The sequence below is a fragment of the Oncorhynchus nerka genome, linkage group LG13 (genome assembly GCF_034236695.1).
Source record: "Oncorhynchus nerka isolate Pitt River linkage group LG13, Oner_Uvic_2.0, whole genome shotgun sequence".
NCBI lineage: Eukaryota > Metazoa > Chordata > Actinopteri > Salmoniformes > Salmonidae > Oncorhynchus > Oncorhynchus nerka.
The window spans coordinates 42,089,868-42,161,956 of NC_088408.1; the positions used below are offsets into that span (position 1 = coordinate 42,089,868).

Consider the following 72,089-nt stretch of genomic DNA (forward strand, 5'->3'; position numbering starts at 1 on the left):
ACGATTCCCGAGCATGAAACGGTGCAGGGGATGTTCAGTGTGCTGCGTGGCTTTATTGACGAAAACAGATTCCATGGGATCAAATGGTGGGCTTTTGCACAGATGGCACTCCATCTATCACGGTACTGCGGGCAGGCATCTGCAATCTGTCACCCTTTGCCATGTAGGTGCATTGTATAATACACTGACCGAGCTATAGTGGATACACTGAGAGCACCAAGCAGAAAAAGAGCTGTGTGAAAAAGAGCTCTGTAAACTCTGAGATATGCAGCAGGTAACTTTGATTGTAAACTACATGTTGCACCACTGTTCGAAAAACTATGTGGAGAAATGGGATCAGAGCATGACAATGTTCTATTTCACACAGAGGCTTGGTGGTTATCGAGCGGGAGTCTTGGTAGCCCCTCGATAGCCACACAAGCTCAGGGGTGCCAGAGATCATTCTCCTGCTCTACGAAGAGTCCTGGCATCTCCTGTTAAGCAGGGATCTTCTGACCCAAGTTAAATGAGAGACACCATGGCCCTCTGGGTCTGGCCCATGAGAGGCTACACCTGGATATGACAGGCCTGCCTCTCAGAGTCATTGAGATTATCCAGATTGCCATGGCTCTAATTCCTTACCAATGCTCTATATCGAGGGGTATGTTTTGTTTATTCCATGTGTAACTCTATGTTGTTGTATGTGTCAAATTGCTATGCTTTATCTTGGCCAGGTCGCAGTTGCAAATGAGAACTTGTTCTCAACAAGCCTACCTGGATAAATAAAGGTAAAATTTCAAAAAATAAAAAATAAATACCAGAGGTTTCATACTTTTTGCAGGAACTCATATACAAAGGGAAGGCTTTCTCCACAGTTAAGGTATATCTAGCTGCCATCTCTGCTTGTTATAGGTTTCCACAATAACTCGGTGGAAAAACACCCCTTGTTATGTTGCTTCATGGTCAGTTTACCAGTCGTGCCTACTGTTTTCCCAGGGTTTTTCCAAGGTAACCTTGTTGCCCAACCCTGCCTTTATGCCTAAGGTCAACGGCAATTACAATTGTCTCGCCTTGGTGCTTGTTTGAGTTTCAGTTTATTTATTTTTACAGGGACAGTGCAGTAAACGTTTAAGTAAAAGTGACAGTTTAACCAGCCAGCTAATTTTCAACCGCAGTCCCTGGGTCACCTTTCCCTTTGACGGAAGAAGAGCAGTGGCGTCATTTGTGCCCAGTACGCCTGTGGCACATACTATACTTGGATAGAATGAGAGCTTTGCGCAGGAGCAACCAATTCTTTGTTTCCTGGGGGGAGGTTCCTCTCTTGTCAATGGTTATCACATTGGATTGTGGAAGGCCTGAGAGCTCACTGCACCAGAGGTAAGGTTACTTCTTGGGTGCTGTTTAACCCTTGTGTGGTGTTCGGGTCTGTAGGACCCATTTTCAATGTTTACTAAAAGAAAATTTGACAATTTGTAAGTCGCTCTGGATAAGAGCGTCTGCTAAATGACTTAAATGTTAAATGTAAAAAATGATACAATGAATAATTTGTTTAACCCGAGACTCATTGGCCTTGGCTCATTTTATGTTAAGAACATTTAAAATCACATATTTGCATTAAGTGCACGCTGTGCACCCCCCTAAAACTTTATATTAAAGATGTGGTGTTCGGGTCCACTGGACCCGAGGGTAAAAAAAGTTTGTGTGAAAATAAGTAAAACAGAAACAAAAATGTTTGCTGTGTGCCTACACTCTGTCTTCTTCCTCACTGGTCCTGCTGTTTCAACATAGCACCAAGAACCTGTCTGTCTCCCGGCACATCTTTTTATTTTTTATTTTACCTTTATTTTACTATGCAAGTCAGTTAAGACCAAATTCTTATTTTCAATGATGGCCTAGGAACAGTGGGTTAACTGCCTGTTCAGGGGCAGAACGACAGATTTGTACCTTGTCAGCTCGGGGATTTGAACTTGCAACCTTCTGGTTACTAGTCCAACACTCTAACCACTAGGCGACCCTACCACTATTCTCACACTCTTTACCCTCTGTAGTGTGTGAAACTTTTTTTGTTTCACCTTTATTTAACCAGGTAGGCTAGTTGAGAACAAGTTCTCATTTACAACTGTGACCTGGCCAAGATAAAGCAAAGCAGTGCTTCACAAACAACAACACAGAGTTACACATGGAATAAACAAACATACAGTCAATAATACAATAGAAAATGTATACATACATTGTGTGCAGATGAGGTAGGATAAGGGAGGTAAGGCAATAAATAGGCCATAGTGGTGAAATAATGACAATATAGCAGTTTAACACTGGAGTGATAGATGTGCAGAAGATGAATGTGCAAGTAGAGATATTGGGTGAAAAGGAGAAAAATAAATAACAGTATGGGGATGAGGTAGTTGGATGGGCTATTTACAGATGGGCTATGTACAGTTGCAGTGATCTGTGAGCTGCTCTGACAGCTGGTGCTTAAAGTTAGTGAGGGAGATATGTCTCCAGCTTCAGTGATTTTTGCAGTTTGTTCCAGTCAGAAACTACACAATGTCTTGCGAAAACATGCACAATGTTATTATTTGATACATTGTAAATAAAAAATAAAAAGCTGTATTTTCCACACTCTACCCCAGCCAGGTGCAAATTGGGGGAGGGACACAACAAATAAATTACTTTAAAGTACTTTAAATTACAAAAATAATCTCTTCTCAAAGGGCCTTCGAAATAATTTTTGCAGAGAAAGAAGCTAGTGTGGAAGGAGTGTCTTCCATTTTGGAAGATGAAGAATTTTCAGAATGTGAAGATCATGTCTCTGTCAATTGAGTCTGACAGTGAGTTGGCCCCAGGACCAGCTCATCAGCAGCCTTCAGGAAGAGAAATATCGATGTCAAAAAATGTTGAAATTGAATGATCTTCTTGCCCAAGGAATAAGCAACCCCGCATGGCTGCCAATGTGATAAGGATACACCCAGGGCTGACGCAATTACACATGTGCAGGACATAGTTTTCTTTTGAACTGTTCATCCCAGAAAACCTTCCAGAAAACCATTCTGGACTGCAAAAATGTGGAGGGAATGTGTTTTTGGAGAGAGATGGAAGGAGATGGACCAAACTTATTTACCTGCATACTTTGGGTTCTTATCCTTGCTGGTGTTTTCAGATCCAATGGGGAATCCACAGAATCCCTGTGGGATGCAGAACCTTGCAGAGAACGTTTCCGTGCAACAATGTCTCTGGAAAACATCCACATTATTTCCTGGATTATCCGCTTTGATAAACGAGACACCAGACCAGCTCGGCGGCAGAGAGACAAGCTAGTTGCAGTCAGGTCTGTGTGGGACAAGTGGGTGGACCACCTTCCCCCGTTTTACAACCCTGGGCCCAACGTTACCGTTGATGAGCAGCTTATGCCATTTGGAGGCCGCTGCCAATCAGGCAGTACATTCTGTCTCAACAAAATATGAAATCAATATCTGGGCTGCCTGTGATGCTGCTTCATCATATGCGTGGAACTTGTAAGTGTATACGGGGAAGCCAGATGGAAGAGCACCTGAGAAGAACCAATGGATGCGGGTTGTCCTGGACGTGACACAGGGACTCCGTGGCCACATCACACATGCGATAACTTTTTTACTTTGCACAAGCTGGGACAGGAGCTCCTCAAGAGGAAACTGACAATGGTAGGAACAGTACGAAAATAAAACAAGCCAGAGCTCCCAACTCAGCTGTTGAATACACGGAACAGGCCTATCTATTCCTCTAAGTTTGCCAGGAACATCAAAAACCTGAAATCATAATGGATTAAAATGCCACAAAAGAAGGAGTGGACAGTGTAGACTGGTGACTGGCTACAGCTACAAAATAAGAACCCTACGCTGGCCACATATTCTTCAACAACTTGGACATCTCGGCATACAACGCATTTGTCATCTGGATGGCGTTGAACCCAGATTGGAACAATCTTATATGTGAGTGAGCGAGTGAGATGTTAGTCAAATTCCTGAACTAAGTGTTTTCGTCATTCTAGTTTGCAGCCGGTAGCAATAAGAAGAAGTGCTGTGACGTGTGTGGACCCAAGAAGGACAGGAAGACACAGTACACATGTATCAAGTGCAAGAAATACATTTGCAACACACACACACAGTACAACTTTGTCCCTCGTGGTGTGTAGACCGGCCTTAATTTGTCTTCATTGGGGCTCATCATTTTCCCCGATCCTGACTAGTCTCCCAGTCCCTGCCGCTGGAATACATCCCCACAGCGTGATGCTGTCATCCCCATGCGTAACCCTAGGGATGGTGCCAGGTTTCCTCCGGACGTGACGCTTGGCATTCGGGCCCAAGAGTTCAATCTTAGTTTCATCAGACCAGAGAATCTTGTTTCTCATTGTCTGAGAGTACTTTGTGCCTTTTGGCAAACTCCATTCGGGCTTTCATGTGCCTTTTAATGAGTAGTGACTTACTTCCGGCCACTCGACCATAAAGGCCTGATTGGTGGAGTGCTGAAGAGATGGTTGTCCTTCTGGGAGGTTCTCCCATCTCCACAGAGGAACTCTGGAGCTCTTTCAAAGTGACCAACATGTTCTTGGTCACCTCCCTGACCAAGGCCCTTCTCCCCTGATTGCTCAGCCTGGCCCAAGCGGCCAGCTCGAGGAAGGGTATTGGTGGTTCCAAACTTCTTCCATTTAAAAATGATTGAGGAACCTTCAATGCTGCAGAAATGTTTTGGTACCCTTACCCAATTCTGTGCCTCGACACAATCCTGTTTCAGAGCTCTACGGACAATTCCTGGTTTTTGCTCTGACAATTGGTTTTTGCTCTGACATGCATAGTCAACTGTGGGACCTTATACAGACAGATGTGTGTCTTTCCAAATCAAGTCCAATCAATTGAATTTACGACAGGTGGACTGCAATAAAGTTGCAGAAATACGTATCTCAAGTACGAACAATGGAAACAGGTTGCACCGGAGCTCACTTTCGAGTCTCATATCAAAGGGTCTGAATACTTTCAGTACCAGTCAAAAGTTTGGACACACTTACTCATTCCAGGGGTTTTCTTTATTTTTACTATTTTCTACATTGTAGAATAACAGTGAAGACATCAAAACTATGTAACTACACATATGGAATCATGTAGAAACCAAAAAAGTTTTAAACCAATCAAAATATATATTTTATATTTGAGATTCTTCAAAGTAGCCACCCTTTGCCTTGATGACAGCTTTGCATTCTCTCAACCATCTTCAATGCATTTCAATTAACAGGTTGCCTCGTTAAAAGTTAATTTGTGGAATTGATTTCCTTAATGCGTTTGAGCCAATCAGTTGTGTTTTGACAAGGTAGCGGTGGTATACAGAAGATAGCCCTATTTGGCAAAAGACCAAGTCCGTAATATGGCAAGAAGAACTCAAATAAGCAAAGATAAACAACACTTCGTCATTTAAGACATGAAGGTCAGTCAATGAGAAACATTTCAAGAACTTTGAAAGTTGCTTCAGGTGCAGTCGCAAAAACTATCAAGCGCTATGATGAAACTGGCTCTCATGAAGACTGCCACAGGAAAGGGAGACCCAGATTTGCCTCTGCTGCAGAGGATAAGTTCATTAGAGTTACCAGCCTCAGATATATTGCAGCCCAAATATATGTTTCACAGAGTTCAAGTAAACAGACACATCTCAACTGCAACGGTTCAGAGGAGATTGTGTGAATCAGGCCTTCATGGTCTAATTGCTGCAAAGAAAACACTGCTAAAGGACACCAAAAAGAAGAAGAGAATTGCATGGGCCTAGAAACATGAACACTGGACATTAGACCGGTGAATATCTGTCCTTTGGTCTGATGAGTCCAAATTTGAGATTTTTGGTTCCAACCGCTGTGTCTTTGTGAGACGCAGAGTAGGTGAACGGATGATCTCCGCATGTGTGGTTCCCACTGTGACGCATGGAGGAGGAGGTGTGATGGTGTGGGGGTGCTTTGCTGGTGACACTGTCAGTGATTTATTCAGAATTCAAGGCACACTTAACCAACATGACTACCACAGCATTCTGCAGCGATACGCCATCCCATCTAGTTTGCGCTTAGTAGGATTTTCATTTGTTTTTCAACAGTACAATGACCCAACACACCTCCAGGCTGCTTAAGGGCTATTTTACCAAGAAGGAGAGTGATTGAGTGCTCCACAACATCAACCCAATTGAGATGGTTAGGGATGAGTTGGATCACAGAGTGAAGGACAAGCAGCCAACAAGTGCTCGGCATATGTGAGAACTCTTTCAAGACTGTTGGAAAATAATTCCAGGTGAAGCTGGTTGAGAGAATGCCAAGAGTGTGCAAAGCTGTTAAGGCAAAGGGTGAATTCTTTGAAGATTCTGAAAATATTTGTTTAACATCTTTTTGGCTACTACATCATTCGATATATGTTATTTCATAGTTTATGTCTTCACTATTATTCTACAATGTAGAAAATAGTAAAAATAAAGAAAAACTATTGAATGAGTGGGTGTGTCCAAACTTTTGACTGGTACGTAAAATAAGTATGTAAATAAGGTATTACTATGTATATATATTTTTTAATTAGCACAAATTTCGAAAAACCTGTCTTGCTTTGTCATTGTGTGTGTGTAGATTGAGGGGGAAAAAAAACAATTCAATCAGGTTTAGATTTATGATTTAATGTAACAAAATGTGCAAATAGTGAAGCGGGTCTGAATACTTTCCGAATGCACTGTGTATAAAGTCCAAACTCAAAATGTAATGCATTTCAACCCTATATCTGACATGGTACCGGTGTTCTTTTTTTTCATCCCATAACCATATGTATGAGGTGTATACTTTTGTTTTAAAGTATATTTGTTTTAGACTACCAAGAAACACTCTGTGGGACCCTGATTTAGCTCACCACAGTAAAATGTTAAAGCCCTACTCCAGTCGCTTTTTCACCTGAATAACAGCCGATTTACTTAACCTGTTGAACATATGGGGGCGCTGTGTCATTATTGGATAAAAAGACGTGCCCGTTTTAAGCGCAATATTTTGTCACGAAAAGATGCTCGACTATGCATGGAATTGACAGCCTTGGAAAGACACAACTCTGACGTCTCCAAAACTGCAAAGATATTATCTGTGAGTGCCCCAGAACTAATGCAACAGGCGAAACCAAGATGAAGTTTCATACAGGAAATGCCCCAGATTCTGAAGGCGCTGTGTTCCAATATCTCCTTATATGGCTGTGAATGCGCCAGGAATGAGCCCGCACTTTCTTTCTATTCCCGAGGTGTCTGCAGCATTGTGACGTGTTTGTAGGCATATCATTGGAAGATTGACCATAAGAGACTACATTTAGCTGGTGTCCCGCCCGGTGTCCTGTGTGCGTAATCTGTAGGTCCATGCGCGTTCCATTTCTTCAGAACAGAAAGTAAAATGCCACGATGGATTTTATCGTCGATAGATATGTGAAAAACACCTTGAGGATTGATTCTAAACATCGGTTTGCCATGTTTCTGTCGATATTATGGAGTTAATTTGGAAAAAAGTTTGCGTTTTAATGACTTATATTTATTTTTTTTCCTTACCCAAACGCGATGAACAAAACGGAGCGATTAGTCGACACAAATAATATTTTTTGTAAAAACGGAACATTTGCTATCTAACAGAGTCTCCTCATTGAAAACATCTGAAGTTCTTCAAAGGTAAATGATTTTATTTGAATGCTTTTATGGTTTTTGTGGAAAATGTTGCATGCTGAATGCTAACGCTAAATGGTACGTTAGCCATCAATACTGTTACACAAATGCTTTTTTGCAATGTTTGAGAAGCATATTTTGAAAATCTGAGATGACAGTGTTGTTAACAAAAGGCTAAGCTTGAGAGCAAATAGATTAATTTCATTTCATTTGCGATTTTCATGAATAGTTAACGTTGTGTTATGCTAATGAGCTTGCGGATAGATTTACACAATCCTGGATACAGGTTTTTTTTCGTAGCTAAACGTGACGCAGAAAACAGAGCGATTTGTCCTAAACAAATAATCTTTCAGGAAAAACTGAACATTTGCTATCTGAGAGTCTCCTCATTGAAAACATCTCAAGTTCTTCAAAGGTAAATGATTTTATTTGAATGCTTTTCTGTTTTTTTGTGTAAATGTTGCCTGCTGAATGCTAACGCTAAATGCTACGCTAAATGCTACGTTAGCTATCAATACTGTTACACAAATGCTTGTTTTGCAATGGTTGAGAAGCATATTTTGAAAATCTGAGATGACAGTGTTGTTAACAAAAGGCTAAGCTTGAGAGCAAATAGATTAATTTCATTTCATTTGCGATTTTCATGAATAGCTAACGTTGCGTTATGGTAATGAGCTTGAGGCTGTAGTCACGATACCGGATCCGGGATGGCTCGACGCAAGAAGTTAACAAAAGGCACATCTCAATATGTGGTCCAGGTATGACACTACATGACACTACACAAGTGTAGGGGGGTTGGCCTCTACTCTTTTGTTCTCTATTGTTCATCTATTGTACCTCACGCAAGTGGGAGGCCGATGACATCCCATCAGACCATCAGACCAACTCCTTGAAGTTTGCAGTTGTGTCTAAAAAAATACATGTTGCTCAAAACATAATTGTTTTACCCTTTAGTGTGTGTACTTTACTGCATATGTACTTGGGATATCACTTTTCAACAGAAAAAGTCAAACAATTGTTGGAGGACGTCTGTAAGGTTACTTGCATAACCCCGGTTCTCAGATATTATGAGCAAAATATCTACCCACATTCTCCTATTCGCAAGAATGTGAGGAAGTTCGGCATGTTCAAGAATGACAAGAGGGCGGGTGAGTGGTATGAGGCGAGGGGAGAAAGCTCATTCGCCACTCGACCTGTCTGTCTCTGACAGACGTGTGTGATTGGTTCTTCAAACTTCTAGAGATGCTGGTGAATCCCACTGTGAGATATCTCACTCATAATATCAGAGAACTGGGGTTACACAAGTAACCTTACATTTTTAAAGCACTGTTTGGTCTCATGTGGGTATTCCACTGACTTTTTGTTTGGGTTTATTAAAGATTAAGTGCCTATCAGTCATTGCTTTTATTCAATTGCTTTGACACTTTGTACCCAGAAATGAGGCATCATATTTCAAACAAAATGGTGTGTCAAAGAATCCCACAAAAATTCAGACTTTAGAATATGTGACCTAGTGGATGGAGAGCTATTTTTATTGGCCTGATTCTTGGTCTACTCCCCTAGTTAGCAACCTGGGAATGGTAAGAGTTCACTGAAGCAATCTGACTCGATATGCAGTTGATTTATCAGTCTGCAGGGACCATTTGGGTTTGTAAAACATGAGGTGAAGCCAAGACCATTAAACTATGTAATCAGCCATGCTGAGGCTGATACCGCAAGTCCTACTACTACTTCAATGTGTTTCTGTTTGACAGACTGCATCCCATATTTGTTGGTTGTTGCTTTTTACGTGTATTTTATTTATTTGGTTACAGTTATCTCCATGTTTTGAATGTAGGTGTCATGCTTGATTCGCTGTAATTCACCAGGTCTGGGAAGAAAAAAAGTTTATCTATAAAGTACTTTTATTCATTTCCTGCTATGGGGTTGATGATGTTGTTACAATGCAATACCATGACACAATAGATGTGTTGTTTCCCTACAGCTAATGTTCGCTGCCCTCAACACGTGATATTTCCACTTTCCCTTGCCTCAAAACATTATCTTCTCTGATTACACACTTAACAACACTGCCAAATTACTCTCACCGGTCCCCATCAAAGTAAACTACATCGAAAGCCACAAACTCTTCACATTTTAAGGTCCACTGGTTAAACTTACATGATTCACACAGGCCTTTTTTTTTACAGTGTATATGGATATTCAGGGAACTACTTTCCAAATGGGTTGTATTGACTGGTTTTCTTAATGATCTTCCTCAGGGAGACAGCCGGCTTGTGCGCAGCTAAAGGGGGAGGCTTTTCCATAGCCTTTGTCGGTCATTTTTTTAGGTTCATTAAAATAACATAAGACCTTACTTTTTGGCTTAGAACATGGGGGAAATAGTAATTTGTCAAGTTTTGGTCCCTTTCCGACATTTATTTCCATACAGCATAGCATTTCCCTAATGATTTATGTTCCACTCCAAAAAGCAAACTAGAGGTCTAAAATGGGTTCAGCTAAAAAGGAGACTGTGAGAACCTTTAAAAAATGTTTTACTTTTTTTGACACATACAGAGATGTCTCTTCCTAAGATTGGAACACATACACCACCATTCAAAAATGTGGGGTCACTTAGAAATGTCCTTATTTTTAAAAGAAAAACACATTGTTTGTCCATTAAAATAACATCAAATTGATCAGAAATACAGTGTAGACATTGTTAATGTTGTGAATGACTATTGTAGCTGGAAACGGCAGATTTTTTATGGAATATCTACATAGGCGTACAGAGGCCCATTATCATCAACCATCATTCCTGTGTTCCAATGGCACGTTGTGTTAGCTAATCCAAGTTTATAATTTTAAAAGATAGAGCCAGTTTGTGCTGTTCTGTGAAGGGAGTAGTACACAGCATTGTATGAGATCTTCCGTTTCTTGGCAATATCTCACATGGAATAGCCGTCATTTCTCAGAACAAGAATAGACTGATGAGTTTCAGAAGAAAGGTCTTTGTTTCTGGCATTTTTGAGCCTGTAATCAAACCCACACATGCTGATGCTCCAGATACTCAACTAGTCAAAAGAAGGACAGTTTTAATTCTTCGTTAAATCAGAACAACAGTTTTCAGCTGTGCAAACATAACTGCAAAAGGGGTTACTAATGCTCAATTAGCCTTTTAAAATTATAAACTTGAATAGCCATTGCAATACAGGAGAGATGGTGGTTAATAATGAGCCTCTGTACGCCTATGTAGATATTCCATAAAAAATCAGCTACTATAGTCATTCACAACATTAACAATGTCCTACACTTTATTCCGATCAATTTGTTGTTGTTTTTCTAAGAGACCCCAAACTTTTGAACGGTAGTGTACAGTTGAAGTGAGAAGTTTGCTTAAACATAGGTTGCAGTCATTAAAAACCACTCCAACCACTCCACAAATTTCTTGTTAATAAACTATAGTTTTGGCAAGTCGAGTAGGACATCTACTTTGTGAATGACACAAGAAATTTTACCAACAATTGTGTACAGACAGATTATTTCACTGTATCACAATTCCAGTGGGTCAGCAGTTTACATACACTAAGTTGACTGTGCCTTCAAACAGCTGGAAAATTCCAGAAAATTATGTCATGGTTTTAGAACCTTCTGATAGGCTAATTGACAGAATTGGAGTCAATTGGAGGTGTACCTGTGGATGTATTTCAAGGCCTACCTTCAAACTCAGTACCTCATTGCTTGACATCATGGGGAAAACAAAAGAAATCAGCCAAGACCTCAGAAAGAAAATTGTTGAACTCCACAAGTCTGGTTCATCCTTGGGAGCAATTTCCAAATGCCTGAAGGTACCACATTCATCTGTACAAACAATAGTACGCAAGTATTAACACCATGGGACCATTCAACCATTATACCGCTAAGGAAGGAGACGTGTTTTGTCTCCTAGAGATGAACGTACTTTTGTGCGAAAAGTGCAAATCAATCCCAGAACAACAGCAAATGACCTTCTGAAGATGCTGGAGGAAACAAGTGCAAAAGTATCTATATCCACAGTAAAACGATTCCTATATCGACATATCCTGAAAGGCCACTCAGCAAGGAAGAAGCCACTTTTCTAAAACCACAATCAAAAAAGCCAGACTACGGTTTGCAACTGCACATGGGGACAAAGATCGTACTTTTTGGAGAAATGTCCTCTGGGCTGATGAAACAAAAATAGAACTGTTTGGCCATAATGACCATCGTTATGTTTGGAGGATAAGGGGGAGGCTTGCAAGCCGAAGAACACCATCCCAACCATGATGCATGGGGGTGGCAGCATCATGTTGTGGAGGTGCTTTGCTGCAGGAGGGACTGGTGCACTTCACAAAAGGATGGCATCATGAGGTAGGAAAATTATCTGGATATATTGAAGCAACTTCTCAAGACATCAGTCAGGAATTTAAAGCTTGGTTGCAAAATGGGTCTTCCAAATGGACAATGACCACAAGCATACTTGCAAAGTTGTGGCAAAATGGCTTAAGGACAACAAAGTCAAGGTATTGGAGTGACCATCAAAGCCCTGACCTCAATCCTATAGAACATTTTTGGGCTGACCTGAAAAAGTGTGTGCGAGCAAGGAGGCCTACAAACCTGACTCAGTTACTCCAGCTCTGTCAGGAGGCATGGGCCAAAATTCACCCAATTTCTTGTGGGAAGCTTGTGGAAGCCTACCCTAAACGTTTGACCCAAGTTAAACAATTAAAAGGCAATGCTACCAAATACTAATTGAGTGTATGTAAACTTCAGGGAATGTGATGAAAGAAATAAAAGCTGAAATAAATCACTCAACTATTATTCTGACATTTCACATTCTTAAAATGAAGTGGTGATCCTAACTGACCTAAGACGGGGACTTTTTACTAGGATTAAATGTCAGGAATTGTGAAAAACTGAGTTTAAATGTATTTGGCTAAGGTGTATGCAAACTTCCGACTTCAACTGTATATATGGTTTTCTTCTTATGAAGGTGAGTACCCTGTTACTGAGCCATGCATTAGTCAGTGTGTAATGTGTAATGACACCGTGCTGATTCAGTGTTTTTGCACCTGCTTTGCAGTTTACGTAAAGCTCCTCTGTCTTTTTCACAGCTTGAAGTTCATGATTGCTTGAAGCTGTGTGCTGATCAGATCAATGATACAATACAGTCTGATTGGGAAACACTATCTGAAAGAGTTCCTCGCCATAGTCAGAACAGATAAGAGTACATCCCAGAGCTCTACCCCTCTGCTCTATATCATTAGGGATGGAGTGTGTAATATCATACCCAGGACGAGTAATTGCTCCAGACCAATGTGTGTCTGCACTGTAAGTGCCCCTGTCCCTGGCATGAGTCCATGCTCAGACAAAACCTTTAAAACAATATTGCATTAAGTCACAGTGAAGTCACAGATTCCATGTCTCTATTCAAGCTAGATGATAAATGTTTTTGTGAAATGGAGAGAGTTCAATCACAACTTAAATTAAATAACCTTTGAACTATTTACTCTAGGTGCGAGTTCAACACTCCTCTTCACCAAGTTTCCTGCCTAGGCTATAAAACTTGAATTCATTCACAGGGCCTCGGACATACATATATCCATCTCCCATGTTATAAATTGTCTAGAGTCCTCAACCTGTTACAAAGCCTTACCACTTCAGTTCTGTTAAAATAATGAGCAACCGTCAAGAATTGGAAAAAGCTTTGGAAAAAATACTTTAGGATGCACTTAGTCAACTACTATGTTGATGATGATGAGGTTTATGGTCCAATATATGAACAGAGATCAAGTCCAGGGTTTCACCAACAACCTTGTCGATAAAATATGTTACAACAGCATGTTGCCATGTCAATCCATATATGATTGCATTAACACATAGAAACGAAACTTCACAGCAGACTTTCCTCTCCTATTCTTTTAATTGAATTCAAACCTGTATGTGAACCCTTCACTGGGCTTCTGAGTGCACGGTGGGAGGATGGAGGGTAAAGGAAGGAAGCCTTTTGTGGCGCACTAGAGATTGAGTGCTATCCAAGACCATACCTGCATGGGGTTGGCCTCAAAATATGTGTTAGTGAGTGAACTGCAAACCAGTCCATGTTCAGCCTTCCTATTGTCCACACTCCACATGCATCAGACGTACACAGAATTACAGTGTTAGAAGTCGCTATAATCAATAATCTCTTACATATTTTTACACATTGAAAAACTGTTGTATTGTAATGTGAAACTGTTTGTGTTCGTGGTCTGAAATGCACCATAATGGGAGAGAGTGGGCTGCTTGGTTGATAATGAGGTGATGTACGCACATTAGAAAGTGTTTAACACTGAAGATTTTATCAAAATATATTGGATTTAAACTCAATGTGCTAATTTAATGTATATTTCCCCATAGTCTCCTCCAACCTCACAAGGACACTATTAAATCAAGACTAATTCCTTTCTAACATGTTTATTTTGCTGGACATATACAGTAGTCATCGCAGTTAGCCCTGCCCTGCCGGAGTTTTCAGATTTGAAGTTGCGCCTGCGTGTGTGTAACAGGCCTCTGGAAGAGACTCCCTCCTCCGTTATGAGCCTAGAACTGCAGCCAGATCGCCTGCAGACACAGAGTGCAGTAGGAAGCTCTGCTGCTGCAGAAGTCAATGTTTTCCACTGGGAAAAGTGAACAATGGAGCTACCGAGTTGAGAGCATGATCCGTAATGCAACAAGCAACCCCCAAAGGCAGTAGGATATTGGCTTGAGATTCAACCAGTTGGTATGGCTAGATTGAGAAGTCGTATTGAATGGTTATTTTGATTAGTAGGTTATACATTATTGGTTAATATATAGTGGGAGTTAGGCAATACACAATACAGTGCATTCGGAAAGTATTCAGACCTCTTGACTTTTTCCACATTTTGCCTTACCCTAAAATGGATTAAATTGTTTTTTCCCACAACAATCTACACACAATACCCCACAATGACAAAGCTAAAATATCACATTTACACAAGTATTCAGACCCTTTACTCATTACTTTGTTGAAGCACCTTTGGCAGCAATTACAGCATTGGGTATCTTGGGTATGACGCAAAAAGCTTGGCACACCTGTATTTGGGGAGTGTCTCCAATTCGTCTCTGCAGATCCTCTCAAGCTCTGTCAGGTTTACTTTACTTTACTGACTTTATTGTCCCCATAGGGAAATGTTGTTGCAGTGTCATGTACACGTTTAGGTAGGATGGGGAGCATTGCTGCACAGCTATTTGCAGGTCACTCCAGAAATGTTCGATCGGGTTCAAGTCGGGCTCTGGCTGGCTGGGCCACTCAAGGACATTCAGAGACTTGTCCCGAAGCCACTCATGCTTTGTCTTGGCTGTGTGCATAGGGTTGTTGTCCTCAGGACCTCAGCCCAGTCTGACTAGTCCCCCAGTCCTTGCCACTGAAATACATCCCCACAGCATGATACTGCCACCACCATGCTTCACTGTAGGGATGGTACCAGATTTACTCCAGTTCAATCTTGGTTTCATCAGACCAGAGAATATTGTTTCCGAGAGTGGTCTGATGGTCTGGGAGTCTTTAGATGACTTTTGGCAAACTCTAAGTGGGCTGCCGTGTGCCTTTTACTGAGGAGTGGCTTCCGTCTGGCCACTCTACCATAAAGGCCTGATTTGTGGAGTGCTGCAGAGATGGTTGTCCTTCTGTAAAGTTCTCCCATCTCCACAGAGGACCTCTGGAGCTCTGTCAGAGTGACCATCGGGTTCTTAGTCAACTCCCTGACCAAAGCCCTTCTCCCTCAATTTCTCAGTTGGCCGGGCATCCAGCTCTAGGAATAGTCTTGGTGGTTCCAAATTACTTCCATTTAACATTTTCACATGAGTTCCAAATATCTCTAACGGTCGCCCCAGCATGAGTTGTTTTATGCAGGTGATCTCAGAATGCACTCACTGTTCCAGGACAGTTAACATGCTCTACCTGCTATTTATCTCTCCGTTATGTTTCAACTTGTCAATTTCAAATGACTTTCTAACAAGTTGTATTTTCTAACATCAGTTTGAATTGAGGTGTGTTCCGCCTCATTTATTCACGTAGAAATAGGTGCTTTCAGTGTTGCAGACAATTTATGTTTGAGGCTGTAACGGACAAACTTCCCTCTTCGAGGAGAGCCCTTCCCCATTTTTTCCGCACATCCAGTATGCAGACATTTGCCAGTCTTGCCCAAACTGACAAATTTTCTGGCTGGCGCTCGCATTGTTGTTTTCCTTACAAGTAACTTTGGACATATGTGCTTTCCTATCAAAGTAAGTGTCTTATGTTCTGTATATCGTGTTGGCGTTTCTACTGTAGCATACAGTATGTACAGTATGTATCCATGGAACATAATGTATTTGCATTTTTAGTCATGTGTTTTCAAGTTCTGATGACAAATAATGCATTCTGATTATTACATAGATTGTAATGGACACCAAATGTGTAAAATACTTTTTTGAAAGTTGTAGTGATTATAATGAGCTAATGCTAAGCTATTTGTGTGGCGCCATGTTTGTTGACAATATAAAATACATTCTGGGTGTCATGTAAAAGTCTATCAGGCCAAAGAGGTTATAATGATGAATGATCGTAGGAGACACACCCCCTTCAACATGCATACTGCGAACAGACCAAACTCATCTTGTTTCCTATCATCTTTGGTTGATGCAAAACAAACATGACTGTGCAAAGAAACTACCCATCTTCGGATTACTTTTCATTTCTAGAAAGTGTTTTACTCAATTATTTCGATCAATGTTGAGCTCACCCGTGATATGATGAATTATAAATAGTAATTGCTATTAGCTAATTCAAATTGTGGTTTCTGTCAGCCGAAAGTTCTCTAAATATGACCGCTTGTGTTATGCCAATGTAGTCTACTTTTTCCGGTTTGGATGATTGTGTATGCTGTTGCTACTTCTGTGAATGTCTGAACATTGCATCCAAAAATAAACTGGTCACGCTCAGGACATAACTTTGTAAGGACTGTGTTTGTGCAAAATGTTTCTCTGAAAAATCATTGTGGCTAGCTCAAATGCAGACTGTTGCGTCAATAGAAACTGGACGTTCTCAGGGACCACTGTAGAAGGATCACACCCGTTTCTTGGTACGTGTGAAAAAGTTAAGAATGACTGAGGCCACTGTGCTCTTGGGGACCTTCGATGCTGAAGACATTTTTTGGTACCCTTCCCCAGATCTGTGCCTCAACACAATCATGTCTCTGAGCTCTACGGACAATTCCTTCAACCTCATGGCTTGGTTTTTGCTCTGACATGTACTTTCAACTGTGGGAACTTATATACGTAGACCGGTGTGTGCCTTTCCAAATCATGTCCAATCAATTGAATTTACCACAGGTGGACTCCAATCAACTTGTGGAAATATCAGGGATGATTAATGGAAACAGGATGCACTCAATTTTGAGTCTCAGCAAAGGGTCTGAATACTTATATACATACGTTTTTTTTAATATATTTTTTATAAATTAACAAAAGTTTCTAGAAACCTGTTTTTGCTTTGTCCTTATGGGGTATTGTGTGTAGATTGATGATTTAAAACATTTATTTAATCAATTTTAGAATAAGGCTGTACTGTCTGAGTACTTTCCCGAATGCACTGTAGGTTAGATTTGCATTTTCATGTGTTTTCTTCATCTTCTACACTGCAGTGGTAGGCTTTCCAAGGCTAAGATATTCTAGGCACATTTATAAAACTTCCCTCAACATTTTTTACTTCCTGTTTTATAAATGGTTGTGCGCATGTTGAGTGTCCCACATGGCTCGAAGATTGCATTACTTGTAAAACCGAACTCTTGAATACATTCCTCAGTCGTTTAACTGCATGAGCTAATCAAAAACAATTGGTCTTATTTAACTGTGACAATTCATTAATTGTAATTGTTTATGTTAAGTTAATTTAGCATAAAGAAAAAGTTAAGGATACTGGGGGAGAAGGGGGTTGCTGTTATCCAACATTGTTATTCCCGGTAGTGTGCTTTCCTCTCAACCTTTCCTCAGGCAGACTAGAGTTTCCATCCTCCTGTGCCGGATAATATTTCATCCCGTCTTGACAAGCCATAAAGTCTCACAGCCTTCATTGTCTTCAGGGTCTCCTGCCACATTCTTACTGTCTCTGTGTTAACAAATGCGCTAACGAGTGGGCCAGGTCGTTAAAATGCTTAAGCAGGAAAATTAAGACTTCATCCCTGACTAAACAGTTGACAGGGATGGTCCGCCATTTTGCCTTCATCCCTGGGAGGAGAAAATGGGACTGTTCAACCAGCTAGTCAGGTCCAAGTTATCAGATCGTTTACCTCCGATTGCTTATTAAGAACACATTCTCTTTGTGCCCGGGTTGTTCTTCTGGTTAATGCCACTGCCTACATGGGATCGAATCCAGGCCCCACTGGCGTTCTGAACTGTATCCCTTTCATTCATGCCTGTCTCTATCAATAAATTATGAAATACCAAAAGGTTAAAAAAGGACATTCTCTTATACCATAATGATGCACATAACACTAAAACAGTTTTTGTTCCATACATCAGAAGTTACACATTAGTAAATGTGGGCCATATGTCAAACCATTTGCTTCCATGCCTTTGTGTGATCATTTTTTGTTTACTTTAAAGAAAAGTCATCTTTAAACATCTCACTCGTCTGCTGTTTTACCAGCTAATGGTACAGTGGAGGGAATAAATTACAACTATGTTTTATCTTATATTTCTTTGTTTTTCTTTGTTCACTTTCCAAGGCAGTGTGTTGCAATTCACAGATGTTGATAAAAGAAAAAGACAAACCAGCAGATTTATTTATGGATTCAGGGAGGGTCATCTTTCTCTGACCAGGAATCGCTCTCGGCAGTGGCCACCAGTGAATTTATTCCACATACTCTAAAGTGATGACATACACCCCCATTACAGGCTTTGTTGTGTGAGTGTGGTAGCTTTGATGCAGTGGGCAGTAGTAAGGCACTGACCTTTCATCCCAGCTGGTGACAAGCCATTAACTACTACACACACTTCTCTGCTGCACCTACCAGCCCTAGTCAGTGCAGGCAATACATTTTGTTTGTCTTTTCAAAGGCACCACTGCCCACTCCCCTGGCTATGCTCTGCTGCTCACAGTACTGTATGTTAAATCAATTATGGCAAGATGGCAAGAGCCAGTGTCTGGTTTGTGTTTCATAAGACATTTGTTCTACAACACCTTGCTACGAAAGTAGATTGCAACTTAGTTTCAACATTTCATCACATCATGTAAATACATGTTTCTGTGGAAATGGTATCAACTTCGAGTTGAATGTCCGGCCTTGAGTCAGCTCAGCTATCATACAACACAATATTATATAACTGGCTAGTTTTATTGTTTCGTGTTTGTCTGTTGTTAGATCTTTCCCAGGGAGAAATTTCTAGAACTACTAATAACCCTACATACAGGTATGTGGACATTGCCCAAACACTGCCCAACTTGAGTGTAGATATATTTATCATCAAAACATCTACGATGTTCGTGCTACAAAGACAAAACGTTTGATGTTTGTAAAAATAATATTGATGTGCTTATAAAGACAGCATGGCTAAACGTACCTAGAAAATCAAAATAAGTTGCGTGTAGAGTATAACTTCAGCTGTCTAATCAGTGCTAGAATGGCATTCTGTTTGTCAATTTGGCTGTCTAATCACACAATGACATGCACAGTTCTCTGGGTGAGGTTCTGTCTTCAAGTCTCCAATGGGTGATGAACTCCCTTCCATTCATGTAATATTTACAGGTTTTGGACAGGTAGTAGTGAGCGATTAACAAACATTTCTGTTAGTTTTCGTTTTGAAATAAGTAATTGACCAACGTTGTTCAATTATTTTAATTCCATTTCATTTATTTGTTATTTTGTGATCTCGATGCTCAGGTTCTGTATAAATAAATAACATCAAGACCGAACTGTGCGATGTAGTAGGGAGTTGTAGTTTCCAACAGGCCAATAGTCAACATAGTTTAGAGCAGAAAACGTGGTAATTAACTACAATGAACATAATCAATTGTGCACCCGCCTACTTGTCTGGTCTGTGTTGAGCAGACACGGTGACCTCATTGAAAGAGGTGGAGAGAAGAGAGAACACATGAGAGGGATATAAAGCAGTTGCTTTGCGTGGTATCTCTACCTAAAAATACATGAGCTAAGTGATTGATAGTTGGTATTCAGCAGTCATAAAAGCAGTGTTGTAGTACGAGTCTGGTTTTGAGACCACATGTGTCTCGGTCTTGTCTTGACGTGGGATACATTTGTACTCGGTCTTGACTTGGTCTAAGACAGTAATGACTCATAATTTATTCCCAGGACAAGCCAAGACCAGTGGAGTAAAAAAACGAATAATTATCAGCTTCCATTCAGTCAGCACATAAAACCGCTTCTCCAGGCCAAATAGTTTTCAAACATTAAAACAGTATCTTAAATGCCTTTATATCTATAATCGACATGTTTGCGAAATGGAAAACATGTAAGCTTTCAGTGTGTGACAAGTTCATGATTCTGAAAGGACAGCAACCGTAATAACAGCACACTCATGTAGGAGAGTGCACTTTTTGTAAAATACAAAGGGCCAGTGGTGTAGTGCAGGATATATGTAGGCATAAGCCTATACCCACTTTCTTTTCAGTTGGCATGGCATATACTCCTTAATCCCTACTGATGTGTATCAAAGTAGTATAGTGGAGGTATACAATTGATCAAGTATGTAGGACAATACAGAAGGTTTTGGCATGGAGCAGCTCACAGAAGACTAACATCGGTAACTGGTAGGGTAGGAAAGATGTAAGATGTGAACTTATGATATCTACCAGTAAATTCTAACTATGGAAACAATGGGTATGCAAACCAGGTATTGAAAAAGCTTAGAGCAATTGTCATCATGCCACTATTTGCATCAGGGGTGTAGACATGGATGGCCCTGGGTGGACAGAGGCCCAGCCACTGGGGAGCCAGGCCCTGACAGGACCACCCAATCAGATTGATGTTGTTTAATTAATCAATGTTGTGGACTTAGAACATCAAACTTTGGGCATTTTTATATTTAAAAAGAAGTGTCATTTTGAGAGAAAATGTAAACCCACTTCTCCAGTCACCACGACACCACTGCATAGGACCAATGGAAAGACCACAGTCACACACAGCATGCACTGTTTCAGTTTCAATTGGATAATATTCTGGACAAAAACAGATGACTAAGGCTGGGAATGTCAATACAATCAAACTAGCAAGGGCAATGATCACAAGTCAGTCAGAGCGTGGCTAATAGGGTAGAGTATCTATTTATATAGCAAGTTAAAAACACGAAGCCTAACATTACCTAGATAGCTAGCAAGGTGCGAGGAGGATGTCATGTCATGCCATTGGAGAAGTGGGTGAGTGACTGACTTTTTCCCCTCATATATTTTTTGGGTGGCTATACACAGCTAGAGATGCAGGTGTCATTTGGTTAGCTAGCAAGAACTTGAACAATTGTTATCCAGTTAGCGTATCAATTGCGTTTGCAAATCACTCTAGCTATCTATTCCGATTTTAGAGCACTCTCGTCTGAGTGTGCCAGAGGGCAGAACAACTGATGAATTTACAAATGCGCAAGAACGCTCTACCTAACATGTAAACAGCCTAACCAGCTCTCATTTGTGTCTGGAAGTAGCTTGCTAGCAAGCTAGCCAACTAGTTAGCTTGGGTGAGCTGCAGAAGGACAAGGAGGCTACAATTCCCCATCATTTATCAGTGCAATTTTGATGGCCAACTAGTTGAAAAAGTTTGAGATGTTCTTTTGGTAGATTTTAGCTCATCTTGCTCTGGCTAGCATTAGTTGTTGATCTTGTTGTTGATTCCGGCGCTGACAGAGATTGTCGCGTTCCTAAGAAACAATGCAGGATTTAGTTTTTTTTACATATTATTTCTTACATTGTTACCCCAGGTAATCTTAGGTTTTATTACATACAGTCTGGAGTAACTATTGGATATAAGAGCAATGTCAACTCACCAACATTATGACCAGGAATACAACTTTCCCGAAGTGGATTCTCTGTTTTGCTTACCACCCAGGACAATGGATCGGATCGCAGCCGGATCTGACCAGAAGACCGCAGACAAAGCGGTCTTCTGGTCAGGCTCCGGAGACGGGCACATCGCGCACCACTCCCGAGCATACTACTCGCCAATGTCTAGTCTCTTGATAACAAGGTAGATGAAATCCGAGCAAGGGTAGAATTCCAGAGAGACATAAGTGGCTGTAAAGTTCTTTGCTTCACGGAAATGTGGCTCAATCGAGACATGCTATCGGAGTTGGCACAGCCAGCTGGTTTCTTCACGCTTCGCGCCGCCAGAAACAGGCATCTATTTGGTAAGAAGAAACTATGCCTTATGATTAACGAGACGTGGTGTGATCATAACAACATAAAGATGAGTAATGTAGGATATGTAAACAAAGTGGCATAGTTTAAAGTGGCTAGTGATACATGTATGACATAAATATGCAGTAGATGATATAGAGTACAGTATATACATATACATATGATATGAGTAATGTAGGGTATGTAAACATATCAAGTAGCATTGTTTAAAGTGGCTAGTGATATATTTTTACATCAATTTCCATCAATTTCCATTATTAAAGTGGCTGGATTTGAGTCAGTGTGTTGGCAGCAGCCACTCAATATTAGTGGTGACTGTTTAACAGTCTGATGGTCTTGAGATAGAAGCTGTTTTTCAGTCTTTCGGTCCCTGCTTTGATGCACCTGTACTGACTTCGCCTTGTGGATGATAGTGGGGTGAACAGGCAGTGGCTTGGGTGGTTGTTGCCCTTGATGAATTTTATGGCCTTCCTGTGACATCGGTGGTGTAGGTGTCCTGGAGGGCAGGTAGTTTGCCCCCGATGATGCGTTGTGCAGACCTCACTACCCTCTGGATAGCCTTACGGTTGTGGGTGGAGCAGTTGCCGTACCAGGCGGTGATACAGCCCGACAGGAGGCTCTCGATTGTGCATCTGTAGAAGTCTGTGAGTGCTTTTGGTGACAAGCCGAATTTCTTCAGCCTCCTGAGGTTGAAGAGGCGCTGCTGCGCCTTCTTCACGACGCTGTCTGTGTGGGTGGACCAATTCAGTTTGTTCGTGATGTGTCCTCCGAGGAACTTAAAACTTACTACCCTTTCCACTTCTGTCCCGTCGATGTGGATAGGGAGGTGCTCCCTCTGCTGTTTCCTGAAGTCCACAATCATCTTCTTTGTTTTGTTCAGCGGGGTGGAGATGTTGTTACCTACCCTCACCACCTGGGGGCGGCCCGTCAGGAAGTCCAGTACCCAGTTGCACAGGGCGGGGTCGAGACCCAGGGTCTCGAGTTTGGTGACGAGTTTGGAGGGTGCTATGGTGTTAAATGCTGAGCTGAATGAACAGCATTCTCACATAGGTATTCCTCTTGTCCAGATGGGTTAGGGCAGTGTGCAGTGTGGTTGCGATTGCGTCGTCTGTGGACCTATTTGGGCGGTAAGCAAATTGGAGTGGGTCTAGGGTGTCAGGTAGGGTGGAGGTGATATGGTCCTTGACTAGTCTCTCAAAGCACTTCATGATGACGGAAGTGAGTGCTATGGGGCGGTAGTCGTTTAGCTCAGTTACCTTAGCTTTCTTGGGAACAGGGACAATTGTGGCCCTCTTGAAGCATGTGGGAACAGCAGACTGGGATAAGGATTGTGTAACGGCAAGGATCGGACCAAGATGCAGCGTGGTAAGTGTTCATGACAATTTATTACAAACGAACTGAACACTGAAATAAAAAACAATAAAAGATGTGATGAAAATGAAAACCGAAACAGTACCGTGTGGCGAAAAAACACTCACACGGAAACAAACACCCACAAACCAACAGTGAAACCCAGGCTAGCTAAGTATGATTCTCAATCAGAGACAACTAACGACACCTGCCTCTGATTGAGAACCATACTTGGCTGAACACAAAAACCAACATACAGTGCCTTGCGAAAGTATTCGGCCCCCTTGAACTTTGCGACCTTTTGCCACATTTCAGGCTTCAAACATACAGATATAAAACTATTTTTTTGTGAAGAATCAACAACAAGTGGGACACAATCATGAAGTGGAACGACATTTGATTCTTCACAAAAAAATACAGTTTTATATCTTTATGTTTGAAGCCTGAAATGTGGCAAAAGGTCGCATAGTTCAAGGGGGCCGAATACTTTCGCAAGGCACTGTAGAACCCCCCAAAGGTGCGGACTCCGGCCGCAAAACCTGAACCTACAGGGTAAGGCCTGGACGGGTGTCTGTCCACGGTGGCGGCTCTGGAGCGAGACGTGAACTCCACTTCACCATAGTTTTAGTGCCCCTCTTAGCCCGCCTCCGTGGCCTCTTTAGAGCGGCGACCCTCACCGCCAACCTTGGACTGGGGACCCACGCCATGGGTCCCGAATGGACAGGCGATTCCGGCATCGCCAATATGCCAGGCGGCTCTGGCAGCTCCTGGCTGACTGACGGCTCTGGCAGCTCCTGGCTGACTGAGGACAGACGGGAGACTCTAGCAGCTCAGGACAGACGGGAGACTGTAGCAGCTCAGGACAGACGGGAGACTCTAGCAGCTCTGGGCAGGCGGGAGCAACTGTAGGCAGAAGACGAAGAGACAGCCTGTTGCGGGGGACTGCCACCGGAGGGCTGGTGCGTGGAGGTGGCACTGGATAGACAGGACCGTGCAGGCGCACTGGAGCTCTTGAGCACCGAGCCTTCCCAACCGTACCTGGTTGAATGCTACCCGTAGCCAGGCCAGTGCGGCGAGGTGGAATAGCCCGCACTGGGCTGTGCTGGCGTACCGGGGACACCATGCGTAAGGCTGGTGCCATGTACGCCGGCCCGAGGAGACGCACTGGAGACCAGATGCGTAAAGCCGGCTTCATGGCACCTGGCTCGATGCCCACTCTAGCCCGGCCGATACGAGGAGCTGGAATGTACCGCACCGTGCTATGCACACACTGTGCGCTCCACCTCATAATACTCTGCCTGCCAGGTCCCTCTCTCTCTCCGGTAAGCACGGGAAGTTGGCACAGGTCTCCTACCTGGCCTCACCACACTCCCCGTGTGCCCATCCCAAGACATTTTTGGGGCTGCCTCTGGGGTTTCCAGCCGCGCTGCCGTGCTGCCTCCTCATACCAGCTCCTCTCTGCCCTCGCTGCCTCCAGCTCTGCCTTGGGAAGCCGATATTCCCATGGCTGTGCCCAGGGTCCTTTACCGTCCATAAACTCCTCCCAAGTCCAGGATTCTTGTGTTCGCTGCTGCTGCTGCTGCCCGTTACAACGTCGCTTGGTCCCTTTGTGGTGGGTGTTTCTGTAACGGCAGATTTCCTCTTCATCTGAAGGAGAGTCCGCAGGTTTTGGTAGCGGGCCGTATCAGTGGCACTGTATTGTCCTCAAAGCGGGCGAATAAGTTATTTAGTCTGTCTGGGAGCAAGACATCCTGGTCCGCGACGGGGCTGGTTTTCTTTTTGTAATCCGTGATTGACTGTAGACCCTGCCACATACCTCTTGTGTCTCAGCCGTTGAATTGCGACTCTACTTTGTCTCTATGCTGACGCTTACCTTGTTTGATTGCCTTACGGAGGGAATAGCTACATCGTTTGTATTCGGTCATGTTTCCGGTCACCTTGCCCTGGTTAAAAGCAGTGGTTTGCGCTTTCAGTTTCATTGTGAATGCTGCCATCAATCCACCGTTTTTGGTTTGGGAATGTTTTAATTGTTGCTATGGGTACGACATTGTCAATGCACTTTCTAATGAACTGGCTTACAGAATCAGCGTATTCGTCAATGTTGTTGTTTGACGCACTCCGGGACATATCCCAATCCACATGATCGAAGCAGTCTTGAAGCGTGGAATCAGTTTGGTCGGACCAGCGTTGAACAGGCCTGAGCACGGGAGCTTCTTGTTTTAGTTTCTGTCTGTAGGCTGGGAGCAACAAAATGGAGTCGTGGTCAGCTTTTCCAAAAGGAGGGCCGGGGGGTGCCTTATATGCGTTGCGGAAGTTAGAATAACAATGATCTCGGGTTTTACCAGCCCTGGTTGTGCAATCGATATGCTGATACAATTTAGGGAGTCTTGTTTTCAGATTAGCCTTGTTAAAATCATTTCCAGCTACAATGAATGCAGCCTCAGGATATGTGGTTTCCAGTTTGCATAGAGTCAAATAAAGTACTTCAGGGCCATCGATGTGTCTGCTTGGGGGGGAATATATACGGCTGTGAATTTAATCAAAGATAATTCCCTTGGTAGATAATGCGGTCGACATTTGATTGTGAGGAATTCTAAGTCAGGTGAACAGAAGTACTTGAGTTCCTGTATGTTGTTATGATCACACCACGTCTCGTTAATCATAAGGCATACCCCCCCGCCCCTCTTCTTACCAGAAAGATGGTTGTTTCTGTCGGCGCGATGCGTGAAGAAACCAGCTGGCTGCACCGACTCCGTTAGCGTCTCTCGAGTGAGCCATGTTTCCGTGAAGCAAAGAACGTTACAGTCTCTGATGTCTCTCTGGAATGGTACCCTTGCTCGGATTTCATCTACCTTGTTGTCAAGAGACTGGACATTGGCGAGTAGTATGCTAGGGAGTGGTGCACGATGTGCCCGTCTCTTGAGCCTGCTCAGAAGACGCTTTGTTTGCCTCTTTTACGGCATTGTTGTTTTGGGTCGCCAGCTGGGATCCGATCCATTGTCCTGGGTGGAAAGCAGAACACAGGATCCGCTTCGGGAAAGTCATATTCCTGGTCGTAATGATGGTGAGTTGACGTTGCTCTTATATTCAGTAGTTCTTCCCGACTGTATGTAATGAAACCTAAGATTACCTGGGGTATCAATATAAGAAATAACACGTAAAAAAACAAAATACTGCATAGATTCCTAGGAGCGCGAAGCGAGGTGGCCATCTCTGTCGGCGCTGGAAGTCAAGCAGATACATCGATGGCCCTAAACGAACTTCATTGGACTCTATGTAAACTGGAAACCACATATTGCATTCATTGTAGCTGGGGATGAGTTCAATATGAGTTCTGTTATACTCACAGACATCATTCAAACTGCTTTAGAAACGTCAGAGTGTTTTCTATCCAATACTAATAATAATATGCAAATATTAGCAACTATGACTGAGGAGCAGGCCGTTTGATATGGGCACCTTTCATCCAAGCTACTCAATACGGGCCCTGCAGCCATAATAAGTTAACAGCACATTACTCAACACTAGTGTGACTCATACTGTAGGCCTACCGTAGGCGACATATTTTAAAATATTTTTTTCAGTGATGTGACTCTCCGCCAGTAATTACATTTAGAGGATACGAGGATTCTAAGTTAATATCTAAGGAGCATTTGTCATTAGTGAAAATCTGATCTGTGAGAATATCTAAGGGGCTTTTATATCATTCTAAATTAATTTATAATGATAATCACTTTGTTTAAAAATAATGATATTTCGGAGATGATTTTAGGAGATTATTTCATTTTCAAATAACCAAAAGTCAGCGATTATAATCTGAATGCAAGCCAAAATAATATTTGTAATGGCCAATATATATTTTTTCTGTTTTTAGAGGAAGAGATAGCAAAAGCCCACCATGCCAATTTTTTGGACAGGGACATTCTGGCCGGCCAAACCCCCCACCCTAACCCGGACAACGCTGGGCCAATTGTGCGCCACACTATGTGATACGGCCTGGATTTGAACCAGAGACAGTTGTGATGCCTCTTGCACTGAGATACAGTGACTAACCAATAACCAATATATATTGTCCTGCTAATAGCACATCCTAGAAACATTGTTTGCAGAATTCAAAGCCTGCTACAGTTGTGAAAAACAGGGTTAATAATAATAATAATAATAATAATAATCCTACTTCTACTTTTTAAAGGTTCTAATTGAACAAGTTTTTTTAATCAATTAGTATATTTGAGTTTAACCACAATATTTGTTGTATTATTTGTTCATTCTTTTCTGGTGGAAAAAAATGAAATTTCAACCTACTTTCTATGGCTTGGTTAAAAAATAACAATATTTTGGAGATTATTTTGTTTTCAAATAACCGAAAGTGAGTAAAAAAAAGGTCAATCTTGAAAATGAGGTGAGATGTTGTTACTAATTTGTAAATAAAGCCAGTTTGTTATTAAGAATTCTGTTTGTGTTTTTAGAGGGAGAGAAAACAAAAGCCCACAATCGCCTCATAAAACCTTAATTTTTTGAAACATATTATATGGATAGATTTTTCAGAAATGTATCTTAATTAATTGTATTAATATTATGGTGTTTCTAATTACAAGAAAAACAAAACACTCAGAGTTTGTTAGGTGTTGTACAACTTGACCTTTATTTAACTAGGCAGTTTAAGAACAAATTATTTTTCACAATGACGGCCTACACCGGCCAAACCTGTACGACGCTGGGCCAATTGTGCGCACCCCTAAGGGACTCCCATTCATGGCCGGTTGTAATACAGCCAACCTAACTCTGAAATACATTTGATGATACAATTATCCCCCTACCCTCCTTCTTGGCAAGAGTCTATTGTCCTGCTAATAGCCCATAATGATGCTGTACAATGTGACAGGTTGGGAGTATGCTACAGTACCACAGTAAAAGCAGCAGCATCTTGTTTACATTCTTTATTGTAACCACAATTTGTATCTACCTTTCCAATTGCTTTTAGAGTTTGGGATTTACAAATGTGCGCTTTTCATGTCATTTTAAATAAGTAATACGCAACAGTCCAGTTACAGCTTGTTCTGACCAAGTAGAAACTTTTTTTTTTTTTTTTAGGTGTTCGTGCAGGACAGAGGAATAACTATTACACTACTGTTCAGGAGGAACGGAAAATTGTGTGTCACAAATCATCGAAAATCCCTTCCGAAATATTTTGCAATCTATATGGCTCTCTGCCAATAATTACATTTAGAGGATTGAAGGATTCTAATTATCATGACACAAGGTGAGACCCAGATGTAGACACAGGAGGCAGATGGTTGGAGTCTTACAATGTTTATGAATCCAAAAGGAGTAGACAAGAGAATGGTCGTGGACAGGCAACAGGTCAAAACCAGATCAGAGTCCAGGAGGTACAGAGTGGCAGACAGGCTCATGGTCAAGACAGTCAGAATGGTCAGGCAGGCGGGTACAAAGTCCAGAACCAGGCAAGGGTCAAAACCAGGGAGACTAGAAAAAGGAGAAATGCAAAAAGCAGGCGAACGGAAAAACAACTGGTTGACTTGGAAACATACAACACAAACTGGCACAGAGAGACAGGAAACACAGGGATAAATACACAGGGATAAAATCAGCGACACCTGGAAGGGGTGGAGACAATGACAAGGACAGGTGAAATAGATCAGAGCGTGACACTAATTGAATATCTAAGGGTCATTTGTCGTTAGGGCAAATCTGATCTGAGAGAATATCTAAAGGGGCTTTTATACAATTCTAATTCAGGGTTTATAATAATAATAATAATAATAATACTCTTTCTTTAAAAAATAACAACATTTTGGAGATTATTTTGTTTTCAAATAAACGAAAGTGTATTTGTAATCTGAATAAAGGGAAAAAGGCCATTCTTGAACATGGGGTGAAACATTTTTACTAATTTATTAATAAAGCCAGTTTATTTAGAAAAATGTATTTCTGTTTTTAGAGGGAGAGAAACCAAAAGCCCACCATGCCTATTTTTTGGTCAAGGATATCCCGGCCGGCCAAATCCTACCCTAACCCGAACGACGCTGGGCCAATTGTGCGTCGTATCAAACCAGCATCTGTAGCAACACAGTTTGTGCTGCGATGCAATGTCTTAAACCACAGTGCCACTCGAGAGGCTCTGCCCCACTTGCACTGAATAACGGGTCGCCACTGCACCAGATTATCATAATTTAAAACTTAACTTCTTGTTTGAAGTTATTATCGAAAAAGGAAGAAGCTAACAAATTAGCAGCAACATCCTCTTTGATAACACCTGCTGCAGCCATTGCAAACTTGCCGACAGCAAAAGCTAGCTAGCTAGACTGTGGGAAACCTATTGCTTACTATTGAGCAGTGACTCGTTGGCCTTCAAGGCAGAAGTTTCCAAGTTTTTTTTTAATGGTCCCACCCTGGGAAAAATTGGGCTTTTTATAAACGCATTTCATGCAATTATACGTAATTTTCCATGACAAGAGACTTTGGACTATTTTTTATACTGCACAAATGATCGAAATGGCAGGCTAATTTGACACTGAAAAACTGAGAATCTGAGATCAACAAAAACAATATTGTCTTGAATCCATCAATAGCCTAGGCATAGTTGTGTGGAGACACATCGTAGGCTAGAAAATGAGGAGGAAATTATAGTCCTGTAGTCCCCGCTGGTGAGGGCCGATGCGCTTATACCAAAAGCCTACTTTGTAAGACAATATTTGGAAGTTGATCAAATATTTTGGTATGCTACATCATAGTCTTCTCTTTTCAGCAGTATCCATTTGCTTTCCAACATGTGTTTTTCCTCAATTGTATTTGAAATATTGAGAAAGGCCTGTTTTGTGGCTAAATTATAGACGTTATTGTGGTGTAGTAGGCTATTCTGAATGATTTCATTACTTTCTGAACAGACAGCAGTATTTATTTCAATTTATTAGGGGTGCTGCAGTTCCTTCAGAACCCATCGCGCGGCTATGATTCTATAAGGAAATAAATTATGACGTGCAACGCTGGAGATATGAGAATTGCAGGTTCATGTCTATCAGAGCAGAGTGAGAGAGATCATAGAAAGTGAATCTCATTCTAGTTATGTGAGATATACAGGCGCACTTCTCACACAACAACGGCCACCCATTGGTCTCACACAGGCCTCCAGGTGGAAGATTTGCATCGGTAATATGACGAGATTGCAATGGCTCAATGTATGGACCGTGAACAAAAATATAAATGAAACATGTATACATTTCTAATATTTTACTGAGTCATAAGGAAATCAGTCAATTGAAATAAATTCATTAGGCCTTAATCTATGAATTTCACATGACTGGGAATACAGACATGCATCTGATGGTCACAGATACCTTAAAAAAAGGTAGGGGAGGGGATTAGAATACCAGTCATTATCTGGTGTGACAACAATTTGCCTCATGCAGCGCAACATCTCCTTCGCATAGAGTTGATCAGGCTGTTGATTGTGGCCTTTGGAATGTTGTACCACTTCTCTTCAATGGCTGTGTGAAGTTACTAGATATTGGCGGGAACGGAAACACGCTGTCGTAAACCTCGATCTAGAGCATTCCAAACATGCTCAATGGGCAACATGTCTGGTGACTATGCAGGCCATGGAAGAACCGGGACATTTTCAGCTTCCAGGAATTGTGTATAGGTCCTGGTGATATGGGGCCATGCATTATCATGCTGAAACATGAGGTGATGGCGGCGGGTGAATGGCACTGCAATGTGCCTCAGGATCTTGTCACGGTGTCTCTGTGCATTCAAATTGCATCGATAAAATTAAATTGTGTTCATTGTCCGTAGCTTATGCCTGCCCATACCATAACCCCACCGCCACCATGGGGCACCCTGTACACAATGTTGACATCAGCAAACCGCTCACGTTCATGAGGCCATACACGATGTCTGCCATCTTCCCGGTACAGTTTAAACCGGGATTCATCCGTGAAGAGCACAGTGGCCATCAAAGGTGTGTATTTTCCCACTGAACTCCCACTGAACTCAGAACTGCAGTTAGGTCAAGACCCTGGTGAGGACGACAAGCATGCAGATGAGCTTCCCTGAGACGGTTTCTGACAGTTTGTGCAGAAATTATTTGGTTGTGCAAACCCACAGTTTCATCAGCTGTCTGAGTGGCTAGTCTCAGACGATCCCGCAGGTGAAGATGTCGGATGTGGAGGTCCTGGGCTGGTGTGGTTACACGTGGTCTTGCGGTTGTGATGCCGGTTGGACGTGCTGCCAAATTCTCTAAAAAGACATTGGAGGTGGCTTATGGTAGAGCATTCAATTCTCTGGCAACAGCTCTGGTGGTCATTCTTGCAGTCAGCACGCCAATTGCATGCTCCTTCAAAATTTGAGACATCTGTGGCATTGTGTTGTGTGAAAAAACTGCACATTTTAGAGTGGCCTTTTAATGTCCCCGGCACAAGGTGCATCTGCGTAATGATCATGCTGTTTAATCAGCTTCCGTATTGAGCGCATCACTGGTACTTTCTATTTGAGCTTTTGTTTGTAGTCAGGAAGCAGGAGAATGGAGTCATGGTCAGAATTTCTCAAGGGAGGACGAAGGAGAGCCTTGTATTGCATTTCTGTCGGAGGGATAAAAGTGGTCTAGCATTTTAATGCCTCTAGTGGCACAGGAGAAATGTTGGTAGATGTGAGGTAGGACAGTTTTTTAAGTCTCCCCACATTTAAGTCTCCGCCCACCAGAAATCATAAACGCTGTTTCTGGTTGAGAGGTTTCTTGTTTGTTTATAGCCCCATACAGTTTGTTGAGTGCTAGAGTGGTGTTGGCTTGGGGCGGTAGCTAGCTAACGGGAGCTATACACATCTTCCCGTGACATGCTATATCACATTACACATTAGCTTTGTTTATTTAGCCGGCTACAGTATCATTCCCCTTTCATCTGTGGTATCATTGCTATTCTGGCTCGCTATCATTATGAAATATTGTTATATAACCAAAGGTAGCTTCTAGCTAGCTAGTACCCTCTATGTACTTAACTAATATACTCATTAACACCCGTGATTTGACAGTTGACAGGTAGCAGCACTGCCTGTCATGTAATCTATTCCTGGCCATCTGGCAATATTGTTGAAATGCATTGGAAGTTTGCACCAACTTTCTAGAAGCCCATTTTGACTCCTATTTGACAACAAATGTTCACATGGCAGCTGGTTGTCTCTGGGCAGTTGGGCATCATTGGCAAAAGTAGGCATGCCAGTAATCCATACCCAACCCTCCAGTAAGTAGTTACGAACTCACTTGGAAAACTCTGCTTTGGACGAGACTAACTTTATGACCAAAATTATGCAATTTACACTTTGTACTTAGTTTTGACACCAGAATGAATGTTTCTGATATCAATTTGACCCTTAAATTAGAGAAGTTGGTTTAAGGCTCAGTTGACCTTGAATGTATCTTACAGATGTCCTTAAAAATGTTCATTTTGTAGTTATGTCACATTACGCTTCTCTAGGCTGACAGTATCAATTAAGTGTAACATAACATGGTGTTCCCCCATGTCACAGCCAAATGACTGACAGGAGGTGCTGTTCTGAAGTCACTCTCCAGCATTATCAGAAGTAACAGCCTCCATAGGAATTCATGGAAATTTAGGGACGTAAGATGAGAAGGACCGGAGGTCAACTTTGATAGCTTGCAACTACTATAATTGATTTATTAAAAGCAATATGTTTCATGCCCATGAGATATTGACCTCACAATAAGCCAGGTTCGAGTAACTTATATTATGGTGCTGAAACTTGAAGTAGCAGCCGCAGCAAAATCAATCGGAAATGGCCAGCTCATGGTGCTGAAAGTAGGAAAATTTGAGTAGGCATTATTCATGTCAGCCATCTTCATTTTAATTAGACTTTACTAACAACAACCGGGCTTTGTGTTGGAGCCTATTTCTTCTCATTTAAGAAATAATAGGTGAGCCTACCTGTTTGACAGATGAAATTAGGCCATAGGCTGCTATATCCATAGATTGTTCAGTCAATTCCTCCACCCACCATGCACTCTTTAAATAACAGCCCTTCATTGACATAGAGGTAGGCTAAGTTAAACCCAGGATTCAAATCGAATGTTATTGGTCACATGTTTATCAGTGTTTATCAGATGTTATTGCGGGTGTAGCGAAATGCATAGGCATACCTTTCATTACAGAAAATGGCAAAAAAAAACTTGTTAGCTTAAGTTTAAAGAAAATAAAACGGATCTGATTATACTGTATAAAGTGATCTATAACAATGCTTTGGTCCACGATGCTTTAGGCTATTCTAGAAACAAGTTGTAAAATACCCTGGAAGTTATTGAGTTCTCACTATCAATTGATTAAGCTTTTCACTTTCTGTACAATAGAAGATGTTTAAACACAGATAGCTTTTAGGGAAACACTTGTCACCTTCTCACGTTGGGCTAAGCCAGTATTTAAAGCTTAAATGTGTCTGTATCGGTAGGCCTACTCTGTCTGGGGTGGAAGGGTAGGCCTAACTTTTGAAAGTACCATGCTCAGATTCCTAATAACGTCTCAGATTAAATTATTTTCGAACAGGGACAGTTTCGTTGCAAACAAGACACATTGATTTGGCATAGGAGAAATATGATGAGATGTACATATAGGCCTATCTCTGTCCATGCGGTCAATTACCATCAGACTGCTTGCATGACAATAACCGTCTGATAAAATGTTGTGACCGCCAAAAACCATAGGACCAAGTCTGTTTAGCTTCAGAGAAAAAACAGCAGAGAGATGCATGGTGGTATAACTGCTGGCCAAGTTCCTATATGTAATAGAGTGTTGTAGAGGGCAAAGCTGCTGCATTTAAGTTTGCAGCAAAGTGCACCGAACTGTTTTAGCCAGAAATGTACACAGGCACAAGAATATAACAAACCATGTCAATCTTGTCCAAGAAACAAGCAGCAATACATTTGGAATACAATAGTAAAGCTTCTACAGTATCTATGGTAAATGTCAGTAGCTTTCTTGCATAAAATATTGATCATACAACAGGTACATTCATTGGTTGTTTTCATTTTATTACAATTTGTTGTAATAATTCATTAAGAATTATTGTAGAAAGAGCAACACGTTCAATCTGTGAATATTTGATCATATTTGGGTACATGTTGCATACACCTAAAGACTGGAGGTTTATCATGTTTCCTTACTCTGTCTCAAATTCTGTATTTACTGGCATACTATTCATTCTAAGAATTAAAAGTGAGTATGGAGAAATAGCTATCTTTTAATTACTTTTTGGTAAAGTTCTTACAGTCGCACAAAAATTGGCAACAGAGTGGGGTCAAGGTCAGGGAACAAATTAATTAAATTCTCATATCAAAAGAGAAAGAGATGCTTTGTAAAGTATTTTGACATTTTTTTAAATAACTTTTTGAGGGGGGAAAGGGCACTTAGTCAAAGTGTTTTTCGCTTGGAAAATAAATAAATGTATGTGTTTCTTAAGTGTCATCTGTCTGCCAGTAATGGTAGTTGAAATGTGTATTCTTCATGTCTGTGTTGTTACGCCTGACAGTCCTGCCCACAGAGTGAGCAATTTGTATCAACTTCCTCCCCCATCCGCCACAAGGGTACCATTTGTATAATGGTACAACAATGTACACTGCCACACCATTAACAGTTGAGTGCTGTTTGATTTGAATCTCAATGAAATTGAGTGTCACTAATCATAATATCTCTCATCACAAAATCGAACTGTGCCACTCTGATTTTTAACTTTAATACAAAGTAATGATGCAGGCTGTTTGTGATTTTTCTTTTTTAACGTCCTCATATCTGTGTTGTCACCCTCCTGTGTTGTCACCCTGTTTTATTTATGCTCCAGAGATGTCCTGGGGTGCTATCCTATTGTGTGTGTGTGTGTGTGTGTGTGTGTGTGTGTGTGTGTGTGTGTGTGTGTGTGTGTGTGTGTGTGTGTGTGTGTGTGTGTTGTAAAGCAGACTGAATCAAGTTTTTCTCTAGGATTTTGCCTGAGCTTAGCTCTATTCCTTTTCTTTTTATGCTTAAAAACTCCCTAGTCCTTGTCAATAACAAACATACCCATAACATGATGCAGCCACCACCATCCTTTAAAAAATGAAGAGTGGTACTCAGTGATGTGTTGTGTTGGATTTGCCCCAAATGTAATGCTTTGTATTTGTTAAATAAAGTCACATTTTTTGCCACATTTCTTGCAGTTTTACTTTAATGGCTTTGTCGTGTCTTTGGCTATGCCAGATTCATTGATAAGACATGCCATTCTATAAAATAATTTATCCGTAATTAATATCACCTGATTGAGCTAATCATGTTATCAATGTAATTAACTAGAGAGTTGGGCACCACAAAATAATATTTATAGAGCTGTTATCTTCCGAATAAACTCTTAAAGACCTAGTAATATTTTACATCCATAGCAGTCAACATTAATCTTCATCTTACTTCAGTCTCATCTGAAAGTTGTAAATTCTTGGTTATCTGCAAGAACCCTGGCTAACAATTTGAATCAGCAATACAAAATTGGGTTTAGTCATTTATTTACTAAATACCTAACTAATCACACATACACATAATTAAATCAAAACTTGATTACAAATTACGTCATAAAGGAAAACGTCCCTAGTGGACGGAATAGATATGACAGCTTGTTACACAAAGGAAAAGGGGCTGGGTTGAGTGAAAGACCGGGAGAATGAGGAACAATGGGAAAAAGCTGTGCTATCGTAAATACTGTATCTTATGCATTCTAAATTACCGCACATTTGGAAAAGGAAAATGCAATAAATATTTACTCTGAGCTGCGTTTCAGTAGGTTGGTGGTAGATGGAAGACCGTGTTGCCAAATCGAGTCCTTTGAAGAATGTCTCTGGTGGTCAATTGGATACGTTGTAGTAATGTCGTTGTGTGGTAGATGGGATACTCTGTCTATTCCTTCCTAACCTGCGTTTGCAGCTGCGGTCGCTAACTCAACGGCTAGAAGGTATCACTTCTGTCGTGAATAAGAGTTCAAAAGTTCATACCATTCGCAACCAAAGCTCATGCTGATGTTGGCTTCGTTCTGTAGTTATTATCTCAACCATTCTGACATAGGACCGTCATCCTACCTCATTGGAACAGGAAGTTCTGTTGTCGTCAAGGCTTTATATAGGAAGAGAGAAGAGGACGTGTTTGAAAAGATTTGTAGCCCATGTCCCTTCGCAGAGGCGGGCCACTGAGTGAGCAGCCCAAATTTATGAAAACCCAAATCTCACATTTTAGAAGCTAAAATCACATTTCATCCCGTCACAAATAATTTCATATTCAAACATTTAAATTGAACAACAATTCCATGTGAATCTGATAACTCTGATGTGTAGACTTTCCACTGTAGAGTTTGTCATCTTATCATTGATGAGAATGTCTCAGATGACAACCGAACTGACATCCTATTCATTAAGTACCACTGCATATGTTCAATTGTTCAGATTACCAGAAAATAGTTCATTTCCCCCCACCTACTGATGTTCCCAGAATCTCTATGTTAACCAAGTTTTTTTTAAATGTAACCTCAGTAGAGTAGAGAGAGGAAAAATGGGGGAAGAGGTATTTATGACTGCCATAAACCTATCCCCCAGGCCAACGTCACGACAGCTTATTGCATGTTTTTGAATATTTGTGTTCTGTACAGGCATCCTTCTTTTCACTCTGTCATTTACTTAGGTTAGTATTGTGGAGTAACTACAAAGTTGTTTAACCATCTTATGTTTAGTCCTATCAAAGCCATTCAATTCTGTAACTGATTTAATGTCACCATTGGCCATGGGGAAATCCCTGAGCGGTTTTCTTCCTCTCCGGCAACTGAGATAGGCAGGATGCCTGTATCTTTGTAGTGACTTTTTGCGAGGCATTGGAAAACCTGTCTTTGTGGTTGAATGTGTGTTTGAAATTCCCTGCTCCACTGAGGGACCTTACATATAATTGTATGTGTGGTGTACAGAGATGAGGTGGTTATTCAAAACTCATGTATAATACTATTATAGCACGCAGAGTGAGTCCATGGAACTTATGTGACTTACTTAGGCTTGCCATAACAAAGGGGCTGAATACTTATTAACTCAAGACATTTCATTTTTTTTATTTTTTACAAATGAAAATGTGTAAACATATTTCCACTTTGACATTATGGTGTATTGTGTGTAGGCCAGTAACAACAAAACTCAATTTAATCAATTTTAAATTCAGGCTGTAACACAACAAAATGTAGAAAAAGTGAAGGGGTGTGAATACTTTCTGAAGGCACTGTATGTGTGTGCCTGTGTGTGTGTGTGCGTGTATGAGTGTGTTTATCACAACCCAATATGAGCCCTGTGAGTTTGTAAGGTATGCTCCCCCCCTCTTACCACCCCTCCAAGTGTCAGCCCAAGCGGTCTCCTGACAAGCCACCCCTGTTCCATAGCAGAATGCTCATATTGATCTGCACGAGGGTTACAGAAATAAGTAAATAAATCAACATGGCCGCCGGAGTTCAAATCCTGCCCTTGACGTGTGTGTGTGTGTGTGTGTGTGTGTGTGTGTGTGTGTGTGTGTGTGTGTGTGTGTGTGTGTGTGTGTGTGTGTGTGTGTGTGTGTGTGTGTGTGTGTGTGTGTGTGTGTGTGTGTGCGTGTGCGTGTGTGTGTGTAGGGAGTTAGCAGCTGAGCAGCGGCGGGAAATCGAGTCAGAAAGGGTTCTGCATTGTTGAACCAGAATGACATTGATTGACAGGGTCTGAAGGAAAGCTGATAGCCATGTTTGGCATGCTGGTTTAAAGGACAGACGTGACTGCCGATCCAAAGTCGGTGGAGAATGAATTCAGCGGGCTATCGCTCCAAGTGGTCACACTGCGTGAGAGAGGTGAGGAGGAAACTTTCACATATGCAACTTGGTTCACTTTTTAGTTTTGCCGTAATTGTTATTCTTTGTTTGTACTTACTTCTGCTAAGGTTATTTTTGAGCAGTTGGTTTTTGGGCTCCGTGTTATTTATTTTGTGCTCGTTTTATCCCAGTTACTGATTTCACCCCCAGCCCTCTGGCATGCAGTAAAATGTTTCTGACCCAGGATTGGCCTCAATGTTAAACAAATAGCACTATGTGGTGTCAATAGAAAGAGAAATCCAGGACCACAAGTGATCTCGTTACCCAGGCCTGAGTGACACACTCTGTCAACCTCACGCTAAAATTACCACCCTTTAGTGTGGGTGCCTCCCAATATTGTACCTTATTCCCTATATAGTGCACTACAAACTGTGATTCAGACCCCTCAGCTTAGGACTTCAAAACACACACTTAGCTGTCTCTGTAATGGACTGAACCTGCAATTGAAGCAATTTCCCTCAACTAGTTAATACTTTCACTTATTCTACAGCAACAAAAGAACGAACAACACCATCTGCCGCATTATAGCAGTGATTATAACCAAGGTGGGATAATTATTACAGTGGTGCAAGCCGAAGAGCAGTTCAAAGGTTTCCTTTCTGCTAGAATCTCTGAAGTTTCCCAACTGCTGTTGAGGTGGGCACTTTGCTTGCGTTTTTCTGTCAGGCGGCGGCTGCACTGCCTGTGGAACCATTAATATTGTGTTGAAAAACAATATTGAATGCTTTGGTCTGCCTGAGTTTTGAAGTACCCCCTGTTGGTAGAGAAAGGGTTCCACAGCAGCTGCTGTTCTAGGGGAAACATCGCTGGGGAATGGAAACCTGAGTAATAAACTGACCAATTAATTGTGCTAAGGCAGTTGGGTTTGGAGGCTAATCTTAGCTACCACACTGCATTCAGGTGGCCTACGAGGCAGCTCAGAATACTCAGCCTATGAGGAAACTCAGAATGCTGTCTTACCTCTCCTAGCTCATCTCACTCTCCCCTTCCCTAATGCATGATAGCTTATAAAATGTTTTATCTGCCGTTATCCATCAGTCTGATGTGCAACACTGTGGCCTCCACTGGTGGCTAAGAAGCTAATCAGGAAATTGATCAAAATAGCAGTTTCAAATATTGGCTTTAATAGAGCCGACGTCAAATATTCCATATTTATCGACATAAAAGTCCTATAGTAATGAAAACTGAACTGGATTGTGAACGGATGCGGTGTGGTGTGTGTTTGTCAATTTGTGTGTGTTTTTGGTTTAACTATTGTTGTGGGGACCAGAAGCCTTGAGGAAAAGGAAACACAGAGCTGCCGACATGGGCCACCGCTGCTCACGAGGACCCGTTGCTCTGTAGCCAACGTGAGTAGGACCTTCAAGACTGTTAACCCTCACAAGGACGCCATCCCAAGCCATGTCTTCAAAGCACGTGCAGACCATCTGGCTGGAGTGTTCATGGACATTTTTAACCTCTCTCTATCCGTCTCTGTCGTCCGCACTTGCTACAATATGGCCTCCATTGTTCCTGTACCCAAGCAAGCCAAGGTAACTGAACTAAATTACTATCGCCCCGTAGCACTCACTTCTGTCATCATGTGCCTTGAAAGGTTACTCAAGAACCATATCTCCTCCACCATACCCAACACCCTTGACCCACTGCAATTTGCATACCGCCCCAACAGATCCATGGACGATGCAATCGTCGTTGCACTGCACACCACCCTATCCCACATGGACAAGAGGACTACCTACCATATGTGAGAATGCTGTTCATCGGCTCAGATTCTAACACCATAGTGCCCTCCAGAAATGGTGTAAAAGTCAACTTAAAATATTGTCATATTGTCACACCCTGACCATAGTTTGCTTTGTATGTTTCTATGTTTTGTTTGGTCAGGGTGTGATCTGAGTGGGCATTCTATGTTGGATGTCTTGTTTGTCTGTTTATGTGTTTGGGCCTGATATGGTTCTCAATCAGAGGCAGGTGTTAGTCATTGTCTCTGATTGGGAACCATATTTAGGTAGCCTCTTTGGTGTTGGGTTTTGTGGGTGATTGTTCCTGTCTCTGTGTTTGCACCAGATAGGGCTGTTTTGGATTTTCACATTTCTTGGTTTTGTTAGTCTATTCACGTATAGTTTCTTTATTAAAGAACCATGAGTAATAACCACGCTGCGTTTTGGTCCGCCTCTCCTTCGACACAAGAATCCTGTGACGCATATAATAATCATAGATCCATCTTCTGTATAAATAGCCTTTAGAATATATGTAAACAAACCATAAATGTCTACATTTGTGTATCCTTGGAAAGCTTAGAGTGCTATTATATGATTCAGTATCAATACTATGTCTTTGGATTGACTGCATTGTTTGAATGGAATGTTGGTATATTGGCAGTTAATACATGTTTTATATGGAATCATCTCTCTAAAACTCTGGTTAGATAGCTAACAAACATACAGTGAGATACGTTTTTTCAAATTCATTATTTTACACAATTTCTCATCACAGTGCTGCCAAACCATAGTTTGCCAACTCCCTGACCAAAATGGTGACCTTTATCCCATTATAAGATGGTTCTTGTCCATTCTAGAATTCTAATTCCTATTTCTATGGGGGTGATCTCCAGGGGGGTGGGGGCCCCCAAATCCTTTGTCAAATCAAATGTCTACATTTGTGTATCCTTGGAAAGCTTAGAGTGCTATTATATGATTCAGTATCAATACTATGTATATCTACTGCTATTTGATTTTGAATTTTAAGACCCCTTGAATTATAAAAAAATATATCAAAGAAATTATTTGATGAAACATTATTTTTGGCCTTACATGGAACAACCGATAGTCCCCCCAAAAAAAAATGTAAAGGATGTTTGTTCTGAACAACCAACATGTATGTGTTTGTGAGAGTCTCATCTTTCCATAGAGAAGTCATAATATTTTGTAGGCCAAACCACTCGGACGCTACAGTAAATTTTGTGAGAAGACCGATTTTCGGGATGTCTAATGGTTACATAGGCAGATGTGGTGGATTGAGACAAAATCCAATGCAAAAAAATATACAGTATACTGTATATGTGTAGCTTAAACTGACAGATTTTTATGGGGATTTGTTTATTCTGCTAATTGCTTTTCCGGAGGGGCACTGACATCGACCTTAGGGTTAGATTTAGATTTAGAGGTTAGGGAAAATAGGATATTGAATGGGAATCAATTGTTTGGTCACCACCAGGACAGTAAAACAAGTGTGTGTGTGTGTATGTGTATGTGTGTATGTGTATGTGTATGTGTATGTGTGTGTGTGTGTGTGTGTGTGTGTGTGTGTGTGTGTGTGTGTGTGTGTGTGTGTGTGTGTGTGTGTGTGTGTGTGTGTGTGTGTGTGTGTGTGTGTGAGACATGAGGCTGTCTATACTTCCCAGCCTGTGATTTTCAAGAGGCATGTTTCTTTACAAACCGGCATTGGCATGGGATCTCTTTTGTTGGTGATCCTCTCAGCTTTGTTTTCTGCCCTTTTAATTCATGTCTTTTACAAAGAGCAGAGAGAAGATTAGTTACACTTGGCCCATAATTTCATTATCTAGAGAGGAAAATGTGGTACACAAGAAAAGAAAAACAGTTGGACTTCATTGGACTTCAAGGGCTATATTGGTTTTCTACCTTCCCCCATTCCATATTTCCATAACGTTGATAAATTCAGGAATGTCGTGGCCATACTTAAAAAGGTTAGAAACAATGGCTGTTGCGCATCCCATTATGATTCCGTTAGGATTGCGGTTATGGGATTATAAATTGTTAATTTACTAAAAAATGTCATACTAACATTTTGTATGATATTGAATACTAAACATTCTTGACAATCAAAGCTTATTAACTGATATCACTATGTCACTTTTAATAGTCTGATAAACATATGTATTTGTTCATATATAGCTAACAAAAGTGTTTTGAAGGGATGTTGTGCAGTAATAGACTACAGTTCATCACTCTGGAGTGATTCAAACAACCTTAAGAAGAAGTACCACTGTGTCATGCAAAACAAATGGTCTTTCCTCACTCATTGCTGCTGAGAGTTGCTGAGGACTAATTAATTCAAGAACAAATGTCCCTGAAGGCCACAATTAATGATAAACTTATTAGACATCATGGTGCCATGAGGTCTGGAGCTCATCCTGGTGCTTATGCTTCTGGTGTTGTTACTTATCCATCTGTAAATTCACACACTGTAAAACAGTATATCTTGCTCAACTAGTTAAGTACAATTTACTCAAAATGTTACTAAAAGTAACATTCACTCACTTTCACTCAGTAGCTTTTACTTAATGATTCATTATTGTAGATTGTACAAAATCAGATTGAGTAATTGACAGAACGAATGAGTTATAGATGCAAGCTCTTTGATTACGTATGACATAATGCACGCTGACGTTGCAAAAGCGCATTCATTAGGTTCAGAACAATTATTTCCAACAGCACAATCCCTGTGATTTCTCAAATTGGAATAATCTCCGTAACAAGCATTTTTAAATGATTGTCGTCAACAGTAGATACTTTCTCAATGGTAAAAAGTTTAAGTATAATCTGTCAAGCTAGCAATCAGGCTAACTAACTGTCAAACCAGAGCTATCAAGTAACGTTACTAACATGACTTGAAAATGGGGGAATAGTGGTGGGGAAGTAGTGATGCAAATAACCAAACAACAGTTTAAATCAAGTTCAGCTATGGCCATTATTTCAGCATTTTTTTATGAATGAAAGCTGGAAATGAAATGCAGGCAAGTCAAGTTTGTAATATCTACATGTTTCAAAGCAGACTAACATAGTCCCCGTAGCACTCACATCTTTAGCCATGAAATGCTTTGAAAGGCTGATCATGGCTCACATCAACACCATCATGCCAGACACCCTGGGCACACTCCAATTCACATACCGCACCAACAGATCCACAGATGACACGATCTCTATTGCACTCTACACTGCCCTCTCCCACCTGGACAAGAGGAACACCTATGTGATAATGTTGTTCATTGACTGCAGCTCAGCGTTCAACACCATAGTGCTATCCAAGCTCATCACTAAGCTCAGGACCATGGGACTGAACACCTCCCTCTAAAACTGGACCCTGGACTTCCCCCAGGTGATGAGGGTAGGCAACAACTTGGGCTGCTGTTACTATGACCATATAACTGCCACACCGGCAGTCACCAGTCATGACCCTAGTCAAATTTCACCTGACCGTTGAGTCACGATAACTAGGCTCCTCCAAACTGGGTTCTGATATCGCTGATGGTCATTAGTAGCCTACTAAACTTGCTAACAGCCAGTTGCTAATAGCCTGTTACTCAGCGTTCTATTGTCCCTCTAATCATTCTGACATCAATGCAAATGCATTCGAAAATCACATTAAACACTTAATGAGAGCCCTGGCATTCAGTTTGAGCGGAACAGGATCACCTGTGGCAAAGCGAGAGCCAGCTCCTCATAGCTGGCTGATGGAAGGAATAAAATCCTCCATTCGATATTCAAGTGCATATGGATTACATATATTTTTCTTCTCTGCCCCTGTTCCAACAGGTATTATAATGGCCCATTCTAAATCAAAAGGAGTTTCACAAAATCATACCTCCCCACCCTCCCTACAAATGCATGTCTTGGGGGTATGATATTTGTGTACCTGTAACTTTCTTACACATCATTATTCACGATTCATTCAGAACTATCCGTAATCGTGGTAGCATCCACATTAACGTAGAAGTGTTTAGAAACATATTCTATTCTGATATACAATTAAAGTGACTCCAAAATGGCACAATACATTATTTACCATTAATTTATATTGGTCACAAAATAATCTGAAACAGAACCAAAACAAACAGCAAATGCATCCAATAAGTATGTAAGTTCATTTGTCCCAATAGTTTTGGTCCCCTAAAAAGGGGGGACTATGTACAAAAAGTGCTGTAATTTCTAAACCAAAGGGCTGGAGTACAACAAAACATTTGTCACTGTCCCAATATTTTGTAGCTCGCTGTATATTATTTATCATATGTAAAGACAAGATTACATTGAGAATAGTCTGATGGGTGAGAATATCATCACTTGTGAATAAGGCCAGCGTGTGCAGTCTAAGGTAAGAAACAGCGCATCCATTTTTTGAGACATTTGCATAATGTAGCCTAGCCCATAGGCCAATATGTGACCTTTTTCAAGAAGCTCGACATATGTCGCACGTCACTACTACACAGGAGAGGCATTTGAATGTTTTTTATTTTATCAGTGACTAGCCATGACAATCCATTTATACTGTAGTTATGGGTTTGGATTATGGTTAATTGTTTAGATAGCTAGCTAGTTACCTAAACATTAGCTAGTTGTCTAAACACAATACCCAGAAGAGAATGATTATACAACCCATCAAGTTAGTCAGGTGTGTCGGGGGGTGATTGGGGGTGACAACAAAAATGGCGCAGGAAGAAATAGCAGCAGTTTTATGGGCGCCCAACCAATTGTGCTATTATGTGTTTTTTTCGTGTTATTTGAAACTTATTTTGTACATAATGTTTCTGCAAACGTATCTTACAGCAAAAAAAGAGCTTCTGGATATCAGGACAGCGATCACTCACCTCGGATTAGACAAAGATTTTTTTTTCTTCAACAAGCAAGACGCACAAGACATTCTCCAAACACCCGACAGGGCCAACATCCCCGTTATTTGCAAGAGGAAGCGACGCAGGTACAGAGGACAGGGACCAGGAAAAGGCGAGTGGGAAAGCTGCCATTACCGTCAATACTACTCGCCAACGTGCAATCATTGGACAATAAACTAGACGAGGTACGATCATAAATATCCTACGAACGGGACATCAAAAACCTTAATATGTTATGTGAATGACGACATGGATATTCAGCTAGCAGGATATACGCTGCACCGGCAAGATAGAACAGAAGTTGAGTATATTGTGATAAACTGCAGGCCACACTACTTGCCTAGAGAGTTTTCAGCTATACTTTTCGTGGATGTTTATTTACCACCACAGACAGATGCTGGCATTAAGCCCGCACTCAGTCAGCTGTATAAGGAAATAAGCAAACAGGAAACCACTCACCCAGAGGCGATGCTCCTAGTGGCCAGAGACTTTAATGCAGGGACACTTAAATCAGTTCTACCAAATTTCCATCAACATGCTAAATGTGCAACCAGAGGGAAAACAATTCTAGATTAGATCACCTGTACTCCACACACAGAGAAGCGTACAAAGCTCTCCCTTGCCCTCCATTTGGTAAATCCGACCACAACACCAGTGACTCGGTCTATAAAAAAAAGTGGTCAGATGAAGCAGATGCTAAACTAGAGGACTGTCTTGCTATCACAGACTGGAACATGTTCTGGGATTCTTCCGATGGCATTGAGGAGTACACCACATCAGTCACTGGCTTAATCAATACGTGCATCGGGGACCTCGCCCCCACAGTGACTGGACAAACATACCCCAAAAGGAAGCCATGGATTACAGGCAACATTAGCACTGAGCTAAAGGGTAGAACTGCCGCTTTCAAGGTGTGGGACTCTAACACAGAAGCTTACAAGAAATCCTGCTATGCCCTCTCGACGAACCATGAAACAGGCAAAGCGTCAGTACCGGGCTAAGATTGAATCATACTACACCGGCTCCGACGCTCTTCTTATGTGGCAGGGCTTGCAAACTATTACAGACTACAAAGTGAAGAACAGCCGCGAGCTGCCCAGTGACACGAGCCTACCTGACGAGCTAAATCACTTCTATGCTCGCTTTGAGGCAAGCAACACTGAGGCATGCATGAGAGCATCAGCTGTTCCAGGCGACTGTGTGATCATGCTCTCCGTAGCCGACGGAGTAAGACCTTTAAAACAGTCATCCGAAGAATCCACCCCTTTTTTAAAATTTTCACCTAAATCCAGCGCAGGCCCTGTAGTAATGATATGCATATTCTTGATACTAGGGATGCATGACATATCGGTGAACATATCAGAATCAGACGATATTAGCTAAAAATGCCAACATCGGATTGGCCTGATGTCTAGTTTAATGCCGATGTTAAAAAACAATGTCAATGCTACCGTGCATGCCTATATAACATAGGTACATGAGTAACAATGCCACATAAAATTTTGCGCTACACATGCAACACAGCATTCATAACCTAGCCCACAATGTCTGCTGTGTGGATCGAGCAGTCAACAAGTTGAGAAGTCATTTGAAAGAGTGAGAACATTTTCAGCGAGACAACTCAAAGGCGAAATCCATTAAAGCCAAGATAATGGAATTCATTCCCCTTGACAATCAACCATTCTCTGTCGTGGGTGGTGTTGGCTTTCGCCGACTGGTCGAGCACCAGTACACACTACCAAGTGCGCTATTTTTCAGGTGTTGACCTACCGGAGTTACACAGTAAGCGTCACTGCTATTAGCTTCACGACATACATACTATGGAACGCCGTTTGGGCCTTTGCGTGTCAAAAAATATACAGTAGCACTGTCAAAGCTGTACAAAAACCTCTGCAAACAAGCAAACACGGGCCAGGAACGATGTGTTACAATACCCAAGTTGGTAATTAAGCATTATTTGTTCAACCGCAACTTCTGGGGTAGCTAACTTTAGCTTGGTAGCTAGCTAGCACCAATACAACCAGCCTGAAAACAATGACCAGTAGAAACTGGAGTCATTTTCATTATTCTTAGCAATGATTTAGGAATCTTTGTAAGTATTAGCTAGGTTGCCACTTGTTGTTCACCTAATGAAATTGAACTTAAGTTTATGAAAATAAATAGCTAGCCAGGTACTTCAAATCAAATCAAATGTATTTATATAGCCCTTCGTACATCAGCTGATATCTCAAAGTGCTGTACAGAAACCCAGCCTAAAACCCCAAACAGCAAGCAACTCCCTAGAAAGGCCAAAACCTAGGAAGAAACAGAGCGGAACCAGGCTATGAGGGGTGGCCAGTTCCTACTTAATCCTGTTGCCCAAAGCTAACGTTATAAGCAGATAGCTAGCTTCATCTGGCTGGTGAAGCTCGACCGGACCGGGTTATGTGTTGTGAAGCTAGCAACAACAAGGATTAGGCACAATAGTGGAATTTGCGGTTTGCCTTCCAAATTAAAGTATGTCAATGACAGTGATCCAAATTAAAGCAAATAGTGGAATTATGCCATATTTTATTTTGAAGTCTAATCGAAAAGTCCACTATTGTGGCTAATCCTTTTTGTGGCTAGCTTCACATAGATGTGTCCGACCACCTGTAATCAAATAAGAACTGTAAATTAGGGTTATTTTAGATGATGACACCTAGCTATATAGTTAACTAGCTAACTATAGCTACTGAAACATATGTCGTTTTGATATGTGTTTGGGGAAGAACATTGTTTGCATCCATGAGCGAGCTAGCTTTGTTTTATGACCAAATGGCGTTCCATAGAAATCCTGGCAGAAAATGAAACGAAAGAACAACGAAACAACACAGCAAGAAAGTGAAATAAATAGGTTTTGATTATGTTTTACAAGTAATGGGGACATACGTAAATGCCAACAAAATTCCTTTTTGGTCAGTTTGGTGTGTGTGTGTGTGTAACCTTTTATTGGACTAGGCAAGTCAGTTAAGAACAATTTCTTATTTACAATAACTGCCCGGATGACGCTGGGCCAATGGTGCACCGCCCTATGGGACTCCCAATCACGGCCAGATGTGATACAGCCTGGATTCGAACCAGGGACTGTAGTGATGCCTCTTGTACTGAGATGCAGTGCCTTAGGCTGCTGTGTCCATGGGTGTGTGTGTGTTAACAATTGTACTGTAGTAGAATGCTTAAAGTGCCTCTAAAATTGTAAATAATGATTATCGGTATCATGTTTGGCAAGGAAAATATTGGATATCGGTATCGGCCAAAAATGTCATATCGGTGCGCCACCACTTGATACCATTTGAAAGGAAACACTTTGAAGTTTGTGGAAATGTGAAATTAATGTAGGAGAATATAACACATTAGATCTGGTAAAAGATAATGCAAAGAAAAACCACACGTTTTTCAATATTTTTTTGTACCATCATCTTTGAAATGCAAGAGAAAGGCCATCATTTATTATTCCAGCCCATGGCAGCAGTGTTTGTGCACAGTTTTAGACTGGTCCAATGAACCATTGTCTTTCTGTTCAAAATGTTGTATAAAGACTGTCCAAATGTGCCTAATTGGTTTATTAATAACTTTTAAGGTCATAACTGTGCACTCTAGTTTTTCAAGTAATCGCTACTGTAAATTGGACAGTGCAGTTAGATTAACCAGACTAGAACCTTTCTGCAAATATCAGATACGTCTATGTCCTGGGAAATTTTCTTGTTACTTACAACCACATGCTAATCACATTATTTTTCCTAATTTTTTATTTTTATTTCACCTTTATTTTATCAGGTAGGCCAGTTGAGAGCAAATTCTCATTTACAACTGCGACCTGGCTGTCACGACTTTTGCCGAAGTCAGTTCCTCTCCTTGTTCGGGCGGTGTTCGGCGGTCGACGTCACAGGTCTTCTAGCTGACACGGTTGCCAGCCTCAACAACACTCTGTAGGGTAGCACCATAGTGTAGCCGGAGGACTGATAGCCTTCGTCCTCCTCCGGGTACATTGACTTCAATACAAACCTATGAGGCTCATGGTTCCCCCACTTCCATAGACTTACACAGTAATTATGACAACTTCCAGAGGATGTCCTCCAGCCTATTATAGCTCTTGCAGCATGAACTGACATGTTGTCCACCAAATCAAAGGATCAGATAATTAATCTAGTAGTGAAAGCAATAACTACAACTAGCTAGCACGGCAGTGTATAAAATGTGGTGAGTAGTAATTAAGAGAGAAAGACAATAGTTTAAAACTTTTGAACAAATTAATTTCATCCAAAATGAAGGAGAAATAGCTTACTGAAACACCCTGCTCAAACATAGGGATGCTATGTTAACTAGCTGGCAATGACTTTCCAACACAACACTGGAACTCTTCCAAGTTTAACCTGTTAGTGATCCCTTCCCGCGCCAATCCCGGGATCGATTTGACAACATCCAGTGAAATTGCAGGGCGCCAAATTCAAACTACAGAATAATCAAGATTTAAGATTCACGATAATATAGGTGTAATGCATCAAAATAAAGCTTAAATTCTTGTTAATCCAGCCACAGTGTCAGATATCAAAAAGGCTTTACAGCGAAAGCAGACACATGAAAATAATTTTCAACCAGGCAGGTGGTAACGATAATAAATGCCTTACCTTTGAAGAGCTTCTTCTGTTGGCACTCCAAAATGTCCCAGAAACATCACAAATGGTCCTTTTGTTCGATAATATCCTTCTTTATATCCCGAAAATGTATATATTTGGCGCGTTTGATTCAGAAATACACCGGTTCCATCTCGCCCTACATGACTAATAAGTTACCTGTAAACTTGGTCCAAACATTTCAAACAAGGTTCCTAATCCAACCTCAGGTATCCTAAAACGTAAATAACCGATTAAATTTAAGACGGGATAAACTGTTTCCAATACCGGATAAAAACAACTTGAGGCGCGTTCCAGGTTAGAATCCATCTGGAGTGACACTTACAAAGAACAGCCGTACATCTTCATTTTTTCAACCAATTTCTAAAGACTGTTAACATCTAGTGGAATCCATAGGAACTGCAACCAGGTTCCTATTAAATAGGGCTTTCAATAGAAACCTAATGGGAAAAACTATGACCTCAATTTTTTTTCCTGGATGGTTTGTCCTCGGGGTTTCACCTGCCAAATCAGTTCTGTTATACTCACAGACATTATTATATGCATATCCTAGCTTCTGGCCCTGAGTAGCAGGGAGTTTACTTTGGGCACTATTTTCATCTGGACGTGAAAATACTGCCCCCTATCCCTAAGAAGTTTTTAATAAGGTAATTTGTATGACTAATTTATTTCCAACCGAGGCCCGCCGGTGTAACTGCTTACTTGAATATACACTAATGTTACTGCGTGATTGCAGCGGGTTTACTAACCGGTTAGTTCTATTAGCTCAGCAGACTATGACGTTACTTTAGCTAATAGGGTGTGTGTAGCGGATGTAGGCTGTGTGTAGCGGTTTGACTTGGATTTTTCTTTTATCCTGGTCACATTCAGCTGATGTGTTGTGCATTGAAGTCCATAAGTGACGGGAAGAGAAGGAATACTACATGGCTGTTATGAGAGTGAACTCTGTTTACGCGTGACCATAGGTGTATGCATTATGCCGATTCTGTTGAAAAATGTTTCTTAAACCTCTCTGGGATATGAATGATGCTAGCGTCCCACCTGGCCAAAAGCCAGGGAAAATGCAGAGCGCCAAATTCAAATAAATTACTATAAACGTTCCTTAAATCACATATGCAAGGTAGCACATTAAAGCTACACTTGTTGTGAATCCAGCCAACATGTCAGATTTCAAAAATTATTTTCAGAGAAAGAAAAATATGCTATTTTCTGAGGATAGCACTTCTGTTGGCACTCCAATATGTCCCATAAACATCACAAATGTTCCTTTTGTTCAATTAATTCCGTAGATATATACCCAAAATGTCCATATATTTGGCGAGTTTGATCCAGAAAAACACTGGTTTCAACTTGCGCAACGTGACTAGAAAATATCTCAAAAGTTACCTGTAAACTTTGCCAAAACATTTCAAACTACTTTTGTAATACAACTTTAGGTATTTTTTCATGTAAATAATCAATAAAATTGAAGACGGGATCTGTGTTCAATACAGGAGGAAAACAAACTGTAGCTAACTTTCTGGTCAAGCGCCTGTATCTAACAGTACACTTCAAGTTAACCTCTTTCAAGATGGCCGCACTTCATTACACAAAGGAAAAACCTCAACCAATTTCTAAAGACGTTTGACATCCAGTGGAAGAGGTAGGAACTGTAAGAACTCTGGATACCCAATGAAAATTCATTCAAAAGAGAGTGACCTAAAAATAAATCTGAATAGTTTGTCCTCTGGGTTTCACCTGCTAAATAAGTTATGTTATACTCACAGACATCATTCAAAGAGTTTTAGAAATTTCAGAGTGTTTTATATCCAAATATACTAATACTATGAATATCCTATCTTCTGGGGATGAGTAGCAGGCAGTTGAATTTGGGCATACATTTCATCCTGACGTGAAAATACTGTCCCCTGTCACCAAAAAGTTAAACGGAAGCAAAATGGGAATAAACATACCTGCATTTGTCCAACAGAAACTCTTGTTTGCAACTGTTTATTTTATTTAACCTTTATTTAACTAGCCATGATTGACTGAGATAATGAGTGGGCTGGACATGCCGAGAGATGAGTTTGGATTTGTCTGCCATGTAGCCTGCTTCTGTCTATAATATGATCTGGTCAGTATGTGTATGTAATCCTTTCTAACTAAGCTTTTTTTTATAAAGATATCAGGTAGTAGAACTGCATAAGTGTTGCTCTCTACTTTCTGCAGGACCGAGTTTCGAAAACAGTGTGATAGCTAAGGAGAGGGAGAAAATTCTGGCATTTGATTGCAAATATGCAGATGGAGTTGAAAAGAGAACACACAGAAGGCTGTTGTATAAAACACCTGTCTCCGGATTACATCCTCAAACTAAGGGCAACCATGGCATCCGTGACAGAGAGTGAGAAGCGTCCATCCACGTATACGGGTATGAGAGTCTAGCTAGCTACATTTTCAGATATTACACGTTTCTAATTTTGTCAGAAAGTTGTTTTCATTTCAAGTTGAAGTCTACAGTTAGCAAGCCAGCTAACGTTACGTGTATGATATGTGTAGTAATATTATACGTATCGTAGAATCCTTTGCATTGCTAGTGATAGCCTAATGTTAGCTAGGTAACATTGAAACTGGTTGGTTAGCTACCTGCAGATTCATGCAGGATAGTGCCGTTATGAGTTGGGATTATGGTTCATTGTTTAACCTCTTGCGTCCCCCTGACACGCAGGCGTCCCATCTAGACATCTGGAAATGCAAATGCGCTACGCTAAATGCTAATAGCACTCGTTAAAACTCAAACGTTCATTAAAACACACATTCAGGGTACTGAATTAAAGCTACACTCGTTGTGAATCCAGCCAACAAGTCAGATTTTTAAAATGCTTTTCGGCGAATGCATGAGAAGCTATTATCTGATAGCATGCAACACCCCAAAAGACCCGCAGGGGACGTAAACAAAATAATTAGCATAGTCGGCACTACACAAAACGCACAAATAAAATATAAAACATTCATTACCTTTGACAATCTTCTTTGTTGGCACTCCTAGATGTCCCATAAACATCACTATTGGGTCTTTTTTTCAGATTAAATCGGTCCATATATAGCCTAGATATCGATCTATGAAGACTGTGTGATCAAGGAAAAAAACAGCGTTTTATAACGCAACGTCATTTTTAAAAAAGTCGACGATAAACTTTCACAAAACACTTCGAAATACTTTTGTAATGCAACTTTAGGTATTAGTAAACGTTAATAATCGATCAAATTGATCACGAGGCGATGTATATTCTATAGCTGTACGTCTTGAAATAATGTCCAGGTAAATCTCAACCAAAATATCCGGTCGGAGACCGGAAGAAATGCGTTGCCTTGCGTCTGTTTGACCAAGAAACAAAGCCTAGGCAAATGACAAGACTAGACAACGTGTGGAAGCTGTAGGTATTGCAACTTCAGCCCCATTAAATGTGGTTCACCTTTATCAATGGGTTCAAGTCGCGCATGAATATATTTTCCCATTTTCAGTGATCAGATTTTCCTGCGCTTTTCGATGAAACGCACGTTCTGTTATAGTCACAGCCGTGATTTAACCAGTTTTAGAAACGTCTGAGTGTTTTCTATCCACACATACTAATCATATGCATATACTATATTCCTGGCATGAGTAGCAGGGCGCTGAAATGTTGCGCAATTTTTAACAGAATGTTCGAAAAAGTAGGGGGTAGGATTAACAGGTTAACAAGTTCAAATCTCCTGAAATAAACTCAAAAATATATTGATAACAGTCACTTATTAATCATTACCTCATATCAGACTCATTCGTTGCCGTCTTCTTGAATCTGCATAAACCTAAGTCATACTGATTATTACGTACCACATAATTTGATTTGATTATTTATTTACTGACAAACTAAACGATAACACAGGACACAATATAGTTTGTTGATTAGAACCTTAATATGATGAAAACTGGTCCCTAGCGGACTAACACAATATGAAACTTTTTACAAAAGATGGAGACTTTAACCAGTTATGCATTAGGGGGCGCTATTAAAAATGTTGGATGAAAAACGTTCCCTTTTTAACCTCTTAAAGGATAGGGGGCAGCATTTCCACTTTTGGATAAATAGCATGCACAATTTCAACTTCCTGCTACTCATGCCAGGAATATTTGAACATCTTGGCCATGTTCTGTTATAATCTCCACCCGGCACTGCCAGAAGAGGACTGGCCACCCCACATATGCTCTCTCTAATTCTCTCTTTCTTTCTCTCTCGGAGGACCTGAGCCCTAGGACCGTGCCCCAGGACTACCTGACATGATGACTCCTTGCTGTCCCCAGTCCACCTGACTGTGCTGCTGCTCCAGTTTCAACTGTTCTGCCTTATTATTATTCGACCATGCTGGTCATTTATGAACATTTGAACATCTTGGCCATGTTCTGTTATAATCTCCACCCGGCACAGCCAGAAGAGGACTGGCCACCCCACATAGCCTGGTTCCTCTCTAGGTTTCTTCCTAGGTTTTGGCCTTTCTAGGGAGTTTTTCCTAGCCACTGTGCTTTTACACCTGCATTGCTTGCTGTTTGGGGTTTTAGGCTAGGGCTATATAAATAGGATTTGATTTGATAGAGGACTGAGGGTCTTCCAAATATTGAAAGTGTGTAAATAGTTATTTTGTAAATGTGTATTTATATATTTTTTTCATATTTTTTTATCAATAATTAGAATACCATTTTGGTATTTTGTATATAGTTATTTGTTTCAAAATGTATACCTTCACCAATTAGGCCACTTGGGTACATTTGGGATACTTGTGTGGGACACCTGGGTGACTTCATGATAAATGTCATGTAACACTCATTTTGGAAGTTATCATTCAGAAACTTTGCACAAGTACTGTTGCCCTCTTATATTTTTCACTGAAATTGTCCCCATTATACTATCTGAATGTTTGTTTTCTCTTGTTCATTTTAAAGATGATGATACAAAAATAAAAATAAAAATGGTATGTTTTTTTCTATTGTTTTATCTAAACCAGATCTATTGTGTTATATTCTCCTACATTCACATTTACACAAACTTCAGAGTGTTTCTTAATATGCATATCCTTGGTTCTGTGCCTGAGCTACTGGCTGTTAGATTTGGGTATGTCTTCAGGGGAAATTGCACAAAGTAGGGGGGAGCTCAAATAGGTTTAACCAATATATTCCCTCCATCTTTGATATTTCCTCCACAACGTAAAGGATATAAACCTGATATACAGAGTGTGATATTTTCATTATACCACTTGTATACCAGTTTTAATGACATCACAAAGTAGACATTAATTTCCCATATTCCATCTCTTATTATTCCCCGCATTTGGATGTTGAAATATATTGTCCCAGCCCACCCTCCCTTCCACTTTTCTGTGGTTAAGTGGCTCTGGTTGTTGTCAGCTACCAAGCTGATCTGAGGCCTTTGATCCTCACCCAGGAGAGTCATGACAGTCCCCCTTCTGGTGGGTTCAACCTTGGAAGGATTCTACAATTTGCAACCCATGATAAAAAATGTCCACAGGATGTCCTGGTTGTGGATCATCATTGCGGTGACACTAAAAGTGTCTCATCCAGTATGCTAAGATCGACAGTCAAGGATCCCTCGTACTGGATTTGGGTTTGAATGGTTGGTGGTAACTCAAGGGAACTTTTAGCAAAAGCGTCAGGCATTTCAATCTCTGTGTCTATCCTGTCATCGGGAAGTTGGTATAGAGCGAGGTCATCTATGTGGATAATCCCCCCTCTGATACCTTAACAAAAACAGTCTGGTCGGGGAGGTTCAATTGGGTGATGGAGTCATGGCGTTCGTAAGTCATAGTGGCGGACGCGAACAGGGTGTTAACCATCCATGGATTCTCTACCAACACCACTTGTGTGGTGGTGACCCCATCCCTTGCTAATAGTTTGGCTCTACAGCGTTCTTCGTTGGTGATAGGCTTGAGTCCACAATGACGCTCAGTGTTATCCCTGACAAATGGTTTGCTAGGACAGAGATAGTGGACGTTTTTGGATAGAGTACACATTAACAAGTTAGGGGTGAGATAGAAATCTGAATTGTTTTCCTGATAAACTACGACTGGAGGTGTGGTGATTTTCACGTGGGTGCTGTCGTGCCAAAACCCTACGTTTTAGAACTGTTTTCAATCTATAGATATTCTCCAGTTCAATAACCGGCAGTGTCAGTAAAAATCCCACTTCCTTACGATTAACATCAACGTGTATTGGGATTGCCGACCCCAGACTATTGTCCAAATAAGACTGTAATGGCTTTATCGTGGTTGTGGTAGCTGAGGTCAATATGTTCTGCACCATTGAGATGGGCACTAGATATGAGGGGATTCAATTCATGGCCAAGTGAGAGCTACAGTGCCTTGCGAAAGTATTCGGCCCCCTTGAACTTTGCGACCTTTTGCCACATTTCAGGCTTCAAACATAAAGATATAAAACTGTATTTTTTGTGTAGAATCAACAACAAGTGGGACACAATCATGAAGTGGAACGACATTTATTGCATATTTCAAACTTTTTGAACAAATCAAAAACTGAAAAATTGGGCGTGCAAAATGATTCAGCCCCCTTAAGTTAATACTTTGTAGCGCCACCTTTTGCTGCGATTACAGCTGTAAGTCGCTTGGGGTATGTCTCTATCAGTTTTGCACATCGAGAGACTGAAATTTTTCCCATTCCTCCTTGCAAAACAGCTCGAGCTCAGTGAGGTTGGATGGAGAGCATTTGTGAACAGCAGTTTTCAGTTCTTTCCACAGATTCTCGATTGGATTCAGGTCTGGACTTTGACTTGGCCATTCTAACACCTGGATATGTTTATTTTTGAACCATTCCATTGTAGATTTTGCTTTATGTTTTGGATCATTGTCTTGTTGGAAGACAAATCTCTGTCCCAGTCTCAGGTCTTTTGCAGACTCCATCAGGTTTTCTTCCAGAATGGTCCTGTATTTGGCTCCATCCATCTTCCCATCAATTTTAACCATCTTCCCTGTCCCTGCTGAAGAAAAGCAGGCCCAAACCATGATGCTGCCACCACCATGTTTGACAGTGGGGATGGTGTGTTCAGGGTGATGAGCTGTGTTGCTTTTACGCCAAACATAACGTTTTGCATTGTTGCCAAAAAGTTCAATTTTGGTTTCATCTGACCAGAGCACCTTTTTCCACATGTTTGGTGTGTCTCCCAGGTGGCTTGAGGCAAACTTTAAACAACACTTTTTATGGATATCTTTAAGAAATGGCTTTTTTCTTGCCACTCTTCCATAAAGGCCAGATTTGTGCAATATACGACTGATTGTTGTCCTATGGACAGAGTCTCCCACCTCAGCTGTAGATCTCTGCAGTTCATCCAGAGTGATCATGGGCCTCTTGGCTGCATCTCTGATCAGTCTTCTCCTTGTATGAGCTGAAAGTTTAGAGGGACGGCCAGGTCTTGGTAGATTTGCAGTGGTCTGATACTCCTTCCATTTCAATATTATCGCTTGCACAGTGCTCCTTGGGATGTTTAAAGCTTGGGAAATCTTTTTGTATCCAAATCCGGCTTTAAACTTCTTCACAACAGTATCTCGGACCTGCCTGGTGTGTTCCTTGTTCTTCATGATGCTCTCTGCGCTTTTAACGGACCTCTGAGACTATCACAGTGCAGGTGCATTTATACGGAGACTTGATTACACACAGGTGGATTGTATTTATCATCATTAGTCATTTAGGTCAACATTGGATCATTCAGAGATATCCTCACTGAACTTCTGGAGAGAGTTTGCTGCACTGAAAGTAAAGGGGCTGAATAATTTTGCACACCCAATTTTTCAGTTTTTGATTTGTTAAAAAAGTTTGAAATATCCAATAAATGTCGTTCCACTTCATGATTGTGTCCCACTTGTTGTTGATTCTTCACAAAAAAATACAGTTTTATATCTTTATGTTTGAAGCCTGAAATGTGGCAAAAGGTCGCAAAGTTCAAGGGGGCCGAATACTTTCGCAAGGCACTAACTTCATAGAGAAAATCCACCAACAACAATCGAACCAATTGGACATGGGCATAGTCATGGTTCATGACCTCTATTAGCTTTCCTATCGACAGGAGTGTTTTGTTCAGAAGAGTTTACCACCAGAATAGTGTCCTGGAGGGACCTTCCCACGTGCTGCAACCTGAGTGCCTGTGATTTCTGTTGCTGAATAAGTGGTATCTCTTCATTAATCTCCCTAACATTTATTTTGACTGTGGCTAGACTGACTGCGTTGACGGCAGTGATACCTAGAGTAAATAGTCCCCCTATGGTTACACCTATAGAGAGTAGCGCCCCCGACTAATCGTTTTTCTCACCTGGGCTCTTCTAGTTCTGACTGGGTTACTGTGAACTTTTGGAGTTGGGCAAACATATGGGCAGTGTCTAGCTGGGCGTGCTTAACTGCCAGGGTGGTCCAGTCAAGCCCGGGCCAACTCAAATGCGTCGCAGGTGGAAAGTGTTGGTGGTACATGTTCTCTGCATCCAGGCGGACGTACACCCTCTGTGTGTGTACTCTGCAGTTGGTTATAAGGAGTCCTTGATCATCGCGAAGAACGATTCCTGTAGGGCAGGGATTCTTAAACTTTTTCAGCCTGGGACCCAAATTAGACATTTTGTGTTTTCCTGGGACCCAAGTTTAGGAAAATATACAACTATATGTAAATATCGGTACTTTTCATTGCCTTTATGCCTAAAACAAATGCAATATTGACAAAAACAATTAAATTAAATATTCATATAAATATCTATTCATGTTTTACTTTCCCCCATTAAAAAAACACATATCTGTCTAGGTGGGAACTGTTGCTGTTACAATAAATAATTTTCATTCTGAACTGGAAAAAACTGATCACATCACACAGAAAACACACACAGGCTTTTTGAGAGCGCAACCCTAAGTAACAGTACAGATGAAAAATGATCAGGCCTACTGTACATCTTAATGTAGAAATTATTGTTAAAAGAAAGTCTAGGTTGGAACTGTTGCTGTTAATAAAATACAATAAATATGTTTTTATTCTGAACTAAAATAAACGGATTGATCACATCACACAGATGTAGACCATAAAACACACATGCACAGTCCTAATGAGAAGTGTGTGGCTGGTTGAAGTTTTCAACAAGCATGTCTATTCTGGGCTCAGTTTTTCACAGTGCAGTTAACATTGAGACTGTTTCTGTACTTGTCTTTTGAAGTATGCCCGAGTTGAAAACCCTGACTTGCATAGGTATGTGATGCCAGACTGGATCAGAACATCTACTGCTTTCTCAGTCAGGCAGGAGGCCGCTTCCTGCTGGAGATGAGCAACCCAGATGTAACGTCTGTTGTCGGGAGAAGGAGAAGACCAAGGTGTGGCGTGGTAAGTATTCATAATACCTTTTAATCAATATGAATACTTGAACAAAAAAACAACAAAATGACAAACAAACAGTTCTGCAAGGTGCAATACACAAAACAGAAAACAACTACCCACAACCCATAGTGGGAAAACAGGCCGCCTAAGTATGGTTCTCAATCAGAGACAACGATTGCCAGCTGCCTCTGATTGGGAACCATACCAGGCCAAACACATAAAAATAGAAAACATAGAACATAAAACCTAGAATGCCCAACCCAACTCACGCCCTGACCAAACTAAAATAGAGACATAAAAAAGGATCTAAGGTCAGGACGTGACACCAGAACTGTGTGAGTATGTTTGCCTCAAAAAGCATCTTGCTTTAATAAGTTTATTCCAGTTCAGAATACAATTTATTACTTGTATTTTAACAGCAACAGTTCCAACCTAGACTAGTTTTCAACAATCATTTCTACAGTACAAGGTACAGTAGGCCTGATCATTTTTCATCTTCATCTGTACTGCCTGCAAAGTAATGTCATACTTTCCAGGTCCATACCCAAACAGTTCGAACTACTAATTTTGAAAATTACCCTCTCCAGAAATAAGTCTCTCACTGTTGCCGCCTGCTACCGGCCACCCTCAGCTCCCAGCTGTGCCATGGACACCATTTGTGAATTGATCGTCCCCCATCTAGCTTCAGAGTTTGTTCTGTTAGGTGACCTAAACTGGTATATGCTTAACACCCCGGCAGTCCTACAATGTAAGCTAGATGCCCTCAATCTCACTCAAATCATCAAGGAACCCGCCAGGTACAACCCTAACTCTGTAAACAAGGGCACCCTCATAGACGTCATCCTGACCAACTGGCCCTCCAAATACACCTCCGCTGTCTTCAACCAGGATCTCAGCGATCACTGCCTCATTGCCTGTATCCGCCACGGAGCCGCAGTCAAACGACCACCCCTCATCACTGTCAAACGCTCCCTAAAACACTTCTGTGAGCAGGCCTTTCTAATCGACCTGGCCCGGGTATCCTGGAAGGACATTGACCTCATCCCGTCAGTTGAGGATGCCTGGTCATTCTTTAAAAGTAACTTCCTCACCATTTTAGATAAGCATGCTCCGTTCAAAAAATGCAGAACCAAGAACAGATACAGCCCTTGGTTCACTCCAGACCTGACTGCTCTCGACCAGCACAAAAACATCCTGTGGCGGACTGCAATAGCATCGAATAGCCCCGTGATATGCAACTGTTCAGGGAAGTCAGAAACCAATACACGCAGTCAGTCAGGAAAGCTAAGGCCAGCTTCTTCAGGCAGAAGTTTGCATCCTGTAGCTCCAACTCCAAAAAGTTCTGGGACACTGTGAAGTCCATGGAGAACAAGAGCACCTCCTCCCAGCTGCCCACTGCACTGAGGCTAGGTAACACGGTCTCCACCGATAAATCCACGATTATTGAAAGCTTCAAATAAGCACTTCTCAACGGCTGGCCATGCCTTCCGCCTGGCTACTCCAACCTCGGCCAACAGCTCCGCCCCCCCCGCCGCTCCTCGCCCAAGCCTCTCCAGGTTCTCCTTTACCCAAATCCAGATAGCAGATGTTCTGAAAGAGCTGCAAAACCTAGACCCGTACAAATCAGCTGGGCTTGACAATCTGGACCCTCTATTTCTGAAACTATCTGCCGCCATTGTCGCAACCCCTATTACCAGCCTGTTCAACCTTTCTTTCATATCGTCTGAGATCCCCAAGGATTGGAAAGCTGCCGTAGTCACCCCCCTCTTTAAAGGGGGAGACACCCTGGACCCAAACTGCTATAGACCTATATCCATCCTGCCCTGCCTATCTAAGGTCTTCGAAAGCCAAGTCAACAAACAGGTCACTGACCATCTCGAATCCCACCGTACCTTCTCCGCTGTGCAATCTGGTTTCCGAGCCGGTCACGGGTGCACCTCAGCCACGCTCAAGGTACTAAACGATATCATAATCGCCATCGATAAAAGACAGTACTGTGCAGCCGTCTTCATCGACCTCGCCAAGGCTTTCGACTCTGTCAATCATCATATTCTTATCGGCAGACTCAATAGCCTCGGTTTCTCGGATGACTGCCTTGCCTGGTTCACCAATTACTTTGCAGACAGAGTTCAGTGTGTCAAATCGGAGGGCATGCTGTCCGGTCCTCTGGCAGTCTCTATGGGGGTGCCACAGGGTTCAATTCTCGGGCCGACTCTTTTCTCTGTATATATCAATGATGTTGCTCTTGCTGCGGGCGATTCCCTGATCCACCTCTACGCAGACGACACCATTCTATATACTTTCGGCCCGTCATTGGACACTGTGCTATCTAACCTCCAAACGAGCTTCAATGCCATACAGCACTCCTTCCGTGGCCTCCAACTGCTATTAAACGCGAGTAAAACCAAATGCATGCTTTTCAACCGATCGCTGCCTGCACCCGCATGCCCGACTAGCATCACCACCCTGGATGGTTCCGACCTTGAATATGTGGACATCTATAAGTACCTAGGTGTCTGGCTAGACTGCAAACTCTCCTTCCAGACTCACATCAAACATCTCCAATCGAAAATCAAATCAAGAGTCGGCTTTCTATTCCGCAACAAAGCCTCCTTCACTCACGCCGCCAAGCTTACCCTAGTAAAACTGACTATCCTACCGACCCTCGATTTCGGCGATGTCATCTACAAAATGGCTTCCAACACTCTACTCAGCAAACTGGATGCAGTCTATCATAGTGCCATCCGTTTTGTCACCAAAGCACCTTATACCACCCACCACTGCGACTTGTATGCTCTAGTCGGCTGGCCCTCGCTACATATTCGTCGCCAGACCCACTGGCTCCAGGTCATCTACAAGTCCATACTAGGTAAAGCTCTGCCTTATCTCAGTTCACAGGTCACGATGGCAACACCCATCCGTAGCACACGCTCCAGCAGGTGTATCTCACTGATCATCCCTAAAGCCAACACCTCATTTGGCCGCCTTTCGTTCCAGTACTCTGCTGCCTGTGACTGGAACGAACTGCAAAAATCGCTGAAGTTGGAGACTTTTATCTCCCTCACCAACTTCAAACATCAGCTATCCGAGCAGCTAACCGATCGCTGCAGCTGTACATAGTCTATTGGTAAATAGCCCACCCATTTTCACCTACCTCATTCCCATACTGTTTTTATACTGTTTTTTTTATTTATTTATTTACTTTTCTGCTCTTTTGCACACCAATATCTCTACCTGTACATGACCATCTGATCATTTATCACCCCAGTGTTAATCTGCAAAATTGTATTATTCGCCTACCTCCTCATGCCTTTTGCACACATTGTATATAGACTGCCCTTTTTTTCTACTGTGTTATTGACTTGTTAATTGTTTACTCCATGTGTAACTCTGTGTTGTCTGTTCACACTGCTATGCTTTATCTTGGCCAGGTCGCAGTTGCAAATGAGAACTTGTTCTCAACTAGCCTACCTGGTTAAATAAAGGTGAAATAAAAAATTAAAAAAATAAACTGTTACTAAGTGTTGCACTATCAGTAGCTAGCTAGCTTGCTTTGACTAATGTTAGCTATTAGCTGTGTACAATGCCAGCATATTGTTTGAAAGAGAAACTCACATCTACTACTATGAGAGTTAGTACTCCCTTATTTCTGCTTATCATCACCTGTTATAAAATTATAACAATGCATTGTTAGCTGACTTACTTTTCCACTGTCGAAGCACTGTTTCCTGAAGCATTCTGCCCTGTTCTGAAAGAACTCTCTGGGTTTAGGACATGTCATTTTACTAATTTGTTCATTTTGAGAGACTCATTACCAAGCACTTCCCCGCACAAAACACATTGAGGGCACTCCTAGTAATTTCTCAAAGTTTGTATGAAAGAAAGAGAAACTCATCCCTGTATTGGCATTTCATGGCAATGTAGCTCAGTCAGAACTTGTGCCTAGCATGAGTCCACGAACTGGCTGGTCTTGTTGCATAGCTGAAATTGTCGTTGTGACATACCAATCCCACACCAGCTTGCAAGTGGTCTAGATGACGGTAAGAACAGCCGTCCACAAATGCCATCGGCATGCCAAGAAACACGTTCTCTTCGAAGTAGTGATGGTTCAAAGGCAACGGCGGAGCTACGTTACATGGGGCTGGTGTGAAGTCAGTGTCGTCGTCACCACAGCGTTGGTGTGTATAAAAACAAAAATACCTTATTTACATAAATATTCTGACATTTTGATATGAGACTCGAAATTGAGCTCAGGTGCATCCTGTTTCCAATGATCATCCTTCAGATGTTCCTACAACTTGATTGGAGTCAACCTGTGGACATGATTTGGAAAGGCACACACCTGTCTACGTATATAAGGTCCCACAGTTGACAGTGCATGTCAGAGCAAAATCCAAAGCCATGAGGTCGAAGGAATTGTCCGTAGAACTACGAGACAGGATTTTGTCGAAGCACAGATCTGGGAAAGGTTGCCAAAAAAGAAATTTGCAGCATTGAAGGCCTCCGAGAACACAATGGCCTCGATCCTTCTTAAATGGACAACGTTTGGAATGACAAAGACTCTTCCTAGAGCTGGACCACCTGGCCAAACTGAGCAATCGGGGGAGAAGGTCCTTGGTCAGGGAGGTGACCAAGAACCCAATGGTCACTCAGACAGAGCTCCAGAGTTCCTCTGTGGAGATGGTAGAACCTTCCAGGAGGACAACCATCTCTGCAGCACTCCACCAATCATGCCTTTATGGTAGAGTGGTGAGACGGAAACCACTAATCAGAACAAGGGTGAGGAAACAGACCACTAAGACGAAGGAAACTGACATTGTGAGGACAATCAGAGAGTTACACCCGGTAATCAAAGAAATTACATCATCAGAGGAGAAGGTGAACCCGGTCCACAAAGAGACACCCCATCGGAGACCTTCGACACGTAATTACATCATTATATTCTGACCCATAAGAGCAGCAGTTCGGGCCAAGGTGTTACTGCTAAACTAAGCATAGTTTACAAATGTGCTTTTCTCTCGTGCACCCTCTCTCTCTTTTTCTAAATCCCCATTTTATGTAACATGTGTCATATTGGGTTTCCTCCAGACATGACGCTTGACATTCAGGACAAAGAGTTCAATCTTGGTTTCATCAGACCAGAGAATCTTGTTTCTCATGGTCTGAAAATCTTTAGATGCCTTTTGGCAAACTCCAAGTCATGTGCCTTTTACTGAAAAGGGGTCTTCTGAGGACAGCCAGCCGTGTAGTGCAGTGCTCCAGCATGGGAAGGAAAGCAGTGTAGATACACAATTCCTTGGAGAGTGGTAACTGGATGGTCCTGCTTGAATTCACCCTCTTCGACACAACTACTCATCTGTAGCATAGCTTGTTAAAAGGTTCCATTGTCTTCTTCAACCTTGTGTTGCATTTTGGGTTTGCAACTAATCGTACATTGGCTGCAGGTCGTGGTCACCTAGTCATAATGGGGCAAGTTTAGGGCAAGTTCTCTGGGCGTAACAAGTTACGAGGCAAGGTCTGGATTTTACTCAGATGCAATTTAGACAACTAACTTCACATTTCATCTTTACAAAAATATTCTCTTTGATCTGGACATTTTCCACACAACGTACATTATGCAGACATCATGTACATATTGTGAAAACTCTTCAAATTAATAACTTTTAATAACATAACAAAAACAACATTCATTTTCATATTCCATCAATCGTTATTACTACTATTCAACATGTCAATACCTCTGATAAATACAAGTAGTGATGAAGTCAATCTTTCCTCCACTTTGAACCAGGAGAGATTGGCATGCATATTAATAATATTAGCTCTCCGTGTACATCCAAGGGTCAGCCGTGCTGCCCTGTTCTGAGCCAATTGCAATTTTCCTAATTCCCTTTTTGTGGGACCTGACCATACGACTGAACAGTAGTTCAGGTGCGACATAACTAGGGCCAGTAGGACCTGCCTTGTTGATAGTGCTGTTAAGAAGGTAGAGCAGAGCTTTATTATCGACAGACTTCTCCCCATCTTGGCTACTGTTGTATCAATATGTTTTGACCGTGACAGTTTATAATCCAGAGTTATTCCAAGCAGTCAACTTGCTCAATTTTCACATTATTTATTACAATAATTAGTTGAGGTTTAGGGTTTAGTGAATACTTTGTCCCAAATGCAATGCTTTTAGTTGTAGAAATATTTAGGACTAACGTTTTCTTGCCATCCACTCTGAATCTAACAGCAGCTCTTTGTTAAGTGTTGCTGTCCTTTCAGTTGCTGTAGTAGCTGACATGTATAGTGCTGAGTAATCTATATACATGGACACAAAAGTGAGGGTTCTATACAGCTGCCCTGGGGAATTCCTGATTCTACCTGGATTATGTTGGAGAGGCTTCCAATAAAGAACACTCTCTGTGTTCTGTTAGACAGGTAACTCTTTTTCCACAATATAGCAGTGGGTGTAAAGCCATAACACATACGTTTTTTCCAGCAACAGACTGATCGAAAATGCCAAAAGCCGCACTGAAGGTCTAACAACACAGCCCCCACAATCTTTTTATCAACAATTTCTCTCAGCCAATCATCAGTCATTTGTGTAAGAGCTGTGCTTGTTGAATGTCCTTCCCTATAAGCATGCTGAAAGTTTGTTGTCAATTTGTTTACTGGAAAATAGCCTGGTCAAACTAAATTTTCCCAAAAGTTTCCTAAGGGTTGGTAACCGGCTGATTGGTTGGCTATTTGAGCCAGTAAAGGGGGGGGGCACTTTCTAGTAAGTTGAAAATATGGCAAATAGGAGTGGCAAAATCGTCCGCTATTATCTTCAGTGATTTTCCATACAAGTTGTTCCATACAAGACCCCGGTGGCTTGTCATTGTAGTTAGACAACAATAATGGTTCATCTCTTCCACACTCACTTTACAGAATTCAAAATTACAATGCTTGTCTTTCATAGTTTGGTCAGATATACTTGGATGTGTAGTGTCAGCGTTTGTTGCTGGCATCTCATGCCTAAATGTGCTAATCCAGCCAATGAAAAAATCATTAATGTAGTTGGCAATATCTATGGGTTTTGTGACGTATGAGCCATCTGATTCAATGAATGATGGAGCTGAGTTTGTCTTTTTACCAAAATGTCATTTAAAGTGCTTCAAAGGCACATGACAGCCCATTTTGTCATTCTTTATGTAATGTATCTTTGTTCCATTGTGTAGTTTATTCTTATTTTTCTTTTCTTTTTTCTCAGTTTGCAATTCGTTTCTTAATCGGTTGTGCAGCCAAAGTTATTTGCCATTCATTTAACAGTTTAACAGTTTTTAGAGTCATTTTCATAATGGGCACGTGCTTATTAGTAACTGGATTAAGCAATTTCATATATGCGTCAAGTGTAGCGTCTGTTTGCTCCTCATTACACACCATGGACCAACAAATATTATTTTCATCAACAACATAGGAATCACTACAAAATGTATTGTATGACCTCTTTTACGTTATATGAAGCCAAGCCTTTGGAACTTTGGTTTTCCTAAATATAGCTTACTCTATTGTGATCATTACATCCGAATCTGGATTATTAGTAAATATGTGATCAATATGTGATCAATAAATGTTGATGATTTCATTCATGTGCTGTTTGTTACTTCCCTGGTAGGTTGACTGATAACCTGAACCGGGTTGCAGGCACTGGTGACAGTTTGTATATTTTTTTTGAATGGGCAGCTTGATGAAAGCCTGTCAATATTTGTATCACCCAGAAAATATACATCTCTGTTGATCTCTGTTGATCACATACATTATCAAGCATTTCACACATGTTATCCAGGTACTAACTGTTAGCACTTGGTGGTCTATAACAGCTTTATAACAGAATGGGCTTTAGGTGAGGCAGATGAACCTGTAGCCATATTACTTCAACAGTACATAACATGAGATACTCTAATCGTACAGGAAATGTGGTTCTGAATATAAACACCAACACCTCCACCGTTGGCATTTCTATATTTTCTGTAAATGTTATAACCTTGTATTGCTACCACTGTATCAGCAAAGGTATTATCTAGGTAAGTTTCAGAAATAGTCAGAATATGAATGTCATCTGTTTCTTGTAAATTATTGATTTCATGAACCTTGAAGCTTTCATGAACCTTTCTTAAGCTACATATGTTAGCGTGGGCTATTTTGAGCACTTTTCTTCCGGGATGCTTACTAGTTTTCATTGCTTTACTGGGAATATTAGCAGAAGTAGATATACTCATGTTTTTTATGTTAGTGCAGAGTGAGCTGCACACAGTGGACTTCCTACTAGGGCACACTGCCTCACTGCTAACAGTATAAATCTGGTTCATAGCCACATGAATACTGAATGCAATAGCTGTAGGATCAGCAGAGGCATTCAGGGAAGTTCAGGGCAGTAAATTAGGTTACTTACATTGTGTCAACCAACGTCCTTGGTGTAATGTACATTTGTTGAAGCATTATGACAACTCTGCGTCACAATGGTGGGGATTAGCTGAGCTGAGCTTGGGTCATTGAAGGGCTGCGTAGCCTTATAATAATGTGAAAGGATCCAGGAACCCAAATCATTTGGGTAGATTACATCCTCATAATAAAATGTGTTTTGTTTTCAAAAGGTATCGAAATTGTAAACAAAAGTTACACGCATTAATCACATAGTCAGTTGTGAAGAGAAAGAATCCTTCAGCTAATTAGCAGCTAAAGCATTCAATGCCACGATTCAGAGAGGCCGCAGGGCCAGATATGATGGATCTTTTGTTAGTGTCTAGCAGAGAGTCAATCAGCTCTTTAAAATCCAGTTTCACCTGTTCAGAGCAGCCCTTCATAATGCCATTAACCTGTTAGGCCTCAGCAGAATACTGCCCCCTTTGGATGAATTGCGTGCCCATAGTAAACGGAAAGAAAATCTGTCCAAAATTGCTAATATATGCATATAATAATTATTATTGGATAGAAAACTCTAAAGCTTCTAAAACCGTTTGAATTATGTCTGTAAGTATAGCAGAAGTCCCAGGGCAGGCAATCTCCCAAACTATTTTTGGGAGCCTGAAACTTGGGGCAAATTTGACTTCATCGCCCCCACCCTTCCCAACCAGCTATGGATCTGGAGACACTTTCTATGTCTTCCACTAGATGTCCTCATTCAGTACCGCGTTTAATTGTTCAAATCCCACAAGTTTTGACCATTTGGGAGGCAAAAGACTGAGTGTCGCGAGAAAATACAAGGTCACGAGAGCGTGCATTTTGGAGAGAGGTTCCTTTGTTCCAGAATGCCTGAGAGAAAGCAAGAATGTCCGATAGATTAGATAATTGTTTTGTACGTTTAGAACATCCTAAAGCTTGATTCTGCACTTAGTTTGACCAGTTTAGTCAACATATAATATGTAATTTTGAAGTTTTGATGCGCAACTGTCCGGGACCAGAAGTAATTTTGGGTGCATTTCAGCTGAAACTGCTAGCAGATGCTACTGTAAGAACACACGAAGTGAAACAAAACGATGTATTCGGTAAGTATGACTCCTTCCACTACATTCTGATCGAAGACCATCAAAGGTAAGGGAATATTTATGTTGTAATTTTGTATTTCTGTTGACTCCAACATAGCGGAGAAATATTGCTTACGTCTGAGCGCCGTCTCAGATTATTAGATAGTGAACAAATTCTGTAACGTTAAAAATAAATGTAACACAGCGGTTGCATTAAGAAGCAGTGTATCTTTCTAACTATATGTAGAAAATGTATATTTAGTCAAAGTTTATGATGTCTATTTATGTTATCTGGCGGCACTATGTATAATTTCTCCGGACATTTTTGAGTATTTTCTGAACATGAAGTCAATGTAAATGGAGATTTATGGATATAAATGGCATATTATTGAAAAAAACATAAATGTACTGTGTAACATGTCCTATTACTGTCATCTGATGAAGATTTTCAAAAGGTTAGTGAATGATTTAGTTTTTAATCCTGCTTTTATAATTTTATATTTTCTGGGACAAAATGGCTGCCTCTTGACTTTGTTTCGGTGGTGGTCTAATATAAATATGTGGTGTGTTTTCGCCGTAGAACATTTGAGAAATCTGACTCGCTGGGTAGATGAACAAGGTGTTTATCTTTCATTTGAGCTATTGGACTTGTTAATGTGTGGAGGTTAAATATTTCTAAGAATATTTTTGCATTCTGTGCGCCATCTTTTGAGTTGAGCGTGGGGGAGGGTGCCCTTGGGGAACGTTTAGCGTGAACAAGTTAAAACCCACATGGACTACAATAGAATTGGTTTACATGTCCTGACATAGTACATATGGGAGCAGCTTAGTAATGTAATTTACACACGCTCCGGAATAGGAAATAGTTTTTCCACCAGGAACGGTCACATTTCTTACCATGGAGTTGCCCAAAATCACGGCTGGCGAGAAGAACGAGGAAATACGCCCACTCCCATACTTCACAGGATTCGGAGAAGCCATTATGGACGGGCGAGAGGCAGCCCGTTGCTCCCAGCACCTGGTTTAGGCCTCCGACAGATCCAGACTCGATCCAGAGCAGGGACGGAAAGTTGCCGACGTTGACTTCGAAATTGCAGTAGTGGGCACTGTGACAGCAGACACAGGAACCCCCAGCGACAAAGGTGCAGGAAGATCAGGCTCCAGGACGGCAAAACTATTTGTTGTTTGTATCCACTCGGGTTCCCTCGTTTGGAGTGTAGACTGCTTTGCGGGAGGTTACTGTCTTCGGCTCCCACGGCTCGTGACATGCGTCCATCATTGATTGCCATGCTCCACTTGCTCTGCTCCTTCGACTCCGCTATCAGATGGGGAAGCTCCGGGCAACACTGGCCAGTCAGATAATGACAATTGACAAGGCAGAGATGGATCCAACAAGAGCGAACGCCGTCCAGCCACCGGTGTAGAAAATTTAAATGTTCCACTCTGCATTTTCCCCAGTTTCTTATGTTTGCTGGTGACCCACGTGATCAAGGAAGCCACCTCAAGCCAATAATCCTCTGCAAGCAACCAATTGCCTCATTGGAAATCTGAGTGATCCGGTTTGTCCTAAAACAAAGCATCGCAAAAACAGCTTCTACAGCACTAAAACCAGTCATTTATTTCTCCAGACAAAAAGGGCTCCATTGCAAAACTCATCTGGTACCAACTTCATGAGCTTGATGGCTAGCAACTTGGTGTCTCTGGCAGGCTTCACCCTGTCTGTTAGGCGGGATTCTGGGAAAACAAATAGCGGCCCTAGCTGTTAAAAGCTAAGCACTTCGCGGAATCCACCCAAAATCAAGTTTGGTATTCATGAGTGCCTATATACAGTATAAGGAGGAGAGCCTAGGGGAGAATCTCAATTGTGGTTCCTTGTCTCCTCGCTCCCTCTCCTCGTTTTTTTTTTCTCAAAATCCCATTGGATGAGAAGGTCAGAAGGTCCAATGGGTTTTGAGAAGGAGAGGCGAGAGGACACATTGAATCATGCAAATGCAATAGAGATTCTTCCAAGAAGTTGATTTGGGATTTAGAGAAGGAAAGATTATATTTATTTGCTTAGTAATAACGTGTTCTTTGTCAATGGGAGAATCTCAATTGTATTTCCTTGATTCCTTGTGTCCTCTCTCCTCACCTCCTTCTCAAAACCCATTGGAGAACACAAAGAATACAAGAGAGAGGATGCGAGGAATCAAGTAAATGCAATTGACATTCTTCTAATGTATATTGACTGTGTACATATTGCACAGATTTAAAGCAGCCCTTTGTAGAACAATAGGAGAGGAATGTCACCATGATCTTTTATTCTGCACATATTCTATTATCTTGATGACCACAGACATTTTATTTATGCATCTGTATTTTTACGGATTAAGGAAGTCTTTGAAATTTGCTTAACAAATGTGGTGGTCAACTTTACTCTTTAGATAATGTTCATGATTACTGATTAATTGAGAGACTTTTTTTCAAAGATGTTGTCCATTGTTTGTAAAAACATGGCACTTGGATAGGCCTACCACTGCCAAGTTGATTTTGGCAATTACATACTGCATGAGGCAATGAATGTATCACTGGGGGTCAGAATTGTAGTCAATTCAATTTAAAACTGATTTTTCTCATAGGCGGCAATGAGGAAAATTGGAATTGATTTTGGAATTTATTGTATTGACTGATTGAAAAGGAATTGACCCCAACCCTGGTGGAGTTGCTACAGTAAACTGTGTGCTCTCTTTAAATGTGAACCTTTGCACTGTGTAACACACTGATCTGTTTCACCTTTACAGGCGTTTCTCCCCAATCTACCGAGGCATCCCAAACACCCCGGCTTCCCTCCTCTGGAGCACTACGCTGGAGATCCCGGATCCTGCTGGGCATTTCTCTTCCAGTGTTATCTCGTCTTTGAGCTGCAGCCCTCTTAATTTCCCTCAGATCGACCGTACGTGATGAACGCTGATGTCCAGGAGGGCTCTTACCTGGGCTACGGCAGTGTGGGAGCAACAACGTTTGCCTCAGATTAGACAAATTAGTGGCAGAGGTACGGAAAGTGTTTTATTCTCCATTGTCTGGGAGAGAGGTGGCTAGCAAGCTGCTCTAACTACTTCAGGATTCCCGTTGTGTGGCGGACTACGCAATGGATTTTCACACGTTTTCAGTTGAGAGTGCCTGGAACCTGGAAGCCCTGTTCAACACGTTCCTTCACGGGTTGTCAGAGGTGATTAAAGATGCACTTGCAGCACGGGAGCTGCCCCTGGACCTCGACTCCCTCATAGCCTTGACCAACCAAATCGATGGGAGGCTAGGGGGAGGGTTACGGAACATAGAATGGTTACGGAGTCTGCTCCCTGTCGCCGGCACTCATCCTCGATTTCCACCTCGCCTCCGAGGAATCCAGGACAGTCGGCGCTGCCTTCCCCGGGACGTCTTCCTGGGTCTTGGGAAAAGCCCCAGACGTCTCTGCCGTTCCCGAGGTGTACCAGGACTTCCAGGAGGTTTTCAGCAAGGCCCGTGCCACCACACTTTCTCTGCATTGGCCCTATGACTGCGCCATCGACCTTCTCCCGGGCACCACACTGCCTCGGGGGGTGGCTTTGTTCCCTCAGGTCCGAAGACCAAAGC

The 72,089-nt window shown here is 41.5% G+C and overlaps 1 long non-coding RNA gene across 1 annotated transcript; it reads left to right on the top strand.

The window, feature by feature from the left end:
• Window positions 1-38,094: 38,094 nt before the first annotated feature.
• On the top strand, window positions 38,095-40,717 carry LOC115140513 (uncharacterized). The gene is made up of 3 exons (XR_003865243.2): window positions 38,095-38,299; window positions 39,591-39,852; window positions 39,990-40,717. It is a non-coding gene; the product is annotated as an uncharacterized LOC115140513 (long non-coding RNA).
• Window positions 40,718-72,089: the final 31,372 nt, after the last annotated feature.